The following is a 71,733-nucleotide window of genomic DNA, read 5'->3' as shown; positions in this document are numbered from 1 at the left end:
AGGGTTGAAGTCTGACTTCAGGCTCAGTCTTTGTTCAGCATATTCTCTCTGTCTCTGTCTTTCTCTCTCTCTTCAACCGACCCACTTGAGCTTTCAAATGCACTTTGTGGATCTACCTGCAATGCCATGCATTTTTATTGTGTATCATTGTGCTATTGAACACAGCGTCACAGACATAAGTGCGCCTCCATATGCCTCATTTGTTTCACAAATGAGCAGGTTGACTCACCATTCGTGAAAGGTTTTCTTTGTGTTTCTTTGTATTGTGGATAATGAATGGAGGTAGCGAGCATGCAGCAATACCTTCCTCATACATGTCAATGATAGAAACAACCTTGAGAGCAAATGCATATAGATGTTTCATTAATTTGGGTCATATGGAGGCTTAGAGGATTGGTCCTCATTTTTCTATGTCTAGTAAGTGCTGTTTACCTGAAGATGCCAATCATTGCCTACTCTATGTCCATCTCATCATCTGGAGAGAACCCCAAACATGGACCAAGCACCGCCATGCTTCCATTATACCCCTCTCTCTCCCATTCCTCTTTGTTCAGAGCTGAAGCATTGGCCGTGAACTTGACGCACCCCCCCCACTCCCTCTGTACCCCACCCCACCCAACCACTCCCCCTCCTAGCTACGTATGCAGAAGTTCCCATGGCAACTGTCGCACTTCCTGCCTAGCAACCGGCGTTATCTCCCGCTGAAAACAGCGGGGACAGAATGGAGAGGGGAGTAGCAGGGGGGTTGCGGTTTAAGGGGTGTGTTATTGGGGGTGGTTGTGTAGTAGTGTGCTGATGCAGTAGTAGCTTCATTAACTAGCCTCACTCCTCTCCTCCACCCCCACCTGTCCTCTTCCTCCCACTCTCACTACAGGAATCCCCAATTTGACTGAGGAACCTGTGAAGCCAGCTGCAGGTTGAGGAGAGCATCTCCTTTGTAATGAGATAGGAACGTCACAGGGCTCAGTGAATGGAAGATGTTCTGTACTGGTGGATACATGGAGTACATGGAGCCTCTACAGAGTTCTATTGTCAGCTTGTTTTCCCTTCATCTTGATTGATTTGACTTATTCACATTGACACACATGCTGGTTTAGGTAGGCCTATCTCATTCAATGTAGGGTTTGGTTACTAGGGGCAAATAATAATTAAATGACTTGATAATTAAATTACTTGATGGTTTGAGTGTTGTTATTGAGTGACATAGCAATTAAACCTTGGTGTAATTTTGCCACTACACCTGCACCAAATACAATCCGCCACACTGAAATAAACACACGGGCTACTATGTCACTATCTGTGTGCTCTGAATGACAACAATAGCACCATCAGATAGCCTACTCAACAAATGGTAGTCTTTGCTGCCACCTAGTGGTTTCTAAAGTTATTATGCTATTATATTTATTACTGCGCTCTGATCTGCTTTGGTTTGTCAAGGGATTTCATATGGAAAATGAATACTGTTCAGACAAATGATAGGTTTAAAGGGTCATTGGTATGACACATCTTAGACTAAGTAGGTAAAGCTCTTAGTAAAGCATCTGCATGATGAGTGAACCTATGGGTGCCGTGCAGGGAGTGTAATTCATTTTGTTATGATGAAATCTTATTTTGTTAATATGAATGTGTCTTCAGGCCCAGTCTAGCTCATACCACCCACATCCCCTGAAATCCCCTGTAATGATTATAATTGCAGTTCCTCTGTAGCTGTGGCCTCTAATACACACTAGCTCATGACTGGCATGCAGACTCCACCCCTCAGGACTCGTTTGCTCCTGTCTGGATAGACAAAGCTCTATAGTCTCACCTGTCCAATCTGTCTGGTTCTGCTGCACTTCCTACACTTCCTACATACTTAACTCTGTGTAAGTTAGGTCTCAGACAGGAGAAATATGTGACAGAGGAGACTCATTAAGGTTGAATATTCTAAACGGTTGACTTTTGTGTTTACTGATGAACTGTTCTCAAAGGCTGCTACTTAATCCCTGAAGAAATCTTTGAGTCATTGTAGAACAATCACTCCACCTGTTAGATAATGTGAGACAACAGGATACATATTTCCACAGTGTAAGTGGAGACATTTAGACTGCATCATGTTGTTCTCAGTGACTTAATACATGGAGGAAATCTATGATAATGCTTTGGTGGATATAATGGTGTCCTAACAGTGGGAGGATCAAGTGCAGGGGTGGGAAATCATTTTTGCTCGAGGGCCACATTTGGGATTTCAAAATTCAGCAGAGGGTCACATTTTCTTTTTACTCAAACCTCCTGCGGGTCAGATTGAATGGGCTCACAGGCTGTTGCCCATCCCTGATACTGTATGTTGCCATCCCTGACCAAGTGGCTGCTTGACTTTTAAATGATTAGAAAGTGTATAATCAAAACGAGACAAAAATATTTCATTTCAAAGATTTATTCACGAGTACAAAAATGTATTTTCATACAGATATTCACATAACACATATTTTCATCACCTAGATACAGTTTACAGTGCATGTTGAGTAATTACACAGACCATGTATTCTTTGGACAAGGCTAACAAACAGTATTCAACTGAGACATGAAAACACTTTCACTAGTTATCAGACACAGTGTGTTGTCCTACATGAAGCATATCACATTTCAATGATTGACATGGTGTGTGTCTGTCCTCACAACTATGTTGTTGACTGTGCAATGGAATGATAGAGTATTAGTTGATTTCCAATTGTCATTATCCAAAGTCTATTGTGTTGCAATACATTAAAGAGATGACAATAGTTCAAAGTCCCCATTCAGGGACTGGAGACCATCACCTTTCAGGTTATCTGTCCTCAGTGCCCTTTCTATGGTTGTGTTTACAGTTTAAAAGAATGTGGTGTTCTTTCCTCATGCATATTCAAAACCAATTTGTGCCAATGCCACAGCACTAATAATGAGTTTGTTGAAGCTCCAGTTGAATTACAGTGTACATTAGTTCAGCACCAGTTCACCTCAATGTCTCAATCACTGACATTACTTTGTCTGTGGCCTTGAGAAGCAGCATTGTTGTACGTGCAGAGTGGAGATGACAGGCAAAAATACAGTATCCTCTGGAGAGGTGAGGCAGTGTCCTCTTGTGTCAGAGTGTTTTTGGGGGTCTCACAGTGTGTGGGGCAGAGGGCCACAAGTTAACCAACACCTATAGCTTTGTGCTTTCATAAGGTGATGATGGGACTTGTTACAGAAACTGTTATCAATTGAGGCGCAGATAAGGAGTCTAGGAGTTTAGGATTTAGGAGTAGAAAATCAGGACAACTCAAAATTAGAGGGTAAAAATACACACTCATAAATATAAAGGTAAATAGTTTGAATTGAGGATATGGGGTGGATCATAGTCCAGTTGGCCCAGGGCATTGGTTTGTCACCGTAGCAGCTCAGTGTGCCAAGGTACTGTTGTGTTTGGAGTCTCTGTTTCTCATTTTCTAAATGTGTGTGTGCTTATGTTAAGTTAGTATGCTAGCTCAGATTGAGCTTCCTCTTCTGGGATGGGACAGTTCACCGAGCATCCACTGACCCAGTCCTGGGCTCAGTTCACTTTAGCCAGCAGCTGCTCTGAGAACAGTTTCTTAAGCTGGGCCACCTCTTCACTGAGGGAGCTGAGGTGGGACTTGAGGACATTGTTCTCTGTATAATAATGAGACTCTGTCTGGCCCTGTAGGGGTGTAGGTTGGCCATACTGAGTGGACTCTTGCTGTTGTCGCCCCCTCCGGGTCTCCTCTCCCTCCTGCTTATGTGGCCAGACTCCTGCCCCCTCAGCTCCACCCAACATGATGTGTCCGTTGACTGCCTCCCGGGGACCGTCTCTTGCTCCCATTGACTGTATGGGGCTGTGCCTGTTGTCCTCTCCACTGCTGAGGATCTTGAAGCGCATTTTGTGAGGAAAGTTCTTTATGCCCTCCCCAGACTCCACTTTCCCCATCATCACTCTGGAGAGCTCCCCGGGGAAGTGTCCACTGCGGTGCACCTGGGCCTCTGCAGGAGAGTGGTGGAGCTCGTAGCCCAGCTCCTCTGCTCTGTGTGGGGACAGTTTGCCATGATCACTCAGTCGGTCCTCAAATGAGAGGGGGCTCCCTAAACTGGAGCTGCCAGGGGTGGAGAACCCAGAGTCCTCTGACATGCTGCCAGCGTCCCTGGAGCCTTGCACGCTGAACTGGCCCCCGGGGGCAGCAGGGTGGCTCCCTGGTCCACTGTTCAGATAGTAGTGTGGAGCCAAGGTCTGTGGAGCACAGGGGGCTGCAGGGAGGGGCAGGATGGGTGTGTTGGAGGGATCTTTGACCAGGCCGAAGCGGAACTTGAGAGCCAGCAGCTCGGCCCTGAGACGTGCGTTCTCCTCCAGCAGAGCCAGCACGCGATTCTCCACCACCATGTCGTTGACGCGGCGCTTCTCCCTGGAGCGCTTGGCCGCCTCGTTGTTCTTCTTGCGCTTGTCCCAATAGCCGTCATCCTTCTTCTCACTGGGTATGAACTCACGCTTCCGTCTGAGGGGGTTCCCAGAGGCGGGCGGGTCATTGGTGCGCTTCAGAGCAGAGGTGCGTCCGAGCAGAGAGCGGGCCAGCAGGCTGCTGGAGGTCAGGATGGACACGGCCTCGTCTGTGAAGGACAGGGTCCCACCAGGTGTAGCACTGGACTCCCCACCGCTCTGCTCCCTCATGTCTTGAGAATCTTCTTCAAACATCTCACTGGTCACACTCATAGTTTTGCTGTGTTGAGATTTACTGTTCTTCAGATAGTGTCTCAAAATCCAGTGTCGTGGAATGGTATGGCGGTAAATTGTTTCAATAGTCCCACCTAGCGTTCAAAAGAGGAAGAAATGGAGAGGGGGATTTAATTGTTATGCAAGACCAGTTACAACACAATGTTATGTAACCCCATTACATTTTTTCCAGTTAAACTGGAGTTACTTGCACAACAACCCCGCATGACTCTTGAATAAGAACCATGATGTACTAAGTGCTAGACAGACATGTCGATCTCTTTTGAAAATGTTTACAATATAACAAAGTGGGCTCCTGTCAGTCTAAAGGTTAAACGGTTAATTATAAGACCTATATTCGTATTTCTTAAATAAAAGCTTTCTTTAGAATTGGGAGGAAAAAACAATAACATTTTAGCCTTATATTTATTAATTATCCCTGTCCTGACCCAATGACTGGAACTGGAGTCGCTTCATCAGACTAAATCAGTGTTAGCCTACATGTAGGTTAACATAGTGTTATATAACACACCGTATCAATATCTGGAAAAATCCCCGCAAGGACCTGTTTTGATTGCTTTGTTTATTTTTGATTTGACTAAAACAAAACGGCTTAACATTTTCAGTTAACGATCAGACGTTATATCTTTCAGGAATCGAATTGCCTCAAGGACATTTGTAAGAGCACAAGCCTAGTTTGCAAGTTAATAATAGTCCGCGCCCTACTGCTATTCCCTCCGTTCATTTACAATTGGTTCCCTGTATAGATCGAACTGTTAATTAACCTAGCTGCAGTACATCCCTAAACGAAGGCTGAACTGGTTCTTCTCTAAACCTTTTAGCGGATGTCATTCTACATTTCAGTCAGATATACAAAAGGGAACGAAATAACGTATTGAAACAGCAATGAAAGTTTCAACAAACTATTGCAATGAAGGTCCTGTTAAGCATAATTACATACCTGTTCCACTAAATCTATTCAGATCATCTTAAGTCATCATAATTCTGTGACTGTAAAGTGATCTACTGAATAGATCACTGGCGAAGCCTAATAATGACATTTGTGGAGTAGTTGTGTGTGATAGATATATATATTATATATAAATATATTGACATTTATTTTATCTAAAGCTGATTCGAAAGTTGGCTATAGTTCTCTTTACTTGGTATATTTATATTATTTAACCTCAAATCATCGTAGCCTTCATAATTGATAGGCTTCTGTTGTAGGCAACATTGTCACATTTCTGCTCCTTATGCGATTGCCTATTCTCTGTAGTATAATGAAGGCACTGTTGAAATACACTGCATGTGTGAAAATTGTGAAATTACCTTGAGTTGGAGTCTCGTTGTCTCAGAAAAGCACCGATCTTTCAATTAAAGAAACATGTCACAGTGTAACAGAGCGATCATAATAATTATGCAGCTTCGATTCAGCACTGGGTCATCGAATACACAGGATACTTTGTTTCCTGCACGGTGTAGGCTACTGTTAGCCTACTCAATATTAGGCTACTAGTCTCTCTGACACCTTGTGTCTCGCGTTTCTGCTCCACTTGGATTGCTGCAGCTCCTATTTGTTTCTTTCCCGGTGAAGTTCAGCCGAGGACGTTTCCTATCCTCACTTGAACCAATGGGCCGCGTATGTGTGGTGCGCTCACTGAGACCGCCTCTCTCCATACCAGGACCCACCCCGCAAGAGAAAGCTCACATAACGCTATCCTGCTCATGCATCATCAACTGAACTCGCTAGCCCATCCTTTCGTAACAATTAAGTAATATTGCCAGCTCTGGCTCCCTCTCACTCCCCCTGCAGATTTCCAATAGACCTATGCTCTTCAACCAAACATCAGCTTTATGGACGACATGCTCGGTATCACGTCAAAGTGAGTGACAGATCAGAGTTGTTGGAAAGAAAATGCCAGCAGTCATTATGTAAGCACTTCACAGTTTTTCAGAATATGGTGATCTCCACTGAATCCATTCTCATTATAAAGGAGACGTTCCTAAAAATAAAAAAAACTGTAGATGTCTGGAGGGATATAGTGCAGGGAAATCCTCTGTTTTCCATATGGCTTCTTATGAAATGTTCCATAAAAACAGCAGAATTCAGCAGTCACATGAGCTTTTAGAGTGGAACATACTGTATGCATCAGTCAAATGACCACCAAGCATCTTATGAAAATAAATCCTGGGTTTAAAAAAAGGTGCAAGGTGCTAGTGATGTCATTTCCCAATTATCACCCTCGCTGTCCATTTGGTATGACCACAGGCATTCCTCCGGCCCTCTCCACTAACTATGCAACCACTACGCACCCACTTCAACTGGCACATTGCCTGCCTTGGTCCTCTCCCCTTCAACAATCCCTTCAACAGAGCCTCGTGAGTTCTTGCTGTTTGCGTGGGTCTTGGTTGCAGAATTTATCATTTGTGTTGGATGCAAGATATAGATAAACGATATAAAAGATAAACAAAAGATCACGTGAATCCCTCTTTAGTGGCGGTAGTCTGAGGCCCTCTTCAAGAAGTTTAAGTTGCAAATCAATCAGTTTTTGAAATCAGTTGACAGTCAATGAAAAATGCACTCTTGCAACAGCCTATGGAATAAAAGTGGGGCATTTATTGCGAACTCTAATTCATGCAGATAAAAAAATCCATAGGCCTAATGGACCCATACTCAAACTAGCACACTTTTGTTAGACTTAAAAGGGGAAATCTGTAGTTGCTACATCCATTTTGGACATATAAATTATTTATAGTAATGTAAAGATATAATTTAATCGTATTATTATGTAGTAGAAAGAAATGGATTAAAAAAAAATGTAACATCCATGTATGGCCAGCAATGTAATCTTTAACATTGATTTTTCCTGCAATAGAAGTTGTTCAATTGGTAACATACATTTTTGTCTTCTTCTAATGCCTCTTAAGGGGAAAGTAATCTAAAAGTAACTGAATGTAATCAGATTACGTTACTGAGTTTGGGTATTCCAAAAGTTCTGTTACAGTTACTAGTTACCTGTCCAAAGTAACGGATTACATTTAGAAAGGAACCTACCCAACCCTGTATGGGGTCAGGGATTAGTTGGATAACCCATTTTCTCCAGCGTTCTTCTGTACAGAACTCAATGTACATGGTGAGGTCCCTGTCCTCTCTGTGTTTGCCATGGCTATCACAGGCCAAAGGAGATCAAGCATCATGGGGCCAGGGGCTAGTATATCTATCTATCTTACTGCAAGCTGGGGTGGGGTAGGTGGGAGATAGCTGGGATGCATGCATGTATTCACAGACGTAATTGAACAGGTCATACTCCAATTCATATAATGGTACTCAATATCAGCGTCTTCAATTGAGTTAAAGGAACACTTTGATGTAACTGTAACTACAGTGTAACAAAGCTTGCTTTTTTGCCTTATTTGCCTGAAATACACACTCGCTTGAGGCATTACACACCATCATACAGTGATCTCTATACATATAAATATCTCTGTCCTGCCTGCCAAGTGGGTGGTACACAGTGGTACAGAGGGACTCAGTTAGGCTGTTTTTATCCCAGCAAGACTGAATGACAGAATTGACCACTGGGAGAGGACAGGGAGGTTTTAGTGAAAGATGGTGGTACAGGGATGTTGTGTAACGTCCTCTGGGACACACTGGGATCGTGCCTAAAATACCAACATGACAAGTCCACTGAGGAAAACAAAGGCCATGATCTCTATACTATAATGTACTGTACATTGTTCTATTGACACACATGAATGATTGCTGCAACCTGGTCCCAGAGCATTTCATATTATTCTGTATGTAAATTCGAGAGACTCCATTTAGTATGATATTCTACGTTTCGTATGGTATGTATTAATTTGTGGATATCCACCACTCATTTCGTATGATATGTTACGAAATACAATTTGTATTATATGTTATGAATTAACAATTTGTATTATATGTTATGAATTAACAAATCGTACAATATGTTACGAATTTGCAGAATTTACAATATGTTAGGAATTCTAGTTAGGTGGCTAACGTTAGCTAGCTGGCTAAAAGGGTCAGGGTTAGCTAAAAGGGTCAGGGTTGGCTAAAAGGGTCAGGGTTGGCTAAAAGGGTCAGGGTTGGCTAAAAGGGTCAGGGTTGGCTAAAAGGGTCAGGGTTGGCTAAAAGGGTCAGGGTTGGCTAAAAGGGTCAGGGTTGGCTAAAAGGGTCAGGGTTAGCTAAAAGGGTCAGGGTTAGCTAAAAGGGTCAGGGTTAGCTAAAAGGGTCAGGGTTAGCTAAAAGGGTCAGGGTTAGCTAAAAGGGTCAGGGTTAGCTAAAAGGGTCAGGGTTAGCTAAAAGGGTCAGGGTTAGCTAAAAGGGTCAGGGTTAGCTAAAAGGGTCAGGGTTAGCTAAAAGGGTCAGGGTTAGCTAAAAGGGTCAGGGTTAGCTAAAAGGGTCAGGGTTAGCTAAAAGGGTCAGGGTTAGCTAAAAGGGTCAGGGTTAGCTAAAAGGGTCAGGGTTAGCTAAAGGGTCAGGGTTAGCTAAAAGGGTCAGGGTTAGCTAAAAGGGTCAGGGTTAGCTAAAAGGGTCAGGGTTAGCTAAAAGGGTCAGGGTTAGCTAAAAGGGTCAGGGTTAGCTAAAAGGGTCAGGGTTAGCTAAAAGGGTCAGGGTTAGCTAAAAGGGTCAGGGTTAGCTAAAAGGGTCAGGGTTAGCTAAAAGGGTCAGGGTTAGCTAAAAGGGTCAGGGTTAGCTAAAAGGGTCAGGGTTAGCTAAAAGGGTCAGGGTTAGCTAAAAGGGTCAGGGTTAGCTAAAAGGGTCAGGGTTAGCTAAAAGGGTCAGGGTTAGCTAAAAGGGTCAGGGTTAGCTAAAAGGGTCAGGGTTAGCTAAAAGGGTCAGGGTTAGCTAAAAGGGTCAGGGTTAGCTAAAAGGGTCAGGGTTAGCTAAAAGGGTCAGGGTTAGCTAAAAGGGTCAGGGTTAGCTAAAAGGGTCAGGGTTAGCTAAAAGGGTCAGGGTTAGCTAAAAGGGTCAGGGTTAGCTAAAAGGGTCAGGGTTAGCTAAAAGGGTCAGGGTTAGCTAAAGGGTCAGGGTTAGCTAAAAGGGTCAGGGTTAGCTAAAAGGGTCAGGGTTAGCTAAAAGGGTCAGGGTTAGCTAAAAGGGTCAGGGTTAGCTAAAAGGGTCAGGGTTAGCTAAAAGGGTCAGGGTTAGCTAAAAGGGTCAGGGTTAGCTAAAAGGGTCAGGGTTAGCTAAAAGGGTCAGGGTTAGCTAAAAGGGTCAGGGTTAGCTAAAGGGTCAGGGTTAGCTAAAAGGGTCAGGGTTAGCTAAAAGGGTCAGGGTTAGCTAAAAGGGTCAGGGTTAGCTAAAAGGGTCAGGGTTAGCTAAAAGGGTCAGGGGCTAAAAGGGTCAGGGTTAGCTAAAAGGGTCAGGGGCTAAAAAGGGTTAGCTAAAAGGGTCAGGGGCTAAAAAGGGTTAGCTAAAAGGGTCAGGGGAAGGGTTAGCTAAAAAGGGTTAGGTCAGGGAAAGGGTTAGCTAAAAGGGTCAGGGTTAGCTAAAAGGGTCAGGGGAAGGGTTAGCTAAAAGGGTCAGGGAAAGGGTTAGCTAAAAGGGTTAAGGTCAGGGAAAGGGTTAGCTAAAAGGGTTAAGGTCAGGGGAAGGGTTAGCTAAAAGGGTTAAGATTAGGGGAAGGGTTAGCTAAAAGGGTTAAGATTAGGGTTAGCTAAAAGGGTTAAGGTTAGGGTTAGCTAAAAGGGTTAAGGTTAGGGTTAGGAGAAGGGTTAGCTAACATGTTAAGTAGTTGCAAAGTAGCTAAAAAGTAGTAAGTAAATGAAAGTTGCTAATTAGCTAAAATGCTATAGTTGTCCGTGATGAGGTTTGAACTCAAAACCTAGATGTTCGCGCTGTACGCCCACTCATCCACTACAACCAACCACCTTAGCCTTAAGTAACCATCTGTCTTATATAACCATTTCAAACGTAACATGTCATACTAATACCAGAATTACATTTACTATGTTCACTGATCATCCCTAAAGCCAACACCTCATTTGGCCGCCTTTCCTTTCAGTTCTCTGCTGCCTGTGACTGGAACGAATTGCAAAAATCGTTGAAGTTGGAGACTTTTCTCCCTCACCAACTTTAAACATCTGCTATCTGAGCAGCTAACCGATCGCTGCAGCTGTACATAGTCTATTGGTAAATAGCCCACCCAATTGACCTACCTCATCCCCATACCGTTTTTATTTATTTACTTTTCTGCTCTTTTGCACACCAGTATCTCTACCTGCACATGACCATCTGATAATTTATCACTCCAGTGTTAATCTGCTAAATTGTAATTATTCGCCTACCTCCTCATGCCTTTTGCACACAATGTATATAGACTCTTTTTATTTTTTTGTCTACTGTGTTATTGACTTGTTTATTGTTTACTCCATGTGTAACTCTGTGTTGCTGTCTGTTCACACTGCTATGCTTTATCTTGGCCAGGTCGCAGTTGTAAATGAGAACTTGTTCTCAGCTAGCCTACCTGGTTAAATAAATAAAATGTTTTTAAAAAAGCTACGTCTAGTCTATGAGACCAGGCTGGATTACTGCAGGAAAAGATTTCACCACACTTCCTGCACACCTGGACCACACCTTGTCAAAGTTCTTTCTCTCTTTCTCTTTCAGCCTTTCTCCCCCCTCGCACTCGCTATCTCTCGTCAAACTCTTTCAACCCTGTTGGCCCGTCTCAGATCATACCACAGCCTCATTCCAGAAGCTGAGGTTATTGTGTCTCAGTTTAGATAATGGGCTGTAACACATTGACATGTTGCACTACTTATCTGCCCTGCACTCATTGACACGCTACAGTTAGGAATGCTCAAAACCATGCTGTAGTTTCTAGTAAAACTACAGCATATCAGTTATTGCTATTGAAGACACCCCAACCTGAAATAAAACTGCATGTCCCCATTTGACCCTCCTTTATAGGCTCAGCACCATCTATCCCTCCACTATCCCCTCCATACAGAGTCACATGTGTACTGTGCTGTAAAATTCTATATAGAATTATTCCACAATCTTGCAACATTTAGTTTTCCTGAATTGAGAATTAACTTCAAGCTCTGAATCAATGAATGGAACGAATTGCAAAAATCCCTGAAGTTGGAGACTTATATCTCCCTCACTAACTTTAAGCATCAGCTATCTAAGCAGCTTACCGATCATTGCAGCTGTACACAGCCCATCCAATCTACCTACCTCATCCCCATATTGTTTTTATTTACATTTTTGCTCACCAGTATTTCTACTTGCACATCTATCACTCCAGTGTTTAATTTGCTAAATTGTAATTACGTCGCTACTATGGACTATTTATTGCCTTACCTCCATTTGCACACACTATATATAGACTTTTTCTATCGTGTTATTGACTGTACGTTTGTTTATTCCATGTGTAACTCTGTGTTTGTGTCGCACTGCTTTACTTTATCTTGGTGTTACGAATCCCTTTTGGCCCGACAGTCTAGGGGGGATGGTAATGAGACCCGTAACATAACTCATGCAAATTATAATTGTGACAAAGTAAAAGTGTGAACGAAATAACCACGATAACTGAAATTATACCGTCAAACTCCGGGTTTATTGTAAAACACACGGTAATGGGGGGAGCAGGAAAAGGGGCTGAGCTGGACCCAAGGAAAGAAACAATAAGCATCCAAAACACCCCTAAGCTAGACTAGCCTATTTTAACAACAGCTAACTAACCAAAAATACAGTGGGTGGTCCGCCCAGTTCTAACTAGTGTTTTTAACAAAGTCTACCTACGGGTAGTGTATGCCCATGGGCGACTTGTCTTGGTTTCCCCTTTTCCCACCAGCAATCAAACAAACACCATAACCAAAAACAATACTCACAGGAGATGACAAAGTGATTTGGAGGTGCTCAAACAAAAGAGAGGTTAAGACACAAAGAGAGAGTGAAACACAGAGATCTACATACATGGCATTTACAGAGAGATTGAGCTCTAGAGCAAACAACTGATGGGGTTTTTAAACCAAGGGAAAGGAACTGTGATAGGGTAGGAAACAGGAGGAGGTGTGTCTTCTGATTGATGATTGATTGTTGACTGATTGGGGAGTGATGATGTTCACCTGTGAGGGGAGAAGGAGAGAAAAGAAACATACTTTTTTTTTTTTTTTTACTTGTATCCGTAACACTTGGCCAGGTCGCAGTTGTAAATGAGAACTTGTTCTCAACTGGCCTACCTGGTAAAATTTTTTAAAGTGCTCCTCTGAGAGTTCCACACAGAAACACATTAAACTCTTATCGAATCATCTACACACAGCCACATCCACTGCTTCATAATCATAAGCATATGAGATGTATTGCGGCTCCTAAAAATAGAACACGACTCATTTTGTGTAACTTGGGGGTCTGTTTCATAACAGGGGGACTAAGCCCCCCCCCTCCCTTAAAGGGGCAATATGCAATAGCTACATACATTTTTTAACAAATTAATTATATAAACCTGTTGATTCTTATAAATGCCTTATGAGCATATTTTATCTGCAATACCTCATTAGAACCCAAATTACATGCTTATTTTACTCCATTGTTTGTAAACAACGTAATTGTAAACTAACACTGTATAGCCTCAAAACATGGTTAAAACTATCATTGTGATATCATGGATGGTCAGTCCTTGCATCCATAGCTTTGTCTATGAATTTGAGAGTGAGTTAAATTTCCCCAACCCCATCCCTCAGCTGTTTACCAGAACAGCAGCAGTGTTGTTATAGTTTGAACTGCAGATTGCCCTTTTAACTCTATACTGTATGTCTATCACTCTCTGTCTACTAAATCCAAAGCACATGCACTAACTCACAATGAACACTCAATGAACACATAGAACTTACTCTGTGTTAACATTTTGCTTTGAGGCAAAACCGTATGCGTTTCAGTATTAACCTCTGACACACACATGAGAAAAACATGAGAAAAACAGAGCATTGTGACGAGGAACACAAGACCTCAGAACCCTTCCTTCCACATGCTTCTATTCCTGGATTCTAAAATACGTCACACAGTTGCCACAGCAACCACTGCTGGTTGCAGAGACGAGGGGATGTGATGAAATAATCATAAAATGGGCGGGTAACAAATGGAAAATCAAGTTTTCACATCCAGATCAGATCAATAAAGCAGAAAATTACTTTCAGCCTAAAGTTATTTTCTTCACAATATGTTGAAAAGCACAAATGTTAATGATGCAGATGCAGACAGAGTATGAAAGCCATGTCTGGCCGTTCTTATTTTAGGTTGAGCTCCGTAAGCAGTTCTCTAGCTCAGTGCCAGGTCGGCTCCAGGAAGGAGCGCAATCTGCATTATTTCCTGTAACTGGGAGGTAATGACCTTGTCACCTAATGCCATTATGTGACTCAATGTGTCACCAATCCATGTGTTGTTCAATGGGCACACTTTGACATACAATCCTGGCTAGCTGCAGAGCGGAGGTGACAGCTGTCTAGTGTGCAATTGTAAGAGGCAGTGCTCATTGAAAGTCGTCCTTTTTTCTTTGAACATAGACTCTGATAAACACTTGTATTGGTTTCAAAGAGCATAAAAGCATATGGAATATAGCTTATTAGGCAATACAATATGTTATTGCCTTCTTCCACTCTATTGAAATACAAATTGACAAGGAACTGAATGTATTTATATTTGTTGTGCAACTACTCTGCTATGACATCTGTCATGAAGTCAAACGCATTGTTAAGTTGTCATGAAATATAAGATAGATATAAATCCTCAGAGCTTGTGACGGAGGGAGTTGTGTGTGGGAGGGGGTCTTAGTTGTATTATTCTTACTGGTGGGTTGGTGTTGTTGAACAATCTATAGCACAGAGGGGTGCGGGTAGAGAGTGAGTGCATGACTAGGGTTATGTAACCCATGCTGTGCCCTTACATAATACATTCAGAATCAGCCTCAAGGACAGATATAGATGGCCTAGTTTCCACCTTGTGCCTGCCAGCATACCAGTGGCACAGTGTCCTGAACACTAATTTCACTGCTGGCTGCAGAGGGGAAAGGCTTGGGATTGTTCAGCATATGTATAGTTTTACACATTTTTTTATGTCAGATACAGTGATATGTGTCTAAAGAAGACAGAAAATGCATTTGCAGTATACATGTTGAGACAAATATGGTCACAGATGTTTTGGTGTGAGGCTGATAGACATCCTTTTTTGGTTTGTTAATCCCTCCTGTAGTTGACATCACTTAGACATGACACATGTAGGCCTAACACACCGCAAGGCCCTGAGCCATGGCAAACAGATTATTTTCCAAGTGTGCATGCAAGAGCCACCCTGTCATTACTATGTATACTTTCACAGCTCCAGACTCTTCCAGTATGCCATGCTCAAGACATTTTGGAATGTTCCTCTACTAGTGTCACCTCTGCTCTTCCACCAACATTGCTGAGCTACTGACCAGTTCCAATACTGATTCCACCACACTACCAAAGCTAAAACAAAACTCTCCTTTTTCCCACTGCTAACAGGACCATATCAGCACAGCCTGGCTCAGCGTAACTCTGTGTACTGCGAAACCGTTAAATGACCTGTTAATCAATATCAGTTTGTCTACATTTGAAATAGTTATTGCATCATCCTCAGATAGCAGCTTCCCTCTCATTAATTTGAAGTTGAAACATGTTGTACTATCCACATTAGTGCTGTAGTGTCAGAGTGAATCCACTCAAATAAAGGAGCTAGGTTACGGTTGTTATCAGAGAGGACTTCCTCCATCATACTCACTTATTCCATTGCCAGAGACAACTAAGTACACTTCGTAACACCCTCCGATGTAACATGTTTGAATCTAGCAGCCTCCCTCTCTCAGATAGAGAGGAGTCTTTCTATCACTGTAATTACACCAATTCATTTTCAGAGTTAGTTAGCAGAATTGACTGATTTGTGATTATTGGTTAGTTGCATTACTGGGAGTGAACCCATTAGACTCACATGGTCCTATTCTCCTCAGTTTGTCATGTCCTAAACAGCACATGTCCCCCATTTGCAGAACCTCCGAGCACAAGTAGCTTTTAGGACATATTTAGGAGGAGGGGGGTTAAAATTAGAAGGAATGTACAAATCCCAGAGAGCACTAATAGAGGTATGTAGAGAAGCACTTTGTTACAGCCTATTCAATAGACTGTACGTAGTTTCCTGTTCCTTACTCTGTTGCTGGGCAGATTAACAAGATAATGTAATGAAGAAAAGAGAGAGATATAAAAGCATGTAATATGCATTTAGATGAGGTAGAGTGAAAATACATCGCAATTATTAATGACAAAAATGTAAATTAAAAACAGAGACAAGGAAACTCATCTGAAACTTTGCTTCTTCATTTTTATTTATATGGCTTCACTTTAGCCTACGTTTTCAGACAAACCCTTTCGAGATTCATCCATGTGTACCAGCATTGACTTCAGTTCACATCCATGGTGTAGATAAACCCAGCTGTAACGGAAAACAGTGACTTTCACGCTGAAACTACAGTATGTCAGCTGTGTCCACTGCAGCCAATACAAGTATCTGCATGTCTAACATATCTTTCCCCCTGAAAACTAAACTGGGTTTTCACAGCTTCAGTGATGGAAACTCCTTGTTGGACTAATGTTTTGCCCATGATGTGATGTTGAGGTTTATGTCATGTCTGTTGGTGTTCCAGAAAAAGATTCAAAGCCTTTCTCAAGTAAAGGTACTGCAAGTACAGTCTTTCCACTAACTCCATAAATAGAGTAATGGCAGTACAGAGGAAGAACAGTGAAAAAAGGCTTTGAACAGTTGGCTGTAAGAGCTTAACCCAAAGTTACTTCAGCCCCTGATCCTCTGAACAAACCCCATGCCAGAGCCAGCCGCCAAGGCTAATAACACATTCTGATTGGTCAGTGATGGGAACTGTCATCTACTGTCTTCAGATATAGGCTATGTTATTGTGACATGGGGACAATAGGTTGAGCTGGGCCTCACTACTTTGACAATTGATAAAGGATTTATTGTGGAAGTGTACAATAATGCATACTGGTGTTGAATAACCACAGAGAAAAGATTCCCCAGCTGGTGGAGTCTAACTAGCCTGGTATATACCAGACTGATTTACCACTGTAGCGAACCAGTCATGTCATTTCAGCAAGCCATGACAACCACCATCTCAGATTGTTCTGAAATAATTTCTATAGTAAGAAGCAGATAAGATAAGCATTCTGTAAGCATTATTTTGATAAAATATTATTTGATCTCTGAGGAATTAAGCTGATTGATTGCACCCAAATTGGCAATTTTAATATATAGGATTCATATAATCAATTATTATAGTACCTAACAGCCAATTTGGACCAAACTTTTTTGACGAGTAGATAGTGTCAGTTCTCTATGGTTGACAAGTAGTATGGAGCTGTGGCTCAGAGTTTTGTTTCTTCATCCTTTGTAATGTACTCTAGGTAAATTTGGTGTGTCCCCCTGTTTTCCCCACCATCTAGTGGTTAGAACCAGGTAATATCAGGATATTGGATGGGGCATAAACCCAACAACTTCAAAGACAAATTTCTCTGAACAGACTACACTGAACAAAAATATAAACGCAACATCTACAGTGTTGGTTTCATGAGCTGTAATAAAAGATCCCAGAAATGTCCATACGCACAAAAAGCTTATTTCTCTCATATATTGCGCACAAATTTGGTTACAGCCCTGTTAGTGAGCATTTCTCCTTTGACAAGATAATCCATCCACCTGACAGGTGTGGCATATCAAGAAGCTGATTAAACAGCACGATCATTACACAGGTGCACCTTGTGCTGGGGACAATAAAAGGCCACTCTAAAATGTGCAGTTTTGTCTCACAACACATTGCCACAGATGTCTCAAGTTTTGAGGGAGTGTGCAATTGGGATGCTGATTGCAGGATTGCCCACCAGAGCTGTTGCTAGATATTTTAATGTTCATATCTCTACCATAAGCCGGCTTCCAATTTCGTTTTAGAGTATTTGGCAGTACATTCAACCGGCCTCAAAACAGCAGACCACCTGTATGGTGTTGTGTGGGTGAGCGGTTTGCTGATGTCAACATTGTGAACAGAGGGGCCCATTGTCGTGCCATTCATCCCCGCCATCACCTTATGTCTTCCATGGCCTGCATACTTACCAGACATGTCACCAATTGAGCATGTTTGGAATGCTCACGATTGACGAATACGACAGCTTGTTCCAGTTCCCGCCAATATCCAGCAACTTCGCACAACCATTGAAGAGGAGTGGGACAACATTCCACAGGCCACAATCAACAACCTGATCAACTCTATGAGAAGGAGATATGTCGGCCTGTGTGAGGTAAATGGTGGGCACACCAGATACTGACTGGTTTTCTGATCCATGCCCCTACTTTTAACTCAGGTTAACTTTAACTCAGTAAAATCTTAGAAATAAATAGAAATAGAATCTTAGAAGTAAATATTTGTATTAATTGTTGGCTTGGGATGTGGGGGGTCCGTAGGATGTGGGGGGGTCTGTAGGAACGACCCTCATGCAAGCCTGTGGGATCAGGCTAGAGTCCAACTATTCATCATCCAATTGTGACAACCTTGTCTTTGTTGTTGACCCTTGTAATGTACCATAGTTGGGCCATTTGAGGACTGTTGGTTGTTATTACACCATGGACCCTCTTCCAATGTTGGTTTATTCATTTCAATTAATTTATTCAGATGGCAGAACAGGCAAGTCAGAATCTCCTGTAAACAGATGTTATATATATCTTATAGTGGTGTGTAGAACCAAAACGGTCTGCCCTCCTGGAAGTAACGTCAAATATTTGTGCTTCCATGAATTTACATTTCAAGTTTTACAGAATATTTTCTTCTTTGAGATGCAAATGCACGAAAACTGTTTCCTAAACATAAACCATGGACTCATTCATAACCTACGCAAAAAAGTGATTTATTCCCTCAACAACCATTCTTCTTTTCATCCACCTCAAAGGACCTCGTAGATGTCAGTTACATTATATTGAAAGAAGAAAACAGGCTTTTAGTGGTCATGAAGTATTCATCGGTGCGTATCTGTTCCGTGGAAGAAAACTTGTACACATCTATCTGGCAGACAGGCAGAGCTACCTGTGAGCTTCCTGGTGGCCTCTGTATGATGGGGTGAGGTGAGTGAGTCATCCTATAGGCTTGTCTCTGCTGGCAATTTGTTGGGCCCCATCTCATCTCAGGGTATTTGAAGGAGTGGTGATGTCAGAGCTGTCACAGCTACACTCTGCCTGAGCCCACACAGACTGCTCCTCATATTGACGAACACTGGGAGATTGAAACTGGAATGAATGGACCGTACTGTCTCTCTCTTTCACTCCTGCATCTTACCCTCCTCTCTTTCACCCTCTTCCTTACCCACTCCCTGTTTTATCAGCTGTTTTCTGGCTGGAGGCATGCATATTCATTTTCCTGTAAGAAATGACAAAAGTCAGCCAATGGCTTTCCAAGAAATGCTGGAACACTGTGTCAGGCTTGGCATCGCTCCAATGGCTTTTGTTAGACTCAACTGTATCAATTGCATAATAAACACTACACTGCAGGCTTTGTATACAAGCCTATGAGTCAGAGAGGGACTCATATTTCAATGCTATTTCAGAAATAGATAAACAAATCAGTTAGCAGGTTTGTTGAGCTGGTCTTTTTTCTTGGCGTTAACTAGTGCACATCACAGGTAGCAATGTTCTATCACTAAGTAGGATATTAGTGACTCATAGCTGGATGAGTCACATAAGTTATTTTCAGTCGTCAGCAACACCCTATTCATATTACCCTTGTAGTGACTTTGTGGAACTACTGTACTGTATAGGAAATGCTTTCTCTGATTTGTAAGGGTGATATCACCATCTTCTGGTAAAAGATGGTATCACATGTCTGAATCCACCCACAGAGCCTCCTTGCTGTGCTAATTCATTAGGCCTACTTATTATGGTTAATTGGATCAACTATTTTTTACTTTTTGAAGAGGAATTGACCACTCATTTTCAGGTTAGTAAATGAATGATATTGTATGTTTTGATTATAAGAGTATGAAAACCACAGTGCCTTAACAAATCACACAGTAAGTTATATGGACAACGCACACATACAAAGTGAATCGATTGAGTGCTCTACGATAATGATGGCTGGTCATGGTTGGTCGACAATTCACGCTCAGATGATTCGTTGAGAGCCCCGAGACAAAAGTACAAAGGTTTTTATAGCCAAGATACACCCCGTTCAACCTACATGACGAACAACAATGGGTCACAAGGTTCAGATCTGTATGAAAGATACCTATAATACGTAGCAGACAGTATCTGCTGTGTCAACCGTTTTCATTGTATAGAGACCAGTGTCTGGCCCTCCGACTCCAAACTGGAACCATCTCTCCCTGGTACGGTATAGAGCAGAAACATTAACTCATGCTCTGGAATGCTCTTTAGGTTTCATCACCCAAAAGACATTGTAAATCTCCTGTCAGTGTTATCTCTCAGAGGTCCATCCTCAGAAGAACACACACACAATAGTTAAGAATACTCTATTCTGTTGCATTTAAACAACCATTTGAATTATATATTATTATAACGTAGTCTTGCAATTTTCCACCATAATATCTTTAAGCGTGGTCAAGTTAATAATGATACTGTGGATGAAGCATTAAACCATCCAGACACATCAAAGATGCAGTCGTCCTTCTAAACTGAGCTGCAGGAAAGGAAGGAAACTGCTTAGGGATGTCACCATGATGCCATTGGGCAACACAGTTCAATGGCTGTGACGCGGGAAAACTGAGGATGGATCAGCAACATAGTAGTGACTCCACAATAATGACTTACATCACAGAGTGATAAGAATACAAATATAAATATGTTTTTGTTTTTAACATGCATGTGTGTGCAACAAGGCAGTAAAGTAACACTGAAAATAAAAAAACATGGCAAAGGAATACTCTTTTTGGCCTAAATGCAAAGCCTTGTGTTTAGGGCAAATCCAACACAACACATCACTGAATAGCTGCCTTCTTATTTTCAAGCATGGTGGTGGCTGCATCATGGTATGAGGGTAGCCTAGTGGGTAGCCTAGTGTTGGGCCAGTAACTGAAAGGTTGCTGGACTGAATCCCTGAGCTGACAAGGTAAACATCTGTTGCCCCTGAACAAAGCAGTTAACCCCTGTTCCCCTTTAGGCTGTCATTGTAAATAAGAGGGAATACATACTGTATGTAGTGTGATTAGGGAATGTAAACCAGGTGTGCGGGGAAACAAGACAAAACAAATGGAACAACGAACAGTGGAGTGGCGATGGCTAGAAGACCAGTGACACCGACCGCCGAACACCGCCCGAACAAGGAGAGGAGCCGACTTCGGCGGAAGTCGTGACTGCTTGAAAATCTAAGACTTGATTCCCTAAACCTTGACAGAGCTTGAAGAATTTTTTAAAGAATAATGGGCCAATATTGCACAATACAGGTGTGCAAAGTTTTTATGAGTCTTATCCAAGAATACTTACATCTGTAATCACTGCCAAAGGTGTTTCTAACATGTATTGAATCAGAGGGTTGAATACTTATCTAATCAAGGTATATTAGTGTTATATATATATATAACTGTCACTAGTTACCACAGCTACAAAGTCCAAATTATGGCTAAACCCCACCTATTTCAATAATTTATCATCTTAAAATCATTTTTTTTAACCTAACCTTATCCCTAACCACATTGCTAACCTTATGCCTAACCTAATTAAGACCAAAAAGCTCATTTTTACTTTGTGGCTGTGCTAACTAGTGACAACCATTCTTCTATGACATTATGCTGATGTCACAATGCAACCGCACTGTGCTGCCCCACTTTCAGACATTCTCACAGCTACAGCTAGTCTCATCATACATCCCTGTGGCACTGTGTGCTGAGACAATCTTGTCCATCAAAGCCCTGTCTCTGTACCCTGTGAAGAGAAGAGAGGAAGCAGGGGGCTGGCGAACACTACGCAGAACCCCCTGTCAACACCAGGAAGAAGGAACCATGACCGCCCTCCGGGACAGCATGTTTTTAGGAGGAGGGAACACACAGAGGAAAGAACTCACCAACATCACCATGGCAGCCTTCATGCTCCCCGTGCAGCACCTTAATGAGATCACCCCTCTGATTCTGCTGGAGTTCCACCCTGAGGTGGAGACTGACACTGTGGACTGGCTCCTGGGGAAGATCCTTACACCCGAGCCCCTGGGGGGACTAGACCTTTTGGCCAGAGTGATCAGCCGGACCAGGGCCGGGGGTGCCATCATGGTGGTGGGGGCCACGCCAGAGCGGCTGCTCCTGGAGGCTGACGAGGACCTTCTGTTCAGACACAAGCCCTGCTGCCCTATAGGAAGTCAGGAACGGGAGGTGGGGGACCTGGGGGGGATGCGCCCCACGGAGGGGGTGTATGGGATGCTGTCATCGGCTGAGTGTGTGACCCTGGTGCAGAGGATCCTAGACAGGCTGAGAGTGGGGGAGGGGGAGGACATTCAGGTTCTCCAGCGGATTCCCCTCCTTCCAGGAGAACCAGTGATGGCCAGTCTGTCCCGCTTAAGAGTCCTAACTAGCATCTACCCCCTACATGAAGCGCCACTGCTTCAGAGCCTCCAGGGGAGGTGGTGGGCTGGCTGGTGTGGCCTCAAACCCTTCAGCCAGAGAGAGCATTGGCAGCTGCTGGAAGATATCAGGGCTTATTTTGGGGAGGTGGTGGCCCTCTACTTTGGGTTTGAGGGTTCGCTCATCAGTGCTCTCCTCCTGAAATCCACCTTGTCCATGTTTCTCTCCTTCTACCCCCTCAGGCTGGGGAACAACCTGGTCTTTTTCACCCTCTCTAGTGTGGTGTGGTCAGAGCTGTTCCTGCAGGGCTGGGGGGAGAATAGCAAAGCCCTGCAGAGGGACTGGGGGACTGTGGTCACTCATCTGTCACACAGTCACTCATCAATAGCAGCAGCGGTGCCCAGGGTGGCACAGGGCACAGCACCACCACAGCCCCATATCGATGCCCACCCTTTTGGAAAGATGAGCTTGAGGAGACTGCAACACTCCGTTGCCTTCCTTACCTGCACCCTCTGCCTCTCCTCCATTCTGATCCTGATATATTTACACCTAGATGGACTAGTGGGGGACTTCCTCCTGAGAGAAGAGCTTAGTTTCCTCTTTCACAACATCCTTGTCTACCTCCCCAAAATCGCCCTCACGGTTGCCATGGCAGGGATGGACTGTGTTGCATTCCAACTGTCCCAAGGCCTCAGCCCTGATCCCGAGCAGCCAGGGCAACAGTCACCAAGGCAACAGCCCCTGCTCCCTGAGGTTATCCTCTCCTGCCTCTTCAACCACTTTTCCGTCCACTTCTACAGGGCTCTGATCTTGAAGGACCTCGCCATGGTGCGCTTCCACCTGTCTGTGCAGCTGGCCACCCAACTGGGCATCAAGCTACTGTCCGCCACACTATTTCCCCACCTGAGGAGGATGAGGACGCCCCTTGGCCGCGCCCACCAGGAACGTCAGTCTCCCGTCCTTAGACAGATCATAGAGCAGAGCAACAGACCACCGTGTGACACCCAGACCTGGAGCTACCTGGAGCTCCTCATCTCCTACTGCCACGTCATGTTCTTCTCAGGCATCTACCCCCAGTGTGCCCTCTGGTGCCTGTTGACCATCATAGCTAAATCCTGCATGGACTTGTGGCACCTGTGTTCAGGTGCACGCCGCCCCTTCCCCAGAACATCCCCCGGGGGTAACGTTTTGTGGCAGCGGGTCTTCTGTGGCTTTGAGGCCCTGGCTGTCCTGCTCAACTCCCTCCTGCTGTGGTCCTCTCTGGAGTTCAGGCTTCTCTTCCTGAGCTATACTGGGTGGGAAATGTTCAGGGCCTTCCTCCTGCTGCAGCTGTCGCTGCTGAGCCTGAGAGGGGCGGTCACCTTCCTGCTCCTCTACCTGGCCTGGTTTGTTGGCAGAAAGGCAGAGCAGCCTGAGACTCGCCAACCCCACCTCCACAGGCTCCATCGCCACCAGCACCATCAACAGCAGCACTCTCACATACTGTAGAGATGCAGCAGCCACTCAGCTTTAGGCTTTGTGGGAGGATCATAGTGTCCTGCAAATAAAGTGAGGAGTGAGGAGTGACATACTGTAGGTGTGCTGTTTGTGTGTGTGTAGGGGTATCATTTTTCTTTTACAGAGTCTATCAACTTTGGCATTAGAGTACAGAAATCTTTCTCAAACAAATCAAGCTCACACATCTATATCTGGGATCTTTAGAGAGTCATTCTTAACCGTTGTCCCATCTACTGTAGGCTATGCCCAGGCTTTGGCCTACTTTGAATGGTGATAACAGTCAGACAATTAACACTGTGACTGGAGTCCTTCCGCCCTGGCAGTAGGACTGACAGATGATGCTAAGCAAGGCTAAACTCAGTGGTCATGTCTGTGACCTCACAGATGAGACACTCTCCACTGAGTCTGATCACAGACCGGAGAAAGTCCTAGTAGGAGAAAGTCCTAGTAGGAGAAAGTCCTAGTAGGAAAAGGTCCTAGTAGGAGAAAGTCCTGTTTTAATGATCAGCTTTTTGAGACTGATATATGTTTGGTAAACACACGACCGAGCTACAGTATGTATCAAATGTGTCGGTCTAATAAAGATACTGCACATCACTAGATTACAGTGGCATTTTACAGTGTTTATGGACTTACACCCAGGCCTTCCAATGGCATAAGAGGGTGCTGCTAGCCTTTGATCCTTCAAACATTGCTACTGCTTTCTAAATTGAAACTCAGACATAGCAGGTAGCCTCCTGGGCTCTTTCTTCTACATTTTTTAAGATATAACTGAAAAATAATATAAATGTGAAAGTTATTGTAGTTCTAGACTTTGGCCTAAATGAATCTGCTGATGATAAGACTCATAGTATTGAACAATATAGACTGTTCTGTTTTGTCATTCTATATTAACTGCCAACAGGAAAGTAGTGAACCCTCGACTCAAACATTTCTGGTGTTAAAACAGAACCCTGTTTCTACTATTCATCTGAGTCACATCATGACAGTGTTTTTATTTGTGGATGGACTGAACTTTGGTTATTCCATGCCATTAAGGACAATAATGTTCATAATTAACTGTCAGTGGTACAGTATCTGAGATGGGAAGGGCTGATCCCAGCCAATCATTGATTGGCTCACCTCTAACTTGTGACTTATGGCAGATAGAGAGACCCCCAGTGAAACCTTAGCTTTAGCCACAGAGGCCCGAGCTCATGTACACTGGGTGGGTTATGGTCAGCTAACTATGCTTGCTGAGTCAAACATGGTTGCACCCAGGATAATAGTCATCTGGCTTTCAAAAAGGAATCTGGGTCCAAGCATATAACAAAGAAAATGTAAATGCCAATTACTGTAGGTCCTTGTTTGTTCACTGTCACACGTGACTATAACATGAAGGACAGGAACTTTCCTGTAGCAAGATAAATTACACAGAGTTGATTTGAAAAGGATATTTAATGTATGGACTTCATTTCTCCTCACTGGATTGTATTAACAAACTGTACAACACTGATAAGCCTGATGGGACAAAACTGAGATATGTACGGACTGAGATATGATTACGGCATTTGTACGTTTATTGAAACATTTAGAGTAGTTTTGATTACCTTCACATTTATGCAGTCCTTGATAATGACATTTCTTTGAATTGTGTGTGACATTTGTCATTTTGATCGAACACTGAACAGCAGTTAAACCTTTACAAGCAGAGCAGTTAAATGAGAGAGGACATCTTTTGTACATTGTGAATATTTGTAATGAAATTGTAATGTTATATACAAAACAGATTTTAGTCTTACAAAGCATGGAATGTTCAAGCTAATACTAATTCAGGTTTCTGCCATCGTAGTGAATTATGCAGTTCTACCATCCCAGTTCCTTAGTTATACATTTGAAACGCTAATCTTATAGAAGTCCTGGTATTGGTGACCTCCAGTATCAGTCCTGTTCCCGTGGCAGTGGCCTGTTCACCATACCTGCTTCCCAACGCTGCCACAGAGGAGTTTTCTGGCCGCCTGCCTTGTAAACCCTGGGCTCCTGGAGAGATAATGCAGGACACAGGAAATGGATTTAGCTAGTCTGATTAGCAGTTTAGGTTTTCTTACATTTCAGTCAATCTCCATTTAGCCACACACAGAACTTGAATATAACCACATCCCTTGTCAGATGTCAAATATTATAGCGCAGTTATTTCTGAAAATAAATGTTGAGGTCAGCTTTGCAAAATACACCGATTCTAAACAGAACCCCTACTGTTAAATTGCTAGCAGAGACAGACATACAGTATAATTGCAATCAAAGCTTGTGAGTGATGTTGTGTTGTGTTCCTGTCACAGGGAGGAAACTTTTAGGAAAGCAGAGCTGTACCTGTGTTTGTCCAGGGTTCACCCTAGCACTCTTAGGATTTGGAGGGGGCCAGGTCCGATCCAACTTCCCCTTGGATTGTCGGCCATCAACTGCAGAGAGGCAGGATAAGGAATAATGAAATGGGATAAGGAAAGGATTTACAGACTGATCTAGCAGGCTCCAAAACACTGCTAAGTAAAAATACAAACTCCTTCTAGACTCTGTACCATTTGAAAATGTATCCATTGCAGTTACAATAATTCATATTGTAATTCCTCCGATGGCTATTTTTGGAACTAGTTCATTTTATTTGAATCATGCTAGAAGTCAAGGAAATTATCTTCTTCCGTCTGTCCCCACAGACCTCTAATATCAATGGTCACAGGTCACAGCCATATATATATATATATATATCCCCATGCCCACAAGTTTATCAATCTAGAATATACACACTCATATGATTCTACATTACATGACAGGAATAAGCTGTGAGTGCACTGTGCTCACAGAACCCCTTGCTGCCCCCCAAGACATATCTGTCATCTCAAACATGCAGATGCCCAGAACACCCTTGATCTGATCTTTCTGGCCATTGTACTGCCGTGGTAACTTTGGTTACATCCTACAAAGTCCCCCTGTGGCATGTGCTGCTGATTCAGATAAGTGTTCAGCCAGAGGGATCTTGCCCTAACCCCTGGTGACAGGGATGACACTAAGTTGACGACAATACTGTGCCCGTAATAACATTATCTGATGCTAATGCAAATAGGCAGACATTAAAGTGCTTGGGCTGAGATGAATGTGTGCTGTGGAATGAATGAGGCTATAACTGGCTTATCCACTTTCCCTCAGCTAGGTGTGTTTATCATACGTTGACGCAACACTATTTCATGATGGCACAAACAAATACTTTTTGCAAAAATTCTACTATGCTCCCCCTCACTTTGCCCAAATTCAAACACAAAGGAATTGTACATGTAATACAGGACATGTCCACTGACCTGATGCTGTGAAAGAGGAGGTGGATGAGGGAATGCGTGTGGTAGGTGAGTCTGGGCTGGGGTCCTCTGTGCCGTCTGGCCTGCCCCCACCGACTCCTGCCTCTCCGTACAGACTACACCTCTGCCTGCGCAGCTCCTCCTCCCTTTCCCTGGCTTCCCGGATGTCCCTCTCCACCTCCGGCTTCATGGCCAGTGAGGGACGCAGCTTAAAGAAGGGGTTCTCCCTGAGGATGTCGTCCTCATCCCCTGGCTGTTCTACCCTCACCTCATCCGTAGCCTCCTCCTCTGTAGAGACAGTGCCCCCTATACTTAGGCAGTCTAGGCTTCTGTAGAGGCGCTGAGCTCCTCTGTCTCGGTTCGGATAGTGGGCTATGATTGTGTCGTCACTTTCCAGAATAACCACCTTCCTCGCTGCTCCTTTAGCGGCGGGTTGGTTCTCTGCATTTGGGTTTTGGCCTGAGCTAGCCTCCTTTTGGGCCTTTAAGTCAAACAGCTGGTGGGAGTGGGCTCTTGAGAGAGGGCAACCTTTGAAAGAGACAAGCTCCATGCTACGCGTCCTCTCCAGCACAGAGGGGTAGACATGACCTCTCATCCCCAGGCCTGCTGTGGTGTGGGGTCTCCTGTGCCTGGTGGGTCCTTCTGCATTGCCTTGTTGGAAGGCTTCAAACAGCAGCTTCCTCTCCCTCATCTGGCGTACTGTTCCCTTGCTGTAGACTCCAGGGATCTTCCCCATGTTCACCAGGACAAGCTCCCTATGGATCTCCTGGCTGATCTCCTTCTGCATCTTCTTCTCTGAGAACTGCCAGTCAGCGCCCTGCCCCGGCCCTGCCTTAGAGGGCAGTGTCTTAGCCAGTAGGGGAGTCTTCATCAGGGGGATGTCTACCACCTCCTGACCTTCCTGGGTGTTTGACATGCACCTGGACCGTCGTAGGCTCTGCTCCCTTTCAGCAGATCGCCGGATCTCCCTCTCGATGGGAGTCTCCTTCTGGGGTGGGGGAGCCTTGTTGTCCATGATGGGGGCTGTGGTCGTGTGGATCTCGTGTGTGCTGACAGGGGAGAAGTCAGTGGACACCCCGCTGTCACTCTGGTCATCGTCACTGCATTCCATCTCAATCCTGACCATAGGTTGGACACTGAGCTGGGCAGAAGGACGAGACTGGACCTCCTCCGCTTTCTCTCCTGCCACTGTTTCAATATGTTCTTTCTCTGGAATCTCTGTGTCTTCCTCACTTACCGCTGCCCTCTCTTCCACCTCGACAGTCTGTACTCTCTCTCCCTGCTCTCTCTCTTCCACCTCGATAGTCTGTACTCTCTCTCCCTGCTCTCTCTCTTCCACCTCGACAGTCTGTACTCTCTCTCCCTGCTCTCTCTCTTCCACCTCGACAGTCTGTACTCTCTCTCCCTGCTCTCTCTCTTCCACCTGGACAGTCTGTACTCTCTCTCCCTGCTCCCTCTCTTCCACCTCGACAGTCTGTACTCTCTCTCCCTGCTCTCGCTCTTCACCGCTTCCCTCACTCCCTCCTTCCTCTTCTTCTTCCTCTTCCTTCCTACACTCGATTCGCTCTACCTCCTGGTAGCCTGTATCCTGATTGGTTGTCTTCATGGCTACCTGGTGTGCGGGCGGAGGCTCCTGTGGCACCTGTTGTCCGTCCTGTCTCTGTTGCACCAGATGCAGGCGATGCAGCAGCTGCTCCCCCTGCTGGATGTCTTCAGCTACTGTCAGGCTGCTAACCTCCTGCTGCTCCTGCTGCTCAGAGGCAGGTGACTGAGGCGAGGGCACTAATACTTGTTCTCTGGATAAGCCTCTTGAAATAGATAGGTGAGGCTGGAGGCACTGGACGTCACTGCTAGCACTGTCTCTCCTGACCCACTCGTCTTTGGTCATGTTGTAGTCTAATGATCTACCATCGACCATGTCCTCAACATCATTGTTACTCTCGTCTGTATGTTCTGGCTCTATGGTGGTCCCTTCATGGGTTGGATGACTATTGTTGTCAAGGCAGTGCTCTGGCTCAGACTCCCTTGTCTGTGATGATGGGACAGGATCTGTCTCTTTCAGAATGCTGGTTTCCATGTTCGGATGTGTCTGCTCAGGGCTACTGGCACCCACTGCTTTATATCCGTCTGTTGGTGGTGGCGTAACAGAGCCAGGTCTTTCAGTCAGCACTGTGATATCCTCAGATCCTCCCTTCTTCAGTTCAGTCTGCTGCTCCTCTTCCACTGTTACTGTAGCCTTGTCCATGACTGGAGTGCTGCTAGGCTGCTCAGATTGAACTCCATCTAAGCTCCTGGGATTTTCTTTAGCCTCTGTGACGCTTATGGCCCCAACTGAGACTTTTACATTGGGCTCCGTAGTGCTGCCCTCTTCTGGACAAGAGGGGTCTTTGCATGGTGGGGAAAGGATGAAGACGTCGTCATCCTCCTCCATCCTATCGGGGTGGCTTGCACTGACCAAAGGGGGAGGTGGTATGACAGCCTGCCAGGCCTCACAGGGCTTTTCCCCAGAAGTCAGGGAGGAGTTGTCTTTGGCCATTTCTGTGTCCTCTGCCGGTTTACAGCCAACCTCCATCCAGAGACCACAATCCTCCTGGGAGACTGGACCCTTAGGAGATTGGGGGCTGACCATGGGCTCTGTTTCCATAGTGATGGGGTATAATTCCGTAATTTGAACTTCACACCTTTAAATATTTTATTTGTTCTCCTTTCACTGCCTTTGGTTTCAGTCTCACAATCTGAAAAATAATGTTAATGACTTTGCGATTAGAGGCATGTTATTTGAGCCCCTTCAAAAACATGCACCACTAGGCTTAGGTGGTCTACCATTCAGTAAACCAAATAATTATGAAATGTCTTTAAAGTGTGTACTAAAAATGGCCATTTTTATAACAATGTCATAGATGTCAGGTAATAGCAGCAGAAATAGGACAATAAAGTACATGTTTGTAAATCTGGTGTTGTCCAAGTTTCTTTTGAGGAATGCTGAAAGTTGAAAGAAAGGATGACGGTCATTATGCCAGCTTTGGCCTGGCATAATGTGATGTCACTAAAACATGTCATGTCACTAAAACATGGAACTTGGATTAAAAAAATATGTACAAAAAAATTGCAACTTCACCTTTTAAGCTTTAAAATGAAAGAAATGATCTTAAAGTTGTAGTGCATTCTGTTCTCTCTCACCTGACATATTTACTAGCTGACACTACAATGGTGATGCAGTTGACCTGAGCAGGTTTCTGCTTACTAGGGGGAAGAGTAATCAGCTTTTCACTGTCTGGCACATCCACTATGCATCTGCTACAGGAGCCTCCTTCACAGCCTTCTACTCCAGAGCCATATCACTTTCAGCCTTAAGCTCAAAACATTGACTTCATGACAACATACTAATTTAAATTCCAGCCAATTTAGAGATCTGTATCTGTGAGAACCAGTAAACCACATTATGAAAATGAATGTTTACTGTTTACTGTATGCATGATCTTCATTTTAAGACAGCAGGACAATAATCATGCAGCAACAGAAAATGGGAATTATTGTCTGGATTATAATTAATGGCCATTTTTATAGGGGTTGATACATTTTTGTTAGGGCAAATCAAGTCTGAAATTTCAAAGTGGAAATTACAAACTTTTAGAAGCCTTTTAAAAACACTAAAAACAAATTCTCAGCAACAAAAGAGTGATGAAATGAAATTCCTACACCTGTAGTCACCTCAGGTGCAGGTGAGATTTATATGTCTATATTTACCCTCAGGCTTATAGCCATACTCCTGCCCTGGATTAGCAAAAAGCCAGCCACACTATGTATGAAGTGATTGCATCACAATACATTTGAATGATATTTAATGAGCTTATCTCCTCCATGAAGGGGAAGTCAACCAAACATTTCTCAGTGATACAAATACAAGCTCTTCCTTGAAAACCACAATGAATTATACATATTACCTCATGACATATCAAATATCCTGAAATATCAAACATCTAAAGCCTTTTCGTGGCAATAAACTGTAGGCTGTATATATCTATATTAAAGTAAAGCTAGACGTTTGTTTCAAGAGTTGTTACTTTGTGATCAATAATAACAGCCATACTGTTCAAAACCATTATTATTTGTTTATGAAAACTAAATGGGTTATGGAAATTAAATGTAAATTAATCATATGCATCTGTGAGTGCTACTAATGACAAAACGTTGGTAACTAACAGTATAATATCAGAATACGGCAAGGTACTGTAAAATGAATAATAAGAAAGAGACCCACCTGTTTGTAGTGTCGTGGCTGTGTCCAGGCTTCTGTCTGAATGATGCTGCTAGGCTGCTGCTGAGACCCGTGAGAGGTGAGACTGCCTGTCACTCAAACGGCAAAGGGACTGAAGCTCATTGACTACACATCGAATTGCTACAGGGCTGGCCCACGTGGGGAAAATCTTAGGGAAAATGGCATAGCACATCTTCCAGAAAAATAGTATCTCTTTTAAACTAGGGATTTCATGGCTAATTGTGGTAATTCTGCTCATATATTAAGTATGTATGAACTACACATTGACGCATCCAGCCCAAAGCGAGAGGGAAAAAAAAAAAACTTTGTAGTCGCCAAAGTTCCGTAGCGTGTCGTTAATGGTATGTCACAGCTCATTTGCAATAAAGAGTCCTATACATGAACGTCCTGACAGGAACGTTGCTACTGCTGATCAAAAGGAAAGACCGAGACAAACAAAAATCTTAAGAATATGAAATATATTTTGTTTTGATAATCACACACACATTCCAGTTTTTTATCCACCTTCATTAACAGGCTAAATCAAAATTCAACTATCAAACACACTTACACGTACAAATCGCACTGAATCGATGTAATGGCAACCAACCCTTCTTTAACAGACTGTTTTGGTCACTGACGGAATACAGTATCCTATTCATAACCATAACATTTGTATTACTGATGAGGACACTCTAAAAGTGCTTCTACACCTGCATTGCTTGCTGTTTGGGGTTTTAGGCTGGGTTTCTGTACAGCACTTTGAGATATCAGCTGATGTACGAAGGGCTATATAAATACATTTGATTTGATTTGAACAAAAGAGTTGCCATTGAAAAAGGCACATCAAGCATTTCTAAGATTAATATTTAAAAATCTATTTCCAAAAAGAAACAGATCAGTGGTTGTTGTATTCTTCATAGTCTTCATTCCTAGAGGACATAGTGCTGAGTACTTTTTTTTGGCTGATACAACCAATCCAGAGGAGTGTGAGATGAGTGCTGCTGGGATTCTGGCAGTAAAACCTAGTTGCATTATTGAACTGTGTCCAGCAGGAGGCAGAAGGGCTTTGTAACAGTCACACTGGAGTCTGTTCACAGAGCTGTTTGAAGAGAGGAGGATAACAGTAAACACTCCTTGACACAAGCCATGTGGGACTGTAGTCTCAGAGGATACCAGTGACATTTTATATGAGGAGCAAAGGCACGCTGGAGCACATCCTGTGCAATTTAGACAATGTTGTAGATTTAGGCCAAGCATACAGCCCATTCATCATGAGTGGCATAGCTAAGAGAAATGGGGTGCTGCTCTATCATGAGCAGAATCACATGATAGAGCAGCACTTGGTATTGTGTTTGGATGCCCTCTTTCCTGTTTCCTCGGCTCTGTAGCGTGGGGTTGGTCTGGGGGGATCATTCTCATGTCCCAGATCCTCAACCTCTTCCTGAGTGTAGCCCAGGATGACAGGTGGGACAGGGCCCTCCACAAAGACAACCAATCCACTCACGTCCTCCTCATCATCCTCATGCCCCACAGCCTCAACCTTTTGCTCAGTGTAGCCCAGAAAAGGTTCAGTCTCAGATCCAAGAACAGGAGACTGGAGAACAATCTCCTCCTCACCCGCGTCAGAAATGATCACCCGCTCCACCTCCACCAACTCTCTATCATCCTCATGGCCCAGACCCTCCCTCTCTGACTTTACCTCAGTGTAGCCCAGGAAGGTCAGTGTGACAGTGCCCTCCACAAGGTCTACCTGACCTACTCCTGTCTCCTTGTCCATCTCATCATCCTCACAGCCCAGATCCTCAACCTTTTCCTCAGCGTAGCCCAGGTCGGTCAGTCGGGTAGGGCCCTCCACAATTTCCACCACTCCTATTTCTACCTCCTCGTCCATCTCATCATCCTCATGCTCCACAACCTCAACCTCTTCCTCAGTGTAGCCCAGGGATGTAGGTGTGGCAGGGTCCTCCACATTGTCCACCTCCTCCTCCATCCCACCACCAACCTCTATCTTCTCCTCTGCCTTCTGTTGTGGTACAACTGGGATCTCATCCAGCAGCACTTGCATCCCGACATCGTTGAGGACACTAAGGAGCTGTCCCAGCTCCTCAGCAGAAGGCTGCCCCTCTGCCCCGCCGACGTGGTGGACGCTCTTCCTGCTGTCATTGAACACCGTCTCCCCCAAGGCCCTGGGTGCTCCAGACACGGGCACCACAGACCTGATCTTGGTGACCCCTGTCTTTGAATCCCTCTCCACCTGTACTGCAACCATCCCCAGCACTGCAACACAGAGGGAGAAATTATACTGGGCAATATAACAGTCAAGTCACTATATTTGGAATCATGGTCAGAGCATGGATTACCTGGGCTATAGAAACATAAAATATGAATGTTATATTCTACCCATACCACCACTCAAATACTATCAATATAGCCTTTCCCCTAAAGGAAGGCCTACATTACCAGTAGGTGAAGGGCGAGGAGGCACATTTTTGTGGCATATGTCAGAGCCCTCTTTGCTAATGTCAGCCTGCACAACATGAGTAAACAACACAAGGTCACTGTGCAGGCTCACAGTGCACAACCCAGTACCCTTTCCACTCTCCATAGCCCCCAGCATGCATAAGAAATGTACCAAGAGAAACAAAGTGGGCTAAATATAACTATCGCCTGCATTCTGCTCCAGCCCTTCAACCCAGCCAGCCACATCGTTAAGCTGTACCCTGGAGGCAAAACCCAGCCACAGGAACAGATATAGAGAAAAATATGGAGAGAAATATGGTTTCCCTCATAGCGAAGGTATGTATAGATCTTCACTGTGGCTGGGCCCGTCACAAAACAATGGTGTGGAGGATGATGAGCACTATCACATTTATGTGGTGGAATCCTCCCCAAACAGTACCTGATCGACCTTCCAGTCCATTCTCATGGAGAACCCTCTCCATTACTGGCCCAGGGAGCTGACCCCCAGCAGCTCTGATTATGTCTAAAAGATAAAGATACAGCTAATACAAAACCATTGTACTTTCCATATACAAATGCTAATGTGCTGCGCGACAATCATGCATTTGAGTTATATCATAGCAATTATAAAACAATCACAGCTGTGGCTTCATTCTGTCACCCTGATTACATTAGTGTCAGTCAGAAAGAGATGAAAGAACAGTCACATGCAGGATGGTCTAAGAGAAAGTGAGAACAAATGAGATATCCAGGCCTAGAGCTAAATGACCATGCAGGTGAAGCTTACCTTGTATCCCACCCTCTTCAATGTCAGCCTATGGGGAAACAGAGGAGACCATTTTAAGTGGAACCCCTGGTCCAATCGGTCCTACAGTCACTGTCTCCCCCAAACACTTTCCTCTTCATCCCTTATGTCTCTCAGGCCCTGCGCACTGCCATAAATATGTCACAGTAACCATTAGAGCAGTGTGGCGCTGGGCTCAGCTTCGTGTTAGAGTGTTAGAGATGAATACACACTGAACTTCCTTACCAAGTGTTAGTGTGAGCTAAATATGGACCATACATGAACCTGAATGTAAAAGTTCAAGTAATGGCCAGTATATTATATACACTGAGTGTGCCAAACACACCTGCTTTTTCCATGACATAGACTGACTAGGTGAATCCAGGTAAAAGTTATGATCCCTTATTGATGTCACCTTTCCTAAATTAGCCATGGATGGAGATAAGGATTTGGACTTGTGGTTTTACTTAATTCTCCATGCTGGACAATGATTATAACGGAGATTCTGATCCAACCATAAATTCATACATTGTGCCCCTGGACTGAGAGGATGGAAGTTCTAGATGTAGAAGGCTAATGTTAACTAGCTAATCGTTGCCCATGAAGGGAAGCATTTTAGTCAGGTAGCCTAAGGCAACAAAAAATACAAGTGTGTACTGTATGACCGAGTCATAGACCGTTTCGTCAACAGGAAAGAGAGCAGGATGACATTCTCTACAGGTAGGGTGAGTCAACATGTTTTTTCCACTTTTGTGCACAGACACCCACACACACATCTCACATCAAAGCTCACTCACATGGACAGCCACATCATATTTGGCGTATGTTGATTGGACTAAATAGTTTTGGGTATATTTTAGTTGTCACTGTATTAGACCAAGCAGAGGTGATGTGATGATGTTGAAATGTTGAAGTTGAAATGGTGCCGGAATAGTGGAGGCAGCTCCTGTTTTCTTTGTGACTTGTGGTAACTCTACGTGGTTCTAAACCAACCGTTGTTTAGTAGTCCATGCTGTAGGTCATGTAACTGTTTGTTACATTCAATATGCTGTGTGGACTTCACCGGACAGATCTTGCTCTCCGGTTTTGTGATGATACAAAGGTGTGGTTTAATTATTCTGCCACTGTATCTTCTTATTGTCTCTGCCTTAGGCCTATATATCACAGTGGCAAGGCATATGAACTAACAGGTTATAGAGCAAACAACGCAATTGTCACTTTTTTATGGCTTGGCTTCCCCAGTGATTTTACCCACGCACTGCTACTGGTGCAATGCTTTCAACACCTTGTAGTCCATGCCCCGATGAATTGAGGCTGTTCTGAGGGGAAAAGGAGGTGCAACTCAATATTAGGAAGGTGTTCCTAATGTTTTGTACACTCGGTGTATGTTCCCCTGTAGAGTTCACAGTTGGTATGGGGTCAAAGTCCTGTCAGTCAATAACCAGACACCCTTTAGGGCTCCCCCAATGTGTAGGGCTATAACATCACTAAATGTCAGAGTCAGTTTTCCATTGGGTAGCATACATACACTCCTACTTTAAAACAGGGGATCGGCACTTTGCAATGTACTGTGGTTTGATTTCCAAAGGGAGGCAAAAACCAATCTGTTGAAAAGGTCATAACTGCATGAACAACGGGATACTTTACTATAGAGAAGTGGTTTCTGCTGAACATCAATCTGTAGGATCAAAGGCTTAGTGAGGGAAAAGATCTTCATCTGCTGTAGTTGTGAAATATCGTTACACAGTTCCAAACTGAATCAGCTGTTATTGATGTAAAAACATTGAGACTATTGAGTAAAACAGACCATTGGGGTAAAAAAGTATACCGGACATAAATATAAATGCAACATGCAACAATTTCAACGTTTTTACTGAGTTACAGTTCATAGAAGGAAATCTGTCAATTGAAATAAATAAATTAAGCTCTAATCGATGGATTTCACATGACTGGGCAGTGGCGCCGCCATGCATGGGCCTGGGAGGGCATAGGCACACCCACGTTGGAGCCAGGTTCATCCACTGGGGTGGGGTGGGGTGGGGTGGGGTGGGCTAGTGGTTAGAGCGTTGGACTAGTAACCGAAAGGTTGCAAGTTCACATCACCAAGCTGACAAGATACAAATGTGTCATTCTGCCCCTGAACAGGCAGTTAACCCACTGTTCCTAGACCAGTTAACCCACTGTTCCTAGGCCGGCAATTGAAAATAAGAATGTGTTCTTAACTGACTTGCCTAGTTAAATAAAAAAATCTGAATGAGTTTTTCCTCACAAAAGGTTTTATTACAGACATAAAAACTCCTCAGCACCCCCGTCCCCCTCCTCAGATGGTCCCGCAGGTGAAGAAGCCGGATGTGGAGGTCCTGGACTGGCGTGGTTCCGTCTGCATTTTTGAGGCCTGTTGGATGTACTGCCAAATTCTCTAAAACGATGTTGAATCCGGCTTAAGGTAACAGCGCTGGTGGACATTCCTGCAGTCAGCATGCCAATTGCATGCTTTCTCAAAACTTGTGGCATTGTGTGGCAAAATTGCACAATTTAGTGGCCTTTTCTTGTCCCCTGCACAAGGTGCACCTGTGTAATGATCATGCTGTTTAATCAGCTTTTTGATATGCCAGAACTGTCAGGTGGATGGATTATCTTGGAAAAGGAGAAATGCTTACTTTCCATATTGCGTTAATAATTTTGTTCAGTGTATAATGGGGAAAATCTGCTAAGATATTTAATATGGCACAGAGGTATTTTAGTTGATTGAGTATATTAAAAATCATATTGAAACTCAGGTTCTCGGAATGTCTCTGCTTTCTCCACTTGCCTGGCTGTGGTTCTGGGCATTGGTGACTGTGTAGCTTGTGGATTCAATGACCTCCACTATATCCTCTTCAGTTGGCAACCTAATACACACACATTCACACAATGATGACCGTAACACCCCATGACCCATGAACCCAACACATTAACATACAAAGCCATTCACAAATACAATACATACATGCAGAGGCATGACTACAGTTCAGGGGAGGGTCAGTATCAAGTGCTTTATGTAAGAGATATAAAAACATCTGAGCATATCAACTCCCTCAGCCAACAGGAATGGGGAGTGATAGATTGTGTGTGTGTGTGCCGTGGGTGTCTCACTCCTCTGTGTAGTTCTCAGCGCTGCGCCCAGGGACAGGCTGGGGGTTCTCGCTCAGCCACTGGTCCCTCAAGGACTTCCGCTGTGAGGAGAGATTTGGAGAGAGAGAGAGAGGGATGGAGAGAGAGAGAAAGAAGGTTGGTGACTATGACTAGGGTCTGTTATGTCCTGTGCAGTTAGCATATGCATGAAACGGCCTATGCTCTGAGCCATCTCTCACAGCATGCAGCTTCCCCACCTGCCAGCTCATCAGTTCAAAACAAGCCTATTCTCTCAAAATCCCCATAGCAAAAGAAGCTAACAAAAACAAAAGCCTTCTGTCTCTATGAATACTAAAACGGTTATCCAGTATGCAGTAACCAAAACAAACAGACCCTAGGCACAGAGCTCTGGTTGCCATTTTGGATCTCCAGCAGGATGAGTGAGGCCAAGAGCCTGGTGTTGTCTGTGAGGGAGAAACTGCCCCCAACTCAGGATCCCTCACAGGCAGGGCTCAGAGAGCCACACGTCCTCAAACCCGGGTGTAGGCTTGGTCACAAGGGGTCTGATTGAGACTGACAATAATAAAACTGACCATGTTTATTTAGAGTGTTTGTAAATGGACCAACCTACATTGGCTGCGACTCAGTTAGTTCCCTTTCAACCTTTGAAGCAGAAACCTTCCAGAGCCCAGAGGTGCAGTAAAGGAGGGGTCCTCCTTTCATTCTAACTCAGGTATGACAACACCAAGCCGAGGGGTGAACATAGTCCTACCTGGCTCCAAGCCTCATCAATTAGTCATACGACAATGTGGGGAGTGTGATAGCAAGCTAAGCAAAAACAACAGACAGACGGTGGTGACAATGACACAACATTATATTGGAGTGGTGGTGACACTAAGTGGGCCTTGTTCACAACTATTGGCCAAGACAACCTTTTGGATGGAACGTATGTGACCGCTCCATGTGGACCAGTCTCTTACTGTGCTCAGTCAGAAAAGAAATGTAAGACAGGAGGGGAAGTGAGCTGTGCATACAGAGATGCTCTAACTGCTGGGCTGACTGGGAACACGAGACTGTTCTCACACTTCACACTGAGGAAGAAGAAGGACAACTCTCTTTCCTCTGCCATGTGTAAGGCTGGTGCCGCCAGCACAGCACACATCCTCAGGCAAACCCAGTAATGTAGAGTAGACTGTTTGTGTGGGCGGCTGCCTGAGTCATATGTGTTGATGGAGCGGTTCTAGCCACTCCACCACTGATCTGACGTGAAGGAGTTAATGGGGTCCAACAGGGATCAGTGCTGGTGGTCCCAGTGGAGGAGAGAGTTACTGACAAAGATCAACACAATGCACAGCTCTCTCTCTCTCTCACTCTGACTCACTCTCTCCCTATTTCTCTACAACCACCTCATCATTTCAGTTCCTCTCTTTCATGTGATTTCTCTCTCTGTTACAGAGATCATGGTAGCAGAGGTCATGGTAGCAGAGGTCATGGTAAGATGATGAGCAGAAGAGAGTTGAACAGGAAGGAGGGAGAAAAAGACTGTTATACAGAGGAATAGAGAATGCCTCAGGACACCTCATGGTGTTGGGGATGTTGTCTGGTGTTATGGTGCTAATTGTGTTTATCATCACACAGGAGGGCTCAACCCTGGGCATGTGAACCAGCTGCCAGACATGTGGCTCCCTGCAACAGGACAACAGGGAAGGACAGACAGATAGATCCAGACAGACCTTGCGCTGGGCCTGCGTCAGCCACTCCTCCTCCATCTCCCTCCTTGCTTTCTCGTCGTCCTGCTGCTTACGTCGCTTGTCCTGGTGATGGGAGAAGAAGAGAGAGAGACCAACAAATAGAGAGATTTAGGGTTGAGTGGAGGTAGAGATATACTTATGTTTCTGAACCTAATGAGGAGCACTTCCTGTTATTAAGCATCTCAGACGTGTGTCACCAGAGAGACATAGTCCCACAGCTCACACTGCTTCCAAGCTCTATTGAGATAGTCATAGTTGTCATTTGAATGATGCTAGTGAAGGAGAAGATAACAGCACAACTACAGTCCTGTATATCTTATTACAGTATAACTGAAAAGCAGTGACAGTAGATCACAGTGACAAGCCCCATAGACATATATGCTGTTGACCAGTGGAACAGCTGGTTCTTTAAGGTCAAAGTGCAGAGAAACAGAGATGAAGCGGAGGCAAGGCTAGGAGCACATGGGCATGCCGGCACTCCATCTTCATCAGCTAGTCTGACAGTAACACACACATCACACATACTGCACATTCACGTTCTGTTAGGAGGAGCGGTTCACTCCCATACATAAGCACCAATCCAGGCCTGAGACTGCTATCCCTTTGGACTTCTCATAGTTTCCCCAACATCCCTCCTTTCAAAAGCAACTGCAATTAGATTACGCTAAACAGAAGGGCTAATTTAGATCAGAATTTAATTAACGATTTTGGTCTAACCTAATTCAGTAAGAACTGTGTTGGGGCATAACATGTGGGAGTTGGCTAGACCCCAATGCATCAAAGAAAGACAGGATAAAGCATGGAGGGAAGGCATGAGCATTGTGTGTGTGTGTGTGTGTGTGTGTGTGTGTGTGTGTGTGTGTGTGTGTGTGTGTGTGTGTGTGTGTGTGTGTGTGTGTGTGTGTGTGTGTGTGTGTGTGTGTGTGTGTGTGTATTTCTACTGTCTCTTTATGCTCAAGGTCCCTGTAGTGTTTAACCCTGCTGATGAGGTCAGTAGTGGCCCTGAAGCAAACACCATGCAACCCAATTTAATTATTCAAACATGGACCGACCGGGGGAGAGCTGTCACGCCCTGACCTTAGAGAGCCTTTTTATTTCTCTATTTGGTTAGGTCAGGGTGTGATTTGGGTGGGCATTCTAGTTTTCTATTTCTTTGTTGGCCGGGTATGGTTCCCAATCAGAGGAAGCTGTCTATCGTTGTCTCTGATTGGGAATCATACTTAGGCAGCCTGTTTTCCACCCTAGTTTGTGGGATTTTGTTTTGCATATTTGCTGTGGAGCCTGCAGAACATTACGTTCTTTTGTATTTTGTTGTTTTTTGGTGTCATTTGAAAATTAAGTAAAAGGTACGCCTACCACGCTGCACCTTGTTCTCCTTCTAACAATAGACGTAACAGAAGATCCCACCACCAAAGGACCAAGCAGCGTGGCCAGGAGGAGCAGGGATCCTGGGCCCGGGAGAAAAGTGAGTGGAGGACATCCTGGACATGGGAGGATAAATTAGACGGTAAAGGATCCTGGAAGTGGGAGGAGATCCAGGCTGGAATGGATCGCCTTCCATGGGAGCAGACGGAGGCAGCGAGGGAAGAACAACGATGACACCGGGGTTCGCGACCTCGATGCAAACACGAGAGGCAGGGGGGCATGGGGTGGTTGGCGGTGCCAGGTTGCAGACCAGAGCAAACTCCCCGCACTTGCTTTAAGGAGGCACCATGCTTTGCGGTTACACGTACTGTGTCGCTGGTACGCATCCACAGCTCGGTGCACTCTGTGCCAGCTCCCCGCATTTGCCGTGCTAGAGTGGGCATTCAGCCAGGACGGATTGTGCCGGCTCAGAGCTCCTGGTCTCTGGTGCGACTCTTCGGCCCAGGATATCCTGCGGCGGCTCTGCGCACTGTGTCTCCGGTGCTCCTTCACAGCCCAGCGCGTCCTGTTCCAGCGCCCCACAGTTGCCGGGCTAGGGTGAGCATCCAGCCAGGATGCGTTGTGCCAGCTCTACGCTCCAGACCTCCAGTCCACCTCCGTGGGCCCAGTATATCCTGCGCCGGCTCTACGCACTATGCCTCCAGTGCGCCTTCACATCCCAGTGCATCCTGTGCCAGCGCCCCGCACTTGCCGGCCTAAAGCGAGCATCCAGCCAGGACAGGTTGCGCCAGCTCTGCGCTCCAGACCTCCGGTGCATCTCCACGGCCCAGTATATCCTGTGCCGGCTCCACGCACCAGGCCTACAGTGCGTCTCTCCAGCCCGGTGCGTCCTGTGCCAGCTCTACGCACGCGGCCTCCAGCGATGATCCATGGCCCGAAGCCTCCAATGGTGATCCATGGCCCGAAGCCTGCAGTGATGATCCATGGCACGAAGCCTCCAGGGATGATCCATGGCCCGAAGCCTCCAATGGTGATCCATGGCCCGAAGCCTCCAGTGATGATCCATGGCCCGAAGCCTCCAGGGATGATCCATGGCACGAAGCCTGCAATGATGATCCATGGCCCGAATCCTCCAGTGATGAGCCATGGCACGAAGCCTGCAATGATGATCCATGGCACGAAGCCTCCAGGGATGATCCATGGCCCGAAGCCTCCAATGGTGATCCATGGCCCGAAGCCTCCAGTGATGATCCATGGCCCGAAGCCTCCAGTGATGATCCATGGCACGAAGCCTCCAGTGAGGAGTCATGGCATGAAGCCTCCAGAGACGGCCTCCAGTCCGGGGCCCGCAGCGAGGGTGCCCAGTACGGGGACACAGCGAGGGTGCCCAGTCCGGGGCCCGCAACGAGGGTGCCCAGTCCGGGGTCGGAGGTGCCACCAAAGTGCCACCAAAGTGGGGTGAGCCAGTGGTGGAGCGGGGTGCCTCCGCGGCCCACCCAGACCCTCCCCTATAGGTTTAGGTTTTGCGGCCGGGGTTCGGGGGGGGTACTGTCACACCCTGACCTTAGAGATTCTGTTTATGTCTCTATTTTGGTTTGGTCAGGGTGAGTTGGGGTGGGCATTCTATACTCTATTATTTGTATTTCTATGTTTTGGCCGGGTAGGGTTCTCAATCAGGGACAGCTGTCTATCATTGTCTCTGATTGAGAACCATACTTAGGTAGCCCTTTTTCCACCTGTCTTTGTGGGAAGTTGACTTTGTTTAGGGCACATAGCCTTTAGCTTCACGGTTTGTTTTTGTAGTGTTTATTATTTTGTTTGGTGTCATTTTCCAAATAAAGAGAAAATGTACGCTAACGACGCTTCACCTTGGTCCTCTTCCTTTAACGGCCGTGACAGAGACTCACCTCTATAGCCTGCACTCTCTGTTGGTACTTCTCTGCCTCGTCCATGTTGGGTCTACAACACAAGAACACAGAGGAGAGTTATAGTTACTTTACTCCTACTGTAGCAGTCCAGAAAACTGTTCATCATTTAAATGAAACTCAATTATTAAAAGTTATTCCACACATATTTGGCGCATAACTGATTTTCAATTCCCTTCGCTGTGGGACAGTGGATGAGAGAGTGTGATGATGTGATGCCAGATCCTAGATCAATCATATATCAAAGCAGTGCAGAGGCTTATCATGGAGAGACTGCTACACTACTGTATTCTGTCATGTACTGGGTCCTTTGGGTGTTGACCTGTCATCCTTCAAACCACCAACTACACATTCATATTATTATACACTTTCCACAGAGGTGACTGGAAAACTGCCTGTTAGCAATATCTGCACTAGAGATGATTACTACATCATTCTTATATAATTATTTAAACCCTAAATGAGAGAGCAGAGAGGAACTGGGAGAAGAGAGAGCACATAGCAGCACTTGATGCTGAGTTGCTGAGCTCCCAACAGTAATAAGTCTGACTGAAATTAAAGGAATGATTGATTCCTGGAACAGCAACCTCACACTTTATCCCTGTGTGTATGAGGAGAGGGAATAAAACAGAGGAATATGGAGAGGAATATGGATCAGTTTGGCTTACAGTAAGAGTAGGAGGGGAGAGCTGCTCTCAGAAGATATATTAGGTTCACTCCATTCCTATGTTATCATTAACTGTAAATAAAATGCTATAAACCAACCTGTCTCAGCTTTGTTCACTGACATGACAATGCCACTAGTTCAGAGTGTACTACAGAGTGTAATACACAGTGTACTACAGTACAGAGTGTACTACAGAGTGTACCACAGAATGTACTACAGTGTACATAGTGTACTACAGAGTGTACTACAGTACAGAGTATACTAGAGTGTACTACAGTAGAGTGTACAACACAGTGTACTACACAACAGAATGTACTACAGAGTGTACCACAGAGTGTACTACAGTACAGAGTGTACTACTGTACATAGTGTACGACAGTGTGTACTCCAGTACAGTGTACTACTGTACAGAGTGTACAACACTAGAGTGTACTACACTACAGAGTGTACTACAGTGTACTACAGTACAGAGTTTACTACAGAGTGTACTACAGTACAGAGTGTACTAACTACAGTACAGAGTGTACTACACTACAGATTATTATTACAGAGTGTACTACACTACAGCGTATTAGAATGTACTACACTACAGAGTATTACTACAGAGTATACTACAAAACACAGTGTACAACATATTGTACTACACTATAGAGTATACTACACTACAGAGTGTACTACACTACAAATAATTACTACAAGAGTGTAATACAGTACGTACTACAGAGTGTACTACACTACAGCGTATTAGAATGTACTACACTACAGAGTGTACTACAGTGTACTACAGTACAGCCTGTACTACAGTACAGAGTGTACTACAGAGTGTACGGCAGTACAGTGTACTACAGTACAGCATGTACTACAGTACAGTGTGTACTACAGAGTATACTACAGTACAGAGTGTACTACAGAGTGTACCACAGAATGTACTACAGTGTACATAGTGTACTACAGAGTCTACTACAGTACAGAGTGTACTAGAGTGTACTAACTACAATACAGAGTGTACTACACTACAGAGTATTAGAATGTACTACACTACAGAGTATTACTACAGAGTGTACCACAAAACACAGTGTACAACAGAGTGTACTACACTACAGTGTATTACTACAGAGTGTCCTACACTACAGCGTATTACTACAGCGTGCACTACACTACAGCGTATTACTACAGTGTACCACACTATTGCGTATTACTACATAGTGTACTACACTACATCGTATTACTACAGCGTGTACTACACTACATCGTATTACTACAGCGTGTACTACACTACAGCGTATTACTACATAGTGCACTACAGTATCTCATCCTGTCATCTATTTAAACACACTTAGAAGTGTTGACATAAGAAGAGCTGGAAGATGCCGATTGAGTTCAACTCCAACAACTGTCAGAAGGGCTACACACACACACACACACACACACACACACACACACACACACACACACACACACACACACACACACACACCTCAAATCAAAGCTCACTCTGGGAGATGGCTGCTTGATTGAAGTTGCAGATGTGTTAAGCAATAAGAGATCTATAATGATTCACAGCCAATGGTAGCCATTTCATGAGAGCAGAAGATATTATAATTATACAATATTATAACTATACAGGTTATAATTCAACCTCAGATATTTACCTTATGTCTGTAAATTAATACATATTCTATACACATGATATACATGATTGGTATAACTAGCCTACTATGGAGAATGGTACTCGAGGCACGGGTGACTATATTTTAAGTACCATTCTGTCCAACTCAGATTGATACTATATAGCATAAGTGGTTAGAGATTTAGGATGGTTGTATGGTGTCTGAAGGCTGTTAGTCCCAGGCGGGCATTGTAGTGAGGGTGACAGATGGCTCTAGAGGTAGAGTGGCTGTTCTATTGACGCTAGGGCTGTGATGGAGAGGGAGGGGCTGTGATGTCTCACACCCAACACGGGGGTCATTAGTGGGCATTGTCACGGTGATGGAGTGCCACAGGCAGAGGTTCATTAGAGCGCTGCCAACCCGGGGGACTCTCCTTGTCCAGATGATGGACGCCTTACACATTGCCAACCGCCAGCCAGCCCAGAGCCCCCCCACTCACTTGGACACCCCAGTCCTTCTGTGTCTGCCTGTGTACGACTGGCTGCTGCTGCTACCCTGGAGAGAGTATACCACTTTGTTTGTACAGTCATGGCACCATTTGTCACATGGTATTCTCCTGGGAATCAGCAAATGTGATGTGTGCTGCTTATCATATGAGCCCACACTCCTTAGAGAGAGAGAGAGAGAGAGAGACAGACAGACAGACAGACAGACAGACAGACAGACAGACAGACAGACAGACAGACAGACAGAGAGAGACAGACAGACAGACAGACAGACAGACAGACGGACGGACAGACAGACAGACAGACAGACAGACAGACAGACAGACAGACAGACAGACAGACAGACAGACAGACAGACAGACAGACAGACAGACAGACAGACAGACAGAGAGAGAGAGAGAGAGAGAGAGAGAGAGGGAACTGGACCTTCCAGGGAGCTTCCCAGGGTTTCTGCTTAACTTAAATGTAACTTCCCGACGAGAAATGACTAGGGCCAAAGGGACAGAAACGTTCCATGCAACAAATGTCCCTGTACACAGTACTGTAACTCAGCCTCTTGAGAGACCCTGACCTGAAAGAGAGAGATAGAGGAAAGAGAGACATCTGGGTCCTCTGTGACCTGACCTGGACTGAGGGGAAAACACAATGTACTTCCGACAGCTACAAATCGAGCACTTAAGCCAGAGTCCCTGCAACCCTTTTCCACTGAGTGGAGTCTTGGAACGGGACCAAAATGGAATGTAAGCACAGACACTGAGGCTGGTGTTTGGGTGTCCCTCACCTGTCCCCACCCTGTCACTGAGCCATCTCTCTCTCTCTCTCTCTCTCTCGCTCTCTCTCTCTCTCCCATCCGTCAGCAGAGAGAGAAGTGCTCTCACGGAACATGGAGTGCCCACTCAGGCTGAACTGATTTCTCTCCAGCTCTGGGTGAGATCCAGGGACCGAGTGAGTGTGTTGTGTGTGTGTCACATTGAGTGTCTCTCAGGGGGACACAGATAGTATGTACAGGAAGGTGGGGTTGTAAATGGGTGGGTGATGTATGTGTGGGAGAGAGATAGATCTGACCTGTGTTTCTCAGCCACAAACAACTACAAGACGTCTGACATACAGCGCCTTATCTCTTCTGTCTTTTCCGCTTAAGGCACGGCTCACTGAATGTGACTGTAAGACTGCAGGGGGGTAGCATTTACACCAGTAGCACAGCAGGAGGCATATTCTGTAGCCTCATACAGTACAGTATTCATTACTGATACATACAGATTTAGTTGTGTACAAGAAAGAAAGGCTTTACACATTCAGTATTATTGTAATCACTATGCTGTATGAGCAATACTCAAGAGGAGCACTGCCCATAATATTGGAATGGTGGGTGGAAACGTAGGGGAAAAGGCCCCATCCCCAGGGATGGAGGTAAAATGTTCTCCAAGATTTCTGGTATACATTAAGTTGAGTGCCAGGAGTTTTTCCTGGCTGTGTGATCTGACCAGAAAAGACTGGGCCTTAGTTGTGACTATAACTAGGGCCCAGATTTTTTCTGGCCAGGTCCCATGATCTGGAAATAACTCCTGGCCCTAAATGCATCGTAATCGCAATCGTTAGTGTAAAAACAAGAAATGGCCAATCTGGTCTGGCCACTGGTCTTCATGGCACATCCAGTCCACAGAGTGAGACAAACTCATATCCTGCCACTTAGCCATATTCTACATTGGGGTGAGAGTCAGCCAGTCCAGAGAGAAAGCGATTCTCTGTCCCAGAAACCAGTCATGTACAAAAGTTACGCTGCTCCGCTCCCTAATGTATAATTCAGCACTAGGAAGGAATTCTATCTGTTCTCCGGAATCTACTAGGTTTTTAAAGTTACTCTCTGTGTTGTTTTCCAAGTCCTCTACCCTCTGTTGCTGAAAGCATGGATTCAATTGTATATACTTTTGGTTTTTAATAAAGTGCAAGTGCTTTAAGTCGTTGTGGGAGTGCATGTCTGCATGCATTTGTTTGTTTGTGTGAATCTGTGTACGTGTGTTTGGTAGATTGAGTGCTGAAAGTATAGGGAGCCGTAAAAGTTACAGAATATAAGTGGAATCAGAAACATTTGATTTGAATGCCACAGAAGTATAACTCACAGAACATTCTTCCTCAAAAGCAAAAGCAGGTCTGGAGGAGGAAGCTCACAGCTCTGTGACTGATTTGACGGTGGGAACTCTGGAGATGTGAGAACAGTATAAGCTCCCAGTGAGATTCTGGAGGTTATCAGGAAGACACACATCTCTCCTGCAAGGTCACAGCTGTAGTTTTATTCACATCCAAAACATCTCTAAATGGGATGTAAGGCAGCGATCAGGGAGATAATTGGACTTTAGCAGAGGTGTTCACCCAGCAACAATATTCATACACCAGTAACTATGGGATGCCCTGAACTCTGTAACCAACACCACCATTTCCAGGAACAGAGGTGCAGCTAACATTCCAGTACAATAAAGTCAACTAGAGAATACAGCACGTTCCATCGGAATCACTGTTGTCCAGACATACAGTAGACTGTGGTAGTGTACTAGGCTGAGTCAGGACAGGAGAGCCCCAACCCTCCTCAGCCTGGCACAGGATGGGCTGCTAGGAGCCAGGACTTCCAGGACTGGTAGGCTTTACTCAACTGAAAGCACACAGCTTAGTAGGGGAGACGGACCCACATTAATGGTCTCTCTATCAGGGAATTCCACCTGGGCCACACACACACACACACACACACACACACACACACACACACACACACACACACACACACACACACACACACACACACACACACACACACACACACACACACACACACACACACACACACACACACACACATACACTCCTGCCATGTTGAGGCCCAGATTGCAGGGCATGTGTCTGTTGCCTACCAAGCGTTTGCATTGTCATTGTGGGTTACTTGATCATTGGGTTCAATCACCATCAGAGCTGTGCTTGGGGGCACAGATGGCTCCTGTGTGCTCTGTTTGTTTGTCTGAGCCTCTCTGTCAACGTCTCTAATTAGAATAAGGAGAAACAGTATGCTGTTTCCCAACAGGAAGTAAGATGCAGCAATACACTCAATTTACAAGAGCTCACACAGGAGCTCTGCCTATCACGTGCACATGCACACACACCGACGTTCAAAGGTGCATGCGCACGAACACACACCCACACCCACACTCACACTCACTAACACACACTTCACCAACTTTCCCTGGCAAACACACTTGGATGGAAATGCTCTCTCACTTCGTAATGGTTTTCCTAGAAAGAGTAATGAACTGTGTGCCGTTTAAATGTGTGCCGTTTATACTGAACAAAAATATAAACGCAACTTGTAAAGTGTTGGTCCCATGTTTCATGAGTTGAAATAAAATGTTCTCCATATGCACAAAAACCTTATTTCTCTCAAATGTGGTGCACAAATTTGTTTATATCCCTTGCCAAGATAATCCATCCACCTGACAGGTGTGGCATATCAAAAGGCTGATTAAAGAGCATGATCATTACACAGGTGAACCTTCCACAGATGGTTCACCTGTGTAGAAGTTTTGAGGGAGCGTGCAATTGGTATGCTGACTGCAGAAATGTCCACCAGAGCTGTTGCCAGATAATTGAATGTTAATTTCTCTACCATAAGCCGACTCCAAAGCCATTTCAGAGAATTTGGCAGTATGTCCAACTGGCCTCACAACCGCAGACCGTGTGTATGGTGTTGTGTGGGCGAGCGGTTTGTGAACAGAGTGCCCCGTTGTGGCGGTGGGGTTATGGTATGGGCAGGCATAAGCTACTGACAACAAACACAATTGCATTTTATCGATGGCAATTTGAATGAACAGAGATACCGTGACAAGATCCTGGGGCCCATTGACGTGCCATTGATCCGCCGCCATTAACGCATGTTTCACCATGATAATGCACAGCCCCATGTCACAAGGATCTGTACACAATTCCTGGAAGCTGAACATTTCCCAGTTCTTTCATGGCCTGCAAACCAGACATGTCACCCATTGAGCATGTTTGGGATGCTCTGGATCAACGTGTACAACAACATGTTCCAGTTCCTGTCAATATCTAGTAACTTAAAACAGTGGGATAACATTCCACAGGACACAATCAACAGACTGATCAACTGTAGCAAAGGAGACGCAAAGTGTCACGCTGCATGAGGCAAATGATACTGATTTTTCTGATCCACAACCCACTTTTTTTGAAGGTATTTGTGACTAACAGGTGCATATCTATATTCCCAGTCATGTGAAATCCATATATTAGGGCCTAATTTATTTATTTAAATGGACTGATTTCCTTATATGAACTGTAAGTCAATAAAATCTTTTAAATTGTTGCATGTTGTGTTAATATTTTTGTTCAGTATAAATGCCTGTCCTATTGTCATTGGATAAAATAGGGTGGGACCAGGAGACGTGAAAGTGTGGTTGTGTTGAGCATAAACTGTTCAAGTATTCAGTTAATACGTGATCCAAACTCAGGTGTTTCCAAAACTTTTTGGCCCGTGACCCCATTTTGATATAAAAAGGTTTTGTGACCCATTGTATTCTTTTTATTATTGGGGCTATGACAGTTTATTACAAATCAGTCTGCCGGTACTTTTGCCAGTATTTCAATCTGAAGGGAGTATGGTTTGAAGTAAATGAAATGCATCAGAAAGGTATTGGGAAGTTCAATAGATCAGGGCCTGGTCTTGTCTACTCTGTTTTAATGAGTCCTGCGTGTATTGTGGGCAAGGTAGAAGGAAACAGAAGACACATACAGTACATGTTTCAGAAGACACATACATGTTTCAGGGTACTGGCATAACCCCAGTTCTATGAACCAACTTATTCTCCCGACCTCATTTTCAAACCAGGTGACCCCTAGTTTAGGAAACGCTGTCCCAACTGCTGTGTATGTACAGTATGTCAGGCTGCATCCTCTTCCCTGCGGTACCTACCGTGCCAAATCAAAGCAATACCAAATGTTTTATTCATTTTTTTATTTAACCTTTATTTAACCAGGTAGGCTAGTTGAGAACAAGTTCTCATTTGCAACTGCGACCTGGCCAAGATAAAGCATAGCAGTGTGAACAGACAACACAGAGTTACACATGGAGTAAACAATAAACAAGTCAATAACACAGTAGAAAAAAAAGAGAGTCTATATACATTGTGTGCAAAAGGCATGAGGAGGTAGGCGAATAATTACAATTTGTAATATTCAAGGTCGGAACCATCCAGGGTGGTGATGCTAGTCAGGCGTGCGGGTGCAGGCAGCGAACGGTTGAAAAGCATGCATTTGGTTTTACTAGCGTTTAAGAGCAGTTGGAGGCCACAGAAGGAGTGTTGTATGGCATTGAAGCTCGTTTGGAGGTTAGATAGCACAGTGTCCAAGGACGGGCCGGAACTATATAGAATGGTGTCGTCTGCGTAGAGGTGGATCAGGGAATCGCCCGCAGCAAGAGCAACATCATTGATATATACAGAGAAAAGAGTTGGCCTGAGAATTGAACCCTGTGGCACCCCCATAGACTGCCAGAGGACCGGACAGCATGCCCTCCGATTTGACACACTGAACTCTGTCTGCAAAGTAGTTGGTGAACCAGGCAAGGCAGTCATCAGAAAAACTGAGGCTACTGAGTCTGCCGATAAGAATATGGTGATTGACAGAGTCGAAAGCCTTGGCAAGGTCGATGAAGACGGCTGCACAGTACTGTCTTTTATCGATGGCGGTTATGATATCGTTTAGTACCTTGAGCGTGGCTGAGGTGCACCCGTGATCGGCTCGGAAACCAGATTGCACAGCGGAGAAGGTACGGTGGGATTCGAGATGGTCAGTGACCTGTTTGTTGACTTGGCTTTCGAAGACCTTAGATAGGCAGGGCAGGATGGATATAGGTCTGTAACAGTTTGGGTCCAGGGTGTCTCCCCCTTTGAAGAGGGGGATGTCTGCGGCAGCTTTCCAATCCTTGGGGATCTCAGACGATATGAAAGAGAGGTTGAACAGGCTGGTAATAGGGGTTGCGACAATGGCGGCGGATAGTTTCAGAAATAGAGGGTCCAGATTGTCAAGCCCAGCTGATTTGTACGGGTCCAGGTTTTGCAGCTCTTTCAGAACATCTGTCATCTGGATTTGGGTAAAGGAGAACCTGGAGAGGCTTGGGCGAGTAGCTGTGGGGGGGGGGCGGAGCTGTTGGCCGAGGTTGGAGTAGCCAGGCGGAAGGCATGGCCAGCCGTTGAGAAATGCTTGTTGAAGTTTTCGATAATCATGGATTTATCGGTGGTGACCGTGTTACCTAGCCTCAGTGCAGTGGGCAGCTGGGAGGAGGTGCTCTTGTTCTCCATGGACTTCACAGTGTCCCAGAACTTTTTGGAGTTGGAGCTACAGGATGCAAATTTCTGCCTGAAGAGGCTGGCCTTAGCTTTCCTGACTGACTGCGTGTATTGGTTCCTGACTTCCCTGAACAGTTGCATATCGCGGGGACTATTCGATGCTATTGCAGTCCGCCACAGGATGTTTTTGTGCTGGTCGAGGGCAGTCAGGTCTGGAGTGAACCAAGGGCTATATCTGTTCTTAGTTCTGCAGTTTTTGAACGGAGCATGCCTATCTAAAATGGTGAGGAAGTTACTTTTAAAGAATGACCAGGCATCCTCAACTGACAGGATGAGGTCAATGTCCTTCCAGGATACCCGGGCCAGGTCGATTAGAAAGGCCTGCTCACAGAAGTGTTTTAGGGAGCGTTTGACAGTGATGAGGGGTGGTCGTTTGACTGCGGCTCCGTAGCGGATATAGGCAATGAGGCAGTGATCGCTGAGATCCTGGTTGAAGACAGCAGAGGTGTATTTGGAGGGCCAGTTGGACAGGATGACGTCTATGAGGGTGCCCTTGTTTACAGATTTAGGGTTGTACCTGGTGGGTTCCTTGATGATTTGTGTGAGATTGAGGGCATCTAGGTTAGATTGTAGGACTGCCGGGGTGTTAAGCATATCCCAGTTTAGGTCACCTAACAGAACAAACTCTGAAGCTAGATGGGGGGCAATCAATTCACAAATGGTGTCCAGGGCTCAGCTGGGAGCTGAGGGGGGTTGGTAGCAGGCGGCAACAGTGAGAGACTTATTTCTGGAGAGAGTAATTTTTAAAATTAGTAGTTCGAACTGTTTGGGTATGGACCTGGAAAGTATGTGTCACACCCTGGTCTTAGTATTTTGTGTTTTCTATATTTATTTGGTCAGGCCAGGGTGTGACATGGGTTTATTTTGTGTTGTGTTTATGTATGGGGGTTTTTCAATGGTTTTGGGATTGTGGCTTAGTGGGGTGTTCTAGCAAAGTCTATGGTTGCCTGAGGCGGTTCTCAATCAGAGGCAGGTGATTCTCGTTGTCTCTGATTGGGAACCATATTTAGGCAGCCATATTCTTTGAGTGTTTCGTGGGTGATTGTTCCTGTCTCTGTGTTATTGTCACCAGATAGGCTGTATAGGTTTTCACGTTCCGTTTCTTGTTTTTGTATTGTCGTGTTTATTTTGTCATTAAACATGTATCGTATTAACCACGCTGCATTTTGGTCCGACTCTCTTTCGACGGAAGAAAACCGTAACAGAATCACCCACCACACCAGGACCAAGCAGCATGGTGACAGGCAGCGGCAGCAGGAGCAACCAAGGTTGGAATATACGACTTGGGAGGAAATAGACAGGTGGGCAGTCGACCCAGAGAGAGTGCCGGAGCCCGCCTGGGATTCGCTGGAGCAGTGCGAAGAGGGCTATAGGAGAATGGAGTCGAAGAGACAAGCACAGCGGCGCAGAAGGAAGCCAGAGAGTCAGCCCCAAAAATTTCTTGGGGGGGGGGGCTCAGGGAGAGTGCGGCAGTGTCAGGGTTCAAACCTGAGCCAACTCCCCCTGTTTATCGTGAGGAGCAGCGATCACAGGACTTCTGGACGTGGGAGGAGATATTGGACGGAAAAGGACCCTGGACACAGCCTGGAGAATATCGCCGCCCCAAAGAAGAACTGGAGGCGGCGAAAGCGGAAAGGCGCTGGTATGAAGAGGCAGCACGGCGACGCGGATGGAAGCCCGAGAGTCAGCCCCAAAAATGTAGTGGGGGAGGGCTCAGGGAGAGTGTGGCAGAGTCAGGGTTCAGATCTGAGCCAACTCCCCCTGTTTATCGTGAGGAGCCAAGGAGGAGACCAGAACCAGAGCCGGTGTTGGAGGTGAGTGAAGCAGAGACTGTGAAGGAGTTAATGGGGAAAGTGGAGGAGAGAGTTATGAGGGAGTTGCTAGGTTGGTGCTTTAGATACGATATTCGCCCGACGGAGCGTGTCGGGGATTTGATGGCACCTGGGTCAGCGCTCCATACTCGTCCTGAGGTGCGTGTTAGTCGGCTGGTGAAGAGTGTGCCAGCCTCACGCACTAGGCCTCCTGTGTACCTACCTAGCCTTGCACGTCCTGTGCCAGTCCTGCTCTCAGGCTCTCCAGTACACCTTCACGGTCCGGTCCATCCTGTGCCACCTTCACACACCAGTCCTCCGGTGGCAGCTCCTCGCACCAGGCTTCCTGTGCGTGTCCTCGGCCCAGTACCACCAGTGCCAGCACCACGCACCAGGCCTTCAGTGCGCCTCGCCTGTTCAGCGCTGCCAGAGCCTTTCTCCTCTCCAGCGCTGTCGGAGTCTCCCGCCTGTTTAGCGCTGTCGGAGTCTCCCGCCTGTTTAGCGCTACCAGAGCCTTCCTCCTCTCCAGCGCTGCCGGAGTCTCCCGCCTGTTTAACGCTGCCAGAGCCTTCTTTCTCTCCAGCGCTGCCGGAGTCTCCTGCCTGTTCAACGCAGCCAGAGCTGTCAGTCTGCATGGAGCAGCCAGAGCTGCCAGTCTGCATGGAGCAGCCAAAGCTTCCAGTCTGCAGGGAGCAGCCAGAGCTGCCAGTCTGCAGGGAGCAACCAGAGCTGCCAGTCTGCATGGAGCAGCCAGAGCTGCCAGTCTGCATGGAGCAGCCAGAGCTGCCTGTCTGCATGGAGCAGCCAGAGCAGCTAGAGCCGCCAGTCAGCCAGGATCTTCCAGATCCGCCAGTCAGCAAGGATCCGCCAGTCAGCCAGGATCTTCCAGATCCGCCATTCAGCCAGGATCCACCATTCAGCCAGGATCCGTCAGTCAGCCAGGATCCGCCAGTCAGCCAGGATCTTCCAGATCCGCCAGTCAGCCAGGATCTGCCAGTCAGCCATGATCTTCCAGATCCACCAGTCAGCCAGGATCCGCCAGTCAGCCAGGATCTGCCAGAACCACCAGCTAGCCAGGATCCGCCAGTCAGCCAGGATCTGCCAGAACCAACAGCTAGCCAGGATCTGCCAGAGCCTACTACCTGCCTGAGTTTCCTCTCAGTACTGGGCTTCCTCTCGGTACTAGGCATCCTCTCAGTGCTGAGCTTCCCCTCAGTGCTGAGCTTCCCCTCAGTGCCGAGCTACCCCTCAGTCCCGAGCTACCCCTCAGTCCCGAGCTAACCCTCAGTCCCGAGCTTCCCCTCAGTCCCGAGCTTCTACCTCAGTCCCGAGCTGCCCCTCAGTCCAGTGGGGTCCTTGGTGAGGGTTATTAGGCCAAGGTCGGCGGCGAGGGTCGCCAATCAAAGGACGTGTTACAGGGGGACTAAGACTTGGTTGGAGTGGGGTCCACGTCCCGAGCCGCCACCGTGGACAGACGCCCACATCATAGGTTTTGGGATTGTGGCTTAGTGGGGTGTTCTAGCAAAGTCTATAGTTGCCTGAGGCGGTTCTCAATCAGAGGCAGGTGATTCTCGTTGTCTCTGATTGGGAACCATATTTAGGCAGCCATATTCTTTGAGTGTTTCGTGGGTGATTGTTCCTGTCTCTGTGTTATTGTCACCAGATAGGCTGTATAGGTTTTCACGTTCCGTTTCTTGTTTTTGTATTGTCGTGTTTATTTCGTCATTAAACATGTATCACATTAACCACGCTGCATTTTGGTCCGACTCTCTTTCGACGGAAGAAAACCGTAACAGTATGACATTACTTTACAGGCCTCCTTTACAGGCTAACTCCTCCCCCTTTGGCAGTTCTATCTTAACGGAAAATGTTATAGTTGGGTATGGAAATCTCAGAATTTTTGGTGGCCTTCCTGAGCCAGGATTCAGACACGGCAAGGACATCAGGGTTAGCAGAGTGTTCTAAATCAGTGAGTAAAACAAACTTAGGGAGGAGGCTTCTGATGTAGACATGCATGAAACCAAGGCTTTTTCGATCACAGAAGTCAACAAATGAGGGTGCCTGGGGACATGCAGGGCCTGGGTTTACCTCCACATCACCCGCGGAACAGAGGAGGAGTAGTATGAGGGTGTGGCTAAAGGCTATCAAAACTGGTTGCCTAGAGCGTTGGGGACAGAGAATAAAAGGAGCAGATTTCTGGGCATGGTGGAATATATTCAGGGCAATAAGCAATACCATGAGGAGGTGACTGAGCCTAGCTATAGTTAATGGGAACAGACCAGGGTAGAAAATGATCAGATGCAGCCAATGCTTGCACCCCACCCCCATCCTTCACTGATATACTGTCGATACACATGGATACACATGGACACATGCACACTTGGCTGCATAAACAAGCAGGCAGAAACAATGTGCTCTAGATTGCATGAAGTGTTACCGTAGTCCCTGCAGCAGCACATTGTGTGAATGGAATATTCTGCACAATAAGGGCCGAGAATACACAGTGTTGACTCAGGAAAATTTCTCATCTCATAAATAGTTAAAAAGCTGGGCTTTTAAAATAATTGGTTAACCTGTGCCCTGCAAGTTTGGCGGTCTACAAAATATGCATTCAGGGAGGTGGAATTGTGCTTTTCTGGGATGCCCAGCACTTAATAACTATGGCTCTGGCCTGGAGAATGTGGTCTATAAGCATGCCTGGTTAACTTTCAGATGAACCTGCTCTGAACCTGCTCTGCTCACATAGACTTCTCTCTACCTCCACCCAACACACACAACACCTCATCCTTTACACTGTTGACCATTATCATCACGTTATGCAGTTCCATTAACAGCAGAGTTGTCATCACTATGGAGAGAAAAGCCATAAGACAATGAGTTAAAGCTGGTGAACCTTACCTTACCTTCAGTGATTCAGCCGTTCAAGTCCATGATCAGAATGAAACTACCCACAATGACCAATCAACATTACGGCATTACAGCAATTATTGTCTGGCCGGCAACATCAAATTTGAAAGGCCTAATCCTCATACAGTAATAAACACTCTAGCAATATAAGTAATGAGCAATATAACTACTGACCATTCATTTACTGCTGCTTAAAATGACAGCTAGGTCACACTGCAATGACAGCTAGGTCACACTTTTGAGCTGAGGCTGGGGTCCTATGTGGCTCAGTTGGTAGAGCATGGTGCTTGCAATGCCAGGGTTGTGGGTTTGAATCCCACGGGGCACCAGCAAGAAAATGTACGTCGCTCTGTATAAGAGCATCTGCTAAATGGCTAAAATGTCAAAAAAAGAAAAGAATGTAAGGCCAAAGTGTACTTGTTGAGGAAGTTTGAGGTGTAGCTGTTAGTACCTGTGCCCTGCAGGAGGCCAGGTTTAGGTTTGTGTGGAGCAAACCAAAATTGGTTCTGTAAAGGTTCCCAGTACATTTGTTAGGTTGTGGCAAATGTTCTCTTATTAACACAAAATCTGTCTTTTTGTGATGATTATAGAATGTTTGTATAAAACATTTGCCTGATGTTCCTAGTACACATTTAATCTGTTCCCAGAATGTTTAATGATGTTGTGTGGACATTATAAGAGTTCCCAAAACACAAAAACTGTCCACTTGTGATGATTATGTAAATGTTTCTATTAGGTTGCAAAACAAACAACATTTGCCTGATGTTGCAATAACATTCCCAGAACAATTATTTTGTTTCTTTAAAAGTTCATAAAACATTTCTTTAGGTTGTGGGAACATTGTGGGGATATGACAAGAGATGGGTTCCTAAAACACAAAAACTGTCCATTTGTGCTGACATTCAGATAATGTTTGTATCCGGGTGCACAAAACATTCCTTTGATGTTGCAACAATGTTGACAGAACAGCCTTTCTGAGTTCTTTAAAGGTTCCCAAAACACAAAATATGCATGGTTGTGATGAAATTCATACCATTTTAGTGATGTTGCGCAGGACATTCACTTAATGTTGTAAGAATTAAATAAGACAGTTTTTATGATGTTCATAGACTATTCCATTGATGTTAACGAACGTCATAAAAACAGACTCATTGCTGCAACTGCCCAACAGGCTCGGGAGGCAATGGTCGAGTAATGCGTCCTCGGAAACATGACCCGCCAAACCGCACTTCTTAACACCCACCCGCTGAACCCGGAAGCCAGCCGCACCAATGTGTCGGAGAAAACACCATTCAACTGATGACTGAGGTCAGCCTGCAGGTGCTCGGCCCGCCACATGAAGTCGCTAGAGGGCAATGAGCCATGTAAAGCCCCCCGGCCAAACCATCCCCGAACACGGACGATGCTGGGCTAATTCTGCACCGCCTTATGGGACTCCCGATCACGGCCGGTTGTGATACAGCCAGGATCGAACCCGGGTCCGTAGTGACGCCTCTAGCACTGCAATGCAGTGCCTTGGACTGCTGCACCACTCGGGAGGCTCTTTCCAAAGATATCCCCCCACACACACACTCCTAAATATGAGCCTTTTTGCAGACAAGCTGATATTCAGTCCCATAGACACTCAGATCCCCTATGTACTTGAACACTAGTTAATAGTTCACAGTTCTGACTGGTTCTTTCATTCAGCTGACAGCAGCACTGATCTCTGACCCTTTCACGATGAAGGTCATTGAAAAGCCTGCTCACATCTCATCTTCACACATTCCAGGCAGTGAGATCACATTTACTGTACACACAGAGACAGCAAAAAGGCTGCAGAGAGCAGAGTGTACACAATGTAATCTCCTGTAATCTCCTAGCCTAGTAAAGTCACATGATGTCTTGCTGTCATTCCCTCTGTATGATTTCCACCTCCATCATAGAAACAGGCTGCAATTATGGGCATTAATAATTATTCCACAATTATGGGCGTTAATATGGAGTTAGTCCCCACTTTGCTGATATAACAGCCTCCACTCTTCTGGGAAGGCTTTCCACTAGATGTTGGAACATTTCTGCTGGGACTTGTTTCCATTCAGCTACAAGACCATTAGTACACTGATGTTGGGTGATTAGGCGTAGCTTGCAGCCTGCATTCCAATTCATCTCAAAGGTGTTCGATGGAGTTGAGGTCAGGGTTCTGTGCAGGCCAGGCAAGTTCTGTGCAGGCCAGGCCAGGCTTCCACACCGATCTCGACAAACCATTTCAGTATGGACCTGCTTTTGTGCATGGGGGCATTGTCATGCTGAAACAGGAAAGGCCTTCCCCAAACTGTTGCCACAAAGTTGGAAGCACAAAATCGTCTAGAATATCATTGTATGCTGTAGAGTTAAGATTTCCCTTCACTGGAACTAAAGGGCCTAGCCCGAACCATGAAAAACACCCCCAGACCATTATTCATCCTCCACCAAACTTTACAGTTGACACTAAGCATTCGGGCAGGTAGCGTTCTCCTGGCATCCACCAAACCCAGATTCGTCCGTCGGACAACCAGATGGTGAAGCGGGATTCATCACTCCAGAGGACGCGTTTCCACTGCTCCAGAGTCCAACGGTGGTGAGCTTTACACCACTCCAGCCGATGCTTGGCATTGCACATGGTGATCTTAGGCTTGTGTGTGGCTGCTCGGCCATGGAAACCCATTTCATGAAGCTCTCGGCGAACAGTTATTGTGCTGACGTTGCTTCCAGAGGCAGTTTGGAACTCGGTAATGAGTGTTGCAACATAAGATAGATTATTTTTACGTGCTACACGCTTCAGCAGTCCCATTCTGTGAGCTTGTGTGGCCTACCACTTCGTGGCTGAGCCGTTGTTGCTCCTAGACAGTTCCTCTTCACAATAACAGCACTTACAGTTGACCAGGGCAACTCTAGCAGGGCAGAAATTTGACAAACTGACTTGTTGGAAAAGTGGCATCATATGACGGTGCCATAATGAAAGTCACTGAGCTCTCTGGTACTGCCAATGTTTGTCTATGGAAACTGTATGGCTATGTGCTCAATTTTATACACCTGTCAGCAACGGGTGTGGCTGAAATAGCCGAATTGTCACAGCTGTTGAAGGAGGAGGACCAAGGTGCAGCGTGGTGAGCGTACATGTTCTTTTTATTTGAAAAGACGCCGAACAAAACAATAAACACTACAAAACAAACCGTGAAGCTAAAGGCTATGTGCCCTAAACAAAGTCAACTTCCCACAAAGCCAGGTGGAAAAAAGGGCTACCCAAGTATGATTCTCAATCAGAGACAACGATAGACAGCTGCCTCTGATTGAGAACCACACCCAGCCAAACACAAAGAAATAGAAAACATAGTAATAAAGAAACTAGAATGCCCACACTAGTCACACCCTGGCCTAAACAAAATAGAGAATAAAAGCCTCTCTATGGCCGGGGCGTGACACGAATGCACTAATTTGAAGGGATGTCCACATACTTTTGTACATATAGTGTATGAACTGAACATAGACCAGCCTAAACATTACATTTAAACAAATGCATACAATCATTTACACATGTGTGTCATGTTCGTCGTAAGAATTATCGGACCAAGGTGCAGCGTGATATGGTTTCCACATGTTTATTAACTGAATCGCACAAAAACAATAAAGAATTAATGAAACGTGAAGACAATGGAGTGCTCACAGGCAACTACACATAAACAAGATCCCACAAACACAGGTGGGGAAAATAACTACTTAAATATTAACCCCAATTAGAGACAACGATGACCAGCTGCCTCTAATTGGGAATCATACAAAACACCAACATAGAAACATAAACTAGAACACAACATAGACATAGACATAGATATACTAGATCACCCCCTAGGCACGCCATGACCTACTACACCATAGAGAAACAATGGCTCTCTATGGTCAGGGCATGACAGTACCCCCCGGCCGGACTCCGGCTGCTAAACGGAGGATTAGTGTCGATGTCGGTGTGGGATGAAGAACCCGCTCAGCTTGCGGATCCACCAGCTTTGGTGGTGGCTCTGGTGCGTGCCGAAGAACCCGCTCATCCCGCGGATCCAGCCATGGACCCGGGCTGAACACTGTGCCTGGACTGGACCTCGGTGTCAAGGAAGGGTCCTGCCATGGAGCGGGACTGGACACCACCCCTGGCCTGGACATTGGTGCAGAGGAAGGCTCCTGCCATGGAGCGGTACTGGACGCCGTATCTGGACTGAACACCAGCGCAGAAGAAGACTCCAGGCCATGGAGCAGGACTGGACACCGGCGCAGAGGAGGGCTCCAGCCATGAAGCTGGACTGGACGCCGTACCTGGACTGGGCACCGGCGCAGAATAAGGCTTTGACCATGGAACAGGACTGAACACCGTGCCTGGACTGGGCACAGGCGCAGAGGAAGGCTCCTGCCATGGAGCGGAACTGGACGACGTGTCTAGAAGCTCCGAACCGTCGACCGTCGCCGGAGGTTCCGGGCCGTCGACCGTCGTAGGAGGTTCCGGACTGTGGACCGTCGTAGGAGGTTCTGGATTGTGGACCGTCGCCAGAAGCTCTGGACTGGAAACCGTCACCGGAAGCTCTGGACTGTGAACCATTGCCGGAAGCTCTGGCCTGTGAATACGCACTGGAGGCCTAGTGCGTGGAGCCGGTACAGGTGGCACCGGACTGGTGACACACACTTCAGGGTGAGTGCGTGGAGCTGGCACAGGACGTACCAGACTGGAGAGGCGCACTGGAGGCCTGATGCGTGGATCCGGCATCAATTGTACAGGTTCGATGACACATTTAGCACGGCAAGTGCGAGGAGCTGGCACAGGACATACTAGGCTGTGGAGGCGCACTGGAGACCTGGTGCGTAAAGCCGGCACAGATTTGACCAGACTGATAGCACACTCCTTAGGACGAGTACGGAGAGCTGACTCAGATGGCATTAAACTGACAACACGCTCCTTAGCGCAAATGTCGTGCATCTTCCACCAACTCAACAACTCTCTCCGTTCTCTCTCCTCCAATATCTCCATCCACTCTCTGACGCTTTGACTCTCTCCTTTCACTCACCTCCAGTTTATCCCTCTTCTCCCAGACTGGCTCTGGTTCACTCCTCGGCTCCGCAGACCACCCCTTGTGCCGCCCCCCCAAAAATTTGGGCTGTTTTTTTGGGCTTTCTTTGTGGCCGCGAACCCCGACGTCGTCGCTGTCTTCCCTTCTCTCTTTGCGTCTGCCGCCAAGGAAGGCTATCCTGTCCTGCCATGATTTCCTTTCAAGTCCAGGATCCTTTCCCATCCAAGATCTCCTCCCAAGTCCAGGATACCTTCCCATCCAAGACCTCCTCCCAAGTCCACATATACAAATACATTATGCACCACTAGTATGTCCTCATTCTGTCCTCCCCAACAGTCTGTAAATCGTATCTAATTCTATCTATGCACATTATATTCCACTTAATCCTAGTTTATTCTGTGTAGGCTAAGGCTCACGCACATCTGATAAATCATGGCGTCCAGTTCATCACATCGTGTGCTCCTCCACAGCACTCTGATCCAGTTGGAAAAACAAACCGAAGACATAAGCTGTTGTTGTTCCTTAGCTACGTTGTTTTTAGCCATCGACCCTGCAGCCTCTCTCTCTTCTGCCTTAACACCATTACATCGTTAGAGAGGGACGATGACATCATTTGGGCGGAATATGCGGAATATATTAATGGTGATGTCTTTTCAAGTCAGATTAGAGATGAGGTCATGTTGTTAACCTCAGTGTTATGGTATGCATGGCTTTGTCATGTGAGGATGTCAACCGCAGTTCCTTGACACAGCTTGGATTATGAAAAACAGATTGTCCATTCAAATGTGTAAACCTTTTGGAAAATAGTGTGTTCAGCCTGTCACAAGTACTTTACACTCAATTTACTCTTTGGAAAAGGGTATTCAATGCACAATTCATATATTTTTCTTCTACACCTCACTTGACAAGTATTTTCACTGATTCAAATTCAGCATAAAAACGGCAATGGAGAAAAAGCATTTCAAACCAATTTGAGATGTTTCCAGAGCATTCTAATGCAGCTTCCTGAAATAGCTCAACGTCTCTTGGTAGAGGTTACAATTTAAGCACTTTAACAAAAACAATTGGCCTTGTCAATGTACAGTGCAAGTCTAATGAGTTCATGGCTCCATAACGGGAAAGAGCCTTCATCAAGCACTTTGCCTCACTTGCTAGGCTTACATTTTAACACCGCATTGTTGGAATAGGACCCGTAAGTTATTTATGAGGCAGCACTAGAGGGAAAGGGGCCCAACTATAGTCTTATTGAAGGGTAATTAGATCCATGTTATCTCCCACTCTACACTCAAAGACTCCGTCATGGACACTGTTACTGACACTTGTGGATGCTTCGCGTGATGTATTGTTGCCTCTACCTTTTTGCCCTTTGTGCTGTTGTCTGTGCCTAACAATATTTGTACCATGTTTGTGCTGCTATCTTGTTGTGCTGCTGCCATGTTGCTACCTTGTTGTTGTTGTGTTGCTACCATGATGTGCTACTATGCTGTTGTTGTCTTAGGTCTCTCTTTATGTAGTGTTGTCTCTCTTGTCATGATGGTGTGTGTTGTCCTAAAAAAAATGATATCCCAGCCCCCGTCCCCGCAGGAGGCCTTTTGCCTCTTGTTAGGCTGCCATTGTAAATAACAATTTGTTCTTATCTGACTTGCCTAGTTAGATAAAGGTTAAATAAAAACTAAAAATAGATTAGATTGAGGCAGAATGAACAGCCATTGTCTGATGAGCCTCCAAATGTCAATCCAAATCCTACACATCTGTCCTCATATCCCTTGGGCGTACTACTGAATAAATTTGTGTACAGTATAAATATGTATTCAAAATCTGAAGTATTTCATCTTGAATTTTGTGGCAGTCGAGGTCCTTAGATGTTACATAGTCATCGTCACAACACGTTGTCCAATCCATAACACTCAGCTGTGCCATTTAGGCGGAGGTTCCTTTCAACAGAACACCACCCAACATAGGACGGCCGACGTCATGTCAGAGTTGGATGGTAAATGTTCCAATAAATGTTGATTAATGGTCCCCTACCAGCCCTTTCCCTGGCAGTGGAATCCATCCCCTCAAAAGTGGGTCACGTGAAAGTAATGGGGGCTGTGGAACAGGACAGAGCAACCCCATAAATAATAGAGAAGGGAAAGCAAGGCGGTGTTCGCCGCAGCGGCCATATTCCTTTGTCTGTAATCACATTTCTAGGCCCAGCTTCGTCAAGCAAATCCGTAGAGGTTTTGTGTCTAATGGTGTCTTTCCATCAAGGCGTAAGTCTGATTCACGACTCTGGAGTGACAGCCCATTGTCTCCTCCCTGAACCCAGAATCCTCAGGGTTTTCTCAAGCTCTCAGATTGTGTATCCACGGGCTACATTAAGCTGATGACGGGATGGAGATTTTGTGGGGAGAAGGGCAGGCATGGCTGAATGCAAACAGCTCAAAGCTCTCCGTCAATCTAATTGTGTGAGAGACTGTGCTGCTGATATCACCAAGGAGATATCACGGAGAGCAGCGCTCAAATGTGTTAATTGAGTTGACACTCGATTTCCAAATCCACGGGCAGGAATTTAGTTTTGCCTCATCTAAGGAACAGTACTGTACATTTCCATATCCATTCGATCTACAGTAACAATCATAAAAACTACAGTACAAAAGTATTTTGCACAGTAAGCTAATTCCTCCATATCTCAGAACATCTGATCAAGACCAGAACTGCCTGAGGTTACGGAGCAGCAGATATTCAGTATGAAACTGCATGGTTAATGTTCCTCTCTCTGGAATCCATTTTCCTTCCTGTGACTGAAGCTCTGACATTTAACTGTAATGGCTCGGAAGAACATGAACCAAAGCTATATTTTCAGGAAACAGCGCTGCTTCTCTTTGAGATGATTGACATAAGTTAGCCATGTACCAAGAGCTTCTGAAGTAAGTCTCTTACCTGACGTGATATGAAACATCAAATATTCAAGAGAGCAAAATTCACCTGTCTTTCCAAGCGCAGCGCACCCCACCACTGAAAATCGTAGGCTCCGGACAGGTGCAAAGCCCTAGATCCAACCTAATCTCGGTTAACCCAGAACTAAAATCTCACATAATTTGGTTATGTTTATGTAGTCTGTCCACGAAAGATTAGTTCTAACCAAACAACCAATACTCTGAATGTTTAAGGGGCACAACCTTTTGAATGTTTATGTGTTGTAGTTTGTGGGTTTATTTCAGGAAACTGAAATCCCTCAAGCAGCTGATTGGCAGGGCTATGGAGAGCTGATATGGTTTCTCACAATCAGTGTTCTTCAACATTTTTGGAGGGAATTTTGGATTGCTGTTTTGACCTTAGTGCTTGAGATTTACACATTGACAAGAAGTCAGATAGAGCTTATTTGACATCCTTTTGTTTCTTAGTTTGTTTAAAATTGTTTAATATTCTGTTTCATTTGTTCCCAGGGGGAAAGGGGAAGGCACCTAGGGAGTGTTTAGGCAAGAGGCCCGCGGGCATACATATACCCGTAGCATAATCGCTGTCTAGGCACAGTAAGACCTGCGGACCACCCCTTGTATTTTGGTTAGGGCACCAGGTGGTGCAGTAAAGGCTTGACACCACAGGAGCGTAATGTAGTTCAAGATTCTGACCAGATGGAGCCACGAGAACCATCCCTTCATCTCCCTCCTCCCCCCTCCCCCGGTGTTCCTCCCTCTGTGTTCTACCTAATGAAGCACTTTGCTGGAGCATGTGGGTGTCTTTAAGTGAGACTCACCCGCCTCAGGCCCAATCTGGATGCTCATAACACTGGCAGACACTCTACACACTGAATATATTTCCCTCTCTTACAGAGAGCAGAGCGATGACTTCAGACGCCGTCCACCCTAGCACCAACACTACCACTCCGATGATGTGAAATCAATATGAATATTAGTGCCCTAATCACTGCTAATGTTCTTTATGATCATTACCCATTTACTCATTAACTACAAGGCATTTCTTTGATATTCATATTCACATGAATATCATTATTCACATGACTATCATTATGTTAATGGGTGATATTTTGCCTGACAACAAGCTCTATATTTGGTAGGTGGAGCCTGTGTCAATTCTAGACTAGTTATCTCCTATGAAGACCCTCAGCCTGATGCTGATATGTGTTTAAGCTCTGTTGCAGAAGACGTCACAAGAGTAATGAGGGACTGTCTCTGTACTGCAGCATAGAGGCCAGAGCTGGAGTGGTGGTGTTGGGGGGGTGCGGTGTGGCTGGAATATAGTAGCACTTCATTCCAATTAGACTCAATTTCATTATTGTGCCCTGGCTGAGAATCCCAAAGCAATTTGTCTCCTTAAGCATTGAAGCCATTTTAGGGGATCTTTGTTGCCATGGAGTAGGTTAGTTAATGAAGCGCTCACTGTTAGAGATGTGTCAGTCGTCTGTGACTGACAGGTTGTTTATCAGTATTGAGTGGGTCACAAAAGCAGCTATTTTGAATGCACACCTTATATTAACGTGCACCAAGTCATAGTCATCTCTCCTATACCAAAGGCAGGGATTTGTGTCTTAAGCTTTGCCAATAGAGTGAGGTGACAAAGTTCTTCAGTTCAGGAATGCCCAAAGAGGACCATTTATTATTTAACATCAGGCAGTCTATTGTGAAATTATGCCAGGTACTTGGTTTTTACACATTGAACAGGAATACAATGAAGCTGAATTGATTAATTTCACATGATATTCATAAAAATGTGTAATTATATTGAACCAGCCCAGTTACAACATTATAATAAGCAATGTTGCAAAACAAAACCCGTTTTTTTTTAGAGATCTGTGGCACAACCTCAATGTTGAATAATATTGCAAACTGGGATCCAACTTGGTACAACTTCATGGGATATGATAATACGAAGTTGGCCCGCAGAGTGGACTTTTAAAAGAGATGATGACCTACAATAATTGACATACAACTGAAATTACGTGTAAAGCATTTGAACAAATAGGTAAATAGCCTTACCTTGCGTAACTTTCACTCGCAGTTGGAATGTAGAACAAGCGCACAGAAATATATGGTCAAGGACAGGACTCAGATTGAAAAAGTTATGAACTCTTCAATCAGATTTGACTGTATTTTCCACTTCTACGATGTGTAACATTGGGTATGAAAATCGCTGGGAAGTTAGTAAGAAAACACGAATTCGTTTGTGGGAGTGACCACAAAGTTCAGCGAGACGTAATAGGAGGCTAGAGTAGCCCAGTCCATAATGAACACTTCGGCGCGCCTCTCGTTCGGGGAAGGTACCAGGGAAGAAGAATAGCATGCTCCAGAAGAATGCTCGAGACCGTTAACTACCGCAATAGTCTTAGCGTTTTACTTTCTAAAAACAGTTTTAGAATATGTATTGCTGCCAGGATAGGTAGCTAAAAAAGAAAGAAAGTGAAACGTTAACTTGAGGTCGGCTGTTCTTGGTTATCTCATCAGTTTTCATGGGGGTCGGTTAAGTTAAGATAACAAGGTGCAGGCTATGGCCAGATACCAGATACCGTATGGGCCATATGCCACACAGTAGACATGTTAGGGACTCTTCCATGTTATGTGCTCTATTGTAAACGTCATTGTCACATGCCTGGAAAACGCCTCAATATGTATAAGCATACCTATACTTTATTTTATATTTACACCATTGAAAACCCATTGATTATTCCTTAATAATTCAGGAGGGAAACCATTTAATCCACTAATAGTGTCTGCTTGGCTGACTGCATGGTCTATCACCAAGGCAGAGTGGAGTCATTATGGGAGTGCTCCTTTGATAGTGTACACATGAGACAGTGATTAATAATCAGCTCTGTAGGAGGTGCACTTCTTGTCATTATAATGAGCTTGTGTCCCCAGCCAAATTTGACAAATGGGATATTTTCTGCATGCAGGTTTTCTACCTGTCATGTGGGATGCCAGCCTGCTCCAAACTGCGTAACCTTGTAGCGTCATCCATTAAAATGAGCCCTGTGCTACCTACATTTCCATCTCATTAACACCCTAAACCTCAGTGTACTCTGCATCGGGACCCCATCTGGTGTGTTCACAATAACATGCATCATTTCCCCCATGCCTGAAGGCTTTTCTGCAGTCTCTCTTACATGATGAACAAGAAGCTCCATCAGAACCTGTAAAAATAACTGAAGCGCGTTAAACAAAACACATGATTTTATTTTCTAATCAGCATCAAAGCATCTCACCTAGTCCCTGTCGCTTGCATGGCCAGCACACTCACTGCATCCATTCCGTCCATATTTATGACACAAACCCGAAGCAGCCCAACACAAAGCATAGACTACAGTACAGCTCCAGCACTGCGGGAGCGCAAGCATTGAGATCACTCTAGCAGACATTTGCATAAGGTTATGTTCAGTCAGGCATTTGCGTGGCTGACTGAACATTGTGTCGCACATTGTGTCGCTCTGAGCACCCTCTCCTCTCACTCATTGGGTTAGGGTTAACTCTAACTGATCATTGGGTTAGGGTTAGGGTTAACTCTAACTGATCATTTGGTTAGGGTTAGGGTTAACTCTAACTGATCATTTGGTTAGGGTTAGGGTTAACACTAACTGATCATTTGGTTAGGGTTAGGGTTAACTCTAGCTGATCATTGGGTTAGGGTTAATTCTAACTGATCATTTGGTTAGGGTTAGGGTTAACTCTAACTGATCATTGGGTTAGGGTTAACTCTAACTGATCATAGGGTTAGGGTTAACTCTAACTGATCATTTGGTTAGGGTTAGGGTTAACTCTAACTGATCATTGGGTTAGGGTTAATTCTAACTGATCATTTGGTTAGGGTTAGGGTTAACTCTAACTGATCATTGGGTTAGGGTTAACTCTAACTGATCATAGGGTTAGGGTTAACTCTAACTGATCATTTGGTTAGGGTTAGGGTTAACTCTAACTGATCATTGGGTTAGGGTTAACTCTAACTGATCATAGGGTTAGGGTTAACTCTAACTGATCATTTGGTTAGGGTTAACTCTAACTGATCATTTGGTTAGGGTTAACTCTAACTGATCATTTGGTTAGGGTTAGGGTTAACTCTAACTGATCATTTGGTTAGGGTTAGGGTTAACGCTAACTGATCATTTGGTTAGGGTTAGGGTTAACTCTAGCTGATCATTGGGTTAGGGTTAACTCTAACTGATCATTTGGTAAGGGTTAGGGTTAACTCTAACTGATCATTGGGTTAGGGTTAACTCTAACTGATCATTTGGTTAGGGTTAGGGTTAACTCTAACTGATCATAGGGTTAGGGTTAACTCTAACTGATCATTTGGTTAGGGTTAGGGTTAACTCTAACTGATCATAGGGTTAGGGTTAACTCTAACTGATCATTTGGTTAGGGTTAGGGTTAACTCTAACTGATCATTGGGTTAGGGTTAACTCTAACTGATCATAGGGTTAGGGTTAACTCTAACTGATCATTTGGTTAGGGTTAGGGTTAACTCTAACTGATCATTTGGTTAGGGTTAACTCTAACTGATCATTTGGTTAGGGTTAACTCTAACTGATCATTTGGTTAGGGTTAGGGTTAACACTAACTGATCATTTGGTTGGGGTTAGGGTTAACTCTAGCTGATCATTGGGTTAGGGTTAACTCTAGCTGATCATTGTTAGGGTTAGGGTTAACTCTAACTGATCATTTGGTTAGGGTTAGGGTTAACTCTAACTGATCATTTGGTTAGGGTTAACTCTAACTGATCATTTGGTTAGGGTTAACTCTAACTGATCATTTGGTTAGGGTTAGGGTTAACTCTAACTGATCATAGGGTTAGGGTTAACTCTAACTGATCATTTGGTTAGGGTTAGGGTTAACTCTAACTGATCATTGGGTTAGGGTTAACTCTAACTGATCATAGGGTTAGGGTTAACTCTAACTGATCATTGGGTTAGGGTTAACTCTAACTGATCATAGGGATAGGGTTAACTCTAACTGATCATTTGGTTAGGGCTAGGGTTAACTCTAACTGATCATTTGGTTAGGGTTAACTCTAACTGATCATTTGGTTAGGGTTAACTCTAACTGATCATTTGGTTAGGGTTAGGGTTAACTCTAACTGATCATTTGGTTAGGGTTAGGGTTAACTCTAACTGATCATTTGGTTAGGGTTAACTCTAACTGATCATTTGGTTAGGGTTAGGGTTAACACTAACTGATCATTTGGTTAGGGTTATGGTTAACTCTAACTGATCATTTGGTTAGGGTTAGGGTTAACTCTAACTGATCATTTGGTTAAGGTTAACTCTAGCTGATCATTTGGTTAGGGTTATGGTTAACTCTAACTGATCATTTGGTTAGGGTTAGGGTTAACTCTAACTGATCATTGGGTTAGGGTTAACTCTAACTGATCATTTGGTTAGGGTTAGGGTTAACTCTAACTGATCATTGGGTTAGGGTTAACTCTAACTGATCATAGGGTTAGGGTTAACTCTAACTGATCATTTGGTTAGGGTTAGGGTTAACTCTAACTGATCATTGGGTTAGGGTTAACTCTAACTGATCATAGGGTTAGGGTTAACTCTAACTGATCATTTGGTTAGGGTTAGGGTTAACTCTAACTGATCATTTGGTTAGGGTTAACTCTAACTGATCATTTGGTTAGGGTTAACTCTAACTGATCATTTGGTTAGGGTTAGGGTTAACTCTAACTGATCATTTGGTTAGGGTTAGGGTTAACGCTAACTGATCATTTGGTTAGGGTTAGGGTTAACTCTAGCTGATCATTGGGTTAGGGTTAACTCTAACTGATCATTTGGTTAGGGTTAGGGTTAACTCTAACTGATCATTGGGTTAGGGTTAACTCTAACTGATCATTTGGTTAGGGTTAGGGTTAACTCTAACTGATCATAGGGTTAGGGTTAACTCTAAATGATCATTTGGTTAGGGTTAGGGTTAACTCTAAATGATCATAGGGTTAGGGTTAACTCTAACTGATCATTTGGTTAGGGTTAGGGTTAACTCTAACTGATCATTGGGTTAGGGTTAACTCTAACTGATCATAGGGTTAGGGTTAACTCTAACTGATCATTTGGTTAGGGTTAGGGTTAACTCTAACTGATCATTTGGTTAGGGTTAACTCTAACTGATCATTTGGTTAGGGTTAGGGTTAACACTAACTGATCATTTGGTTAGGGTTATGGTTAACTCTAACTGATCATTTGGTTAGGGTTAGGGTTAACTCTAACTGATCATTTGGTTAGGGTTAACTCTAGCTGATCATTTGGTTAGGGTTAGGGTTATCTCTAGCTGATCATTTGGTTAGGTTTAGTGTTAACTCTAGCTGATCATTTGGTTAGGGTTAGGGTTAACTCTAGCTGATCATTTGGTTAGGGTTATGGTTAACTCTAACTGATCATTGGTTAGGGTTAGGGTTAACTCTAACTGATCATAGGGTTAGGGTTAACTCTAACTGATCATTTGGTTAGGGCTAGGGTTAACTCTAACTGATCATTTGGTTAGGGTTAACTCTAACTGATCATTTGGTTAGGGCTAGGGTTAACTCTAACTGATCATTTGGTTAGGGTTAACTCTAACTGATCATTTGGTTAGGGTTAACTCTAACTGATCATTTGGTTAGGGTTAGGGTTAACTCTAACTGATCATTTGGTTAGGGTTAGGGTTAACGCTAACTGATCATTTGGTTAGGGTTAGGGTTAACTCTAACTGATCATTTGGTTAGGGTTAGGGTTAACTCTAACTGATCATTTGGTTAGGGTTAGGGTTAACACTAACTGATCATTTGGTTAGGGTTAGGGTTAACTCTAGCTGATCATTGGGTTAGGGTTAATTCTAACTGATCATTTGGTTAGGGTTAGGGTTAACTCTAACTGATCATTGGGTTAGGGTTAACTCTAACTGATCATTTGGTTAGGGTTAGGGTTAACTCTAACTGATCATAGGGTTAGGGTTAACTCTAAATGATCATTTGGTTAGGG

The 71,733-nt window shown here is 45.0% G+C and overlaps 4 protein-coding genes across 4 annotated transcripts; 1 reads left to right on the top strand and 3 right to left on the bottom strand.

Annotated features, from left to right (window-relative positions):
• Positions 1-2,585: 2,585 nt before the first annotated feature.
• On the bottom strand, positions 2,586-6,391 carry LOC112214433. The gene is made up of 2 exons (XM_024373160.2): positions 6,050-6,391; positions 2,586-4,812 (listed from the first exon to the last, which is right to left on the bottom strand). The coding sequence occupies exon 2, from the start codon at positions 4,715-4,717 to the stop codon at positions 3,551-3,553; it is 1,167 nt and encodes a 388-aa protein (XP_024228928.2). The 5' UTR covers positions 4,718-4,812; positions 6,050-6,391; the 3' UTR covers positions 2,586-3,550.
• Positions 6,392-21,559: 15,168 nt separating this feature from the next.
• LOC112215058 (anoctamin-10-like) lies at positions 21,560-23,812 on the top strand. Its single transcript, XM_024374068.1, has one exon. The coding sequence runs from the start codon at positions 21,560-21,562 to the stop codon at positions 23,810-23,812; it is 2,253 nt and encodes a 750-aa protein (XP_024229836.1).
• A 1,427-nt stretch (positions 23,813-25,239) lies between these two features.
• On the bottom strand, positions 25,240-28,531 carry LOC112214434. Its single transcript, XM_024373161.2, has 3 exons — positions 27,151-28,531; positions 26,171-26,259; positions 25,240-25,840 (listed from the first exon to the last, which is right to left on the bottom strand). Exons 1-3 carry the CDS (start codon positions 28,271-28,273, stop codon positions 25,742-25,744), a joined length of 1,311 nt encoding a protein of 436 aa, XP_024228929.2. The 5' UTR covers positions 28,274-28,531; the 3' UTR covers positions 25,240-25,741.
• Positions 28,532-31,869: 3,338 nt separating this feature from the next.
• LOC112214435 (paralemmin-1) lies at positions 31,870-67,149 on the bottom strand. The gene is made up of 8 exons (XM_024373162.2): positions 66,767-67,149; positions 42,790-42,841; positions 39,500-39,580; positions 37,788-37,867; positions 37,465-37,543; positions 34,656-34,683; positions 34,308-34,391; positions 31,870-33,685 (listed from the first exon to the last, which is right to left on the bottom strand). The coding sequence occupies exons 2-8, from the start codon at positions 42,832-42,834 to the stop codon at positions 32,730-32,732; spliced, it is 1,353 nt and encodes a 450-aa protein (XP_024228930.1). The 5' UTR covers positions 42,835-42,841; positions 66,767-67,149; the 3' UTR covers positions 31,870-32,729.
• Between the last annotated feature and the right edge of the window lie 4,584 nt (positions 67,150-71,733).

The sequence above is a fragment of the Oncorhynchus tshawytscha genome, linkage group LG09 (assembly GCF_018296145.1).
Source record: "Oncorhynchus tshawytscha isolate Ot180627B linkage group LG09, Otsh_v2.0, whole genome shotgun sequence".
Classification (NCBI taxonomy): Eukaryota; Metazoa; Chordata; class Actinopteri; order Salmoniformes; family Salmonidae; genus Oncorhynchus; species Oncorhynchus tshawytscha.
The sequence above is the reverse complement of the archived record's forward strand: the minus strand, read 5'-3'. Positions and strand labels throughout refer to the sequence as shown.

Coding starts and splice junctions, on each gene's coding strand:
- LOC112214433 (XM_024373160.2), bottom strand. CDS start 4,717: ATGAGTGTGACCAGTGAGATGTTTGAAGAAGATTCTCAAGACATGAGG.
- LOC112215058 (XM_024374068.1), top strand. CDS start 21,560: ATGCTGATGTCACAATGCAACCGCACTGTGCTGCCCCACTTTCAGACA.
- LOC112214434 (XM_024373161.2), bottom strand. CDS start 28,273: ATGGTCAGGATTGAGATGGAATGCAGTGACGATGACCAGAGTGACAGC. Junction 26,260..27,150: donor CTCCTCTTTCACAGCATCAG/GTCAGTGGACAT, acceptor GCCTCTCTGCAG/TTGATGGCCGACAATCCAAG. Junction 25,841..26,170: donor TGAACCCTGGACAAACACAG/GTACAGCTCTGC, acceptor TTATCTCTCCAG/GAGCCCAGGGTTTACAAGGC.
- LOC112214435 (XM_024373162.2), bottom strand. CDS start 42,834: ATGGACGAGGCAGAGAAGTACCAACAGAGAGTGCAGGCTATAGAG. Junction 34,392..34,655: donor TGAAGAGGGTGGGATACAAG/GTAAGCTTCACC, acceptor TTTATCTTTTAG/ACATAATCAGAGCTGCTGGG. Junction 33,686..34,307: donor TGGACTGGAAGGTCGATCAG/GTACTGTTTGGG, acceptor TCTGTGTTGCAG/TGCTGGGGATGGTTGCAGTA.